This window comes from Lepidochelys kempii, chromosome 20, assembly GCF_965140285.1.
Source record: "Lepidochelys kempii isolate rLepKem1 chromosome 20, rLepKem1.hap1, whole genome shotgun sequence".
NCBI lineage: Eukaryota > Metazoa > Chordata > Testudines > Cheloniidae > Lepidochelys > Lepidochelys kempii.
Window position 1 is genome coordinate 21,303,649 of NC_136399.1, and position 68,326 is coordinate 21,371,974.

Genomic DNA, 68,326 nt, shown 5'->3' on the forward strand with positions numbered 1-68,326 from the left:
AGAAGGAGGATCCTGGGAACTACAGGCCAGTCAGCCTCACCTCAGTCCCCGGAATAATCATGGAGCAATCCTGATGCACTTGCATGAGAGGAAAGTGATCAGGAACAGCCAGCATGGATTCACCAAGGGAAGGTCATGCCTGACTAATCTAATCACCTTTTATGATGAGATTACTGGTTCTGTGGATGAAGGGAAAGCAGTGGATGTATTGTTTCTTGACTTTAGCAAAGCTTTTGACACGGTCTCCCACAGTATTCTTGTCAGCAAGTTAAGGAAGTATGGGCTGGATGAATGCACTATAAGGTGGGTAGAAAGCTGGCTAGATTGTCGGGCTCAACGGGTAGTGATCAATGGCTCCATGTCTAGTTGGCAGCCGGTATCAATTGGAGTGCCCCAAGGGTCGTTCCTGGGGCCGGTTTTGTTCAATATCTTCATAAATGATCTGGAGGGTGGTGTGGATTGCACTCTCAGCAAATTTGCGGAGGATACTAAACTGGGAGGAGAGGTAGATATGCTGGAGGGGAGGGATAGGATACAGAAGGACCTAGACAAATTGGAGGATTGGGCCAAAAGAAATCTGATGAGGTTCAATAAGGATAAGTGCAGGGTCCTGCACTTAGGATGGAAGAATCCAATGCACCGCTACAGACTAGGGACCGAATGGCTAGGCAGCAGTTCTGCGGAAAAGGACCTAGGGGTGACAGTGGACGAGAAGCTGGATATGAGTCAGCAGTGTGCCCTTGTTGCCAAGAAGGCCAATGGCATTTTGGGATGTATAAGTAGGGGCATAGCGAGCAGATCGAGGGACGTGATCGTTCCCCTCTATTCGACATTGGTGAGGCCTCATCTGGAGTACTGTGTCCAGTTTTGGGCCCCACACTACAAGAAGGATGTGGATAAATTGGAGAGAGTCCAGCGAAGGGCAACAAAAATGATTAGGGGTCTAGAAGACATGACTTATGAGGAGAGGCTGAGGGAGCTGGGATTGTTTAGCCTGCAGAAGAGAAGAATGAGAGGGGATTTGATAGCTGCTTTCAACTACCTGAAAGGGGGTTCCAAAGAGGATGGCTCTAGACTGTTCTCAGTGGTAGCAGATGACAGAACGAGAAGTAATGGTCTCAAGTTGCAGTGGGGGAGGTTTAGATTGGATATTAGGAAAAACTTTTTCACTAAGAGGGTGGTGAAACACTGGAATGCGTTACCTAGGGAGGTGGTAGAAGCTCCTTCCTTAGAGATTTTTAAGGTCAGGCTTGACAAAGCCCTGGCTGGGATGATTTAACTGGGAATTGGTCCTGCTTTGAGCAGGGGGTTGGACTAGATGACCTTCAGGGGTCCCTTCCAACCCTGATATTCTATGATTCTATGAGATCTAAGCTTTAGCCCAGTGTACACACCTGTGCTGTAGGAGACCCCCTTGGCCTGAGAAGGGATTTGAACAGGGACATCCCACTTCCCAGGGGGGTGCCCTGGGCAGTAGGTGGGCTATAGAGTGGGGAGAAGATTGACAGCACCTGAACACCCCATAGCCCAGGACTCTCACCTGGGTGATGGGAGAAGGAATGGGACCGGGGTCCCTGTCAGAGAGGGGAATTGAACCAGGGTTTCCCACATCCAGGGTGAATGTGCAAAGCCCTGGGGCTGAGGGTTAAAAGCTGGAGTGATGCAGGTGCTCCTGCTGTTCATGCAAGACCCGGCTTGGGGCTGGACTCCAGGAGAGGGGCTCTGGGCAGTGGCCAGCAGAGAAAGGCGGCCCCTGCAGCCTGGATCTGGGCACCTGAGAGGACCCCCCAGCCCTCGCTGGTCTCTGCTATTGACTGGCTTAGCTGGCTGGCGTTTGGGGAGCTCATTCTTAGGCTCCTCTCTCCCCACGCGGATTGTACAGGGAGCCGGGGCACCCTACACAGGCTTTGGGGATGCTGCTGAGTGGCTGGTGCACACGGAGTCCCAGGTCCCACCCTCTCCCGCAGGGGGAGCAGCGCATGCATATGCACACACAGGTCCCATCCTGTTTAGCAGGCTGCAGTGGCACACACCAGCCCCATGCGCTCCAGCAGGGTGCACTGGTGCATATGCACACACAGGTCCCATCCTGACCAGCAGGGGGCAGCAGCACACACAGGTCCCATCCTGACCAGCAGGGGGCAGCAGCACACACAGGTCCCATCCTGACCAGCAGGGGGCAGCAGCACACATGCACACGCGCACAGACACACACAGGTCCCATCCTCTCTCTCTCTCCCCAGAGCTGCTCGCATCCACTAATCATGCCCGAGGGTGACCAAGGCAGAGCCATCAATGACCAGGCGAGGAAGGGTCTTTAGAACACATTTAATAATAAAACAACAATAGAGAGTGAGCGCCTCCCTGAGGCAGGAAGCTGGATCCCCCCCCAACCAATTAGTGACAACAGCCCCCCCCCACCCCGCTCACTTTCCTTCAAGAGGAGGGTGGGGAACCTGTTTTTTTTCCCCCATTCACCAAAAATTTCCAACCCTTCCCCCCCTTCTCTCAAACCAACAGCAAATCAACACAGAACAGAGAGGGGAGAGTGTCCGCCATGGGGAGGGCCCCAGTCCCAGGGACCGTCCCCCCAGTACACAGCACCAAGGGACACCAGGGCTCTGGCCTCCTGAGCGGGGATCTGCCCCCACGGAGGGCAGAGGGTGCTGGGGGGCTGTTTGGAACAGCCAATATAAAGTGGAAGGATAAATACCAAGAAGAGGATCCCCCACCCGGGCTGGCAGGGGCTGCAAGCTGTAGTGCAATTTTGACTCTCGGCTGCTGCACATGCCCTGGCAGTGGCTGCAGAGATCCGCAGGGCTGGCGTTTCTGATGAGCCCTGATCCCAGTGGGCCACGTTCCAGTGAGAATCCAGCAGCTGCCAGAGCCCCACCCCCAGCCACGGGACCCCGCCCTCGATCCCCTGCTCATGGCCTGCGGGAGAGAGGAATGAAGACTTGGCCCCCAATTTGCCTGAGGCACTGACGGCCTGGACCCCCAGAACGGCCCTGGGAGCACGAGTTACAATCTCATCTGAGCCCCCCTGGCCCCGGGAGAGGGAGGGTCAGGATCCAGGGCTCTGGCTCAGCCTGGCAGAGCGAGGAGTTCCCGGCCCTGAGAAGGGTGTGCTGCCTGGGATCCCAGTGAGAGGATGGGGGGTCTAGGCCAGGGTCTGGCTGCACAGTAGCTCCAGTCCTGGCCCTTCCAGCAGCCTGGCTGTCTTGTTTGCTGGTACCGGCAGTGCTGGTATCTGGACTGGGCCACTAGGGCAAGAGCTGCCCTTTCCACATAGTGCCCACCTGGAGCCCAGAGCCCCCTCAGACACCCCTCCTGCCGGAATGGCTGGGGTCAGTTCAACAGCAAGTGCTGTCTGGGAGTGAGACCAGGTACCTGGCTGCAAGACTAGGCACCAGCGCGTGGCCCAGAGGGCGATGGGGCAGAGCCCGCGGAGTAGGCTGCTCTGGCATCCCTCTCTAGGGCAGAGTCTGCCCAGACTGGGGACAGCTGCACAGGAAAGCCAGGCAAAACCCAGCGCTCTCCATGGGGGTCCTGCCAGGCTATGCCATCCCTGAGGGCCAGCATCGGAGGGCAGTGCAGGGCCAGCTCGGGGCCACCCCCGGATTTCAGACAGGAGACATAACATAATAATTTAGAGATGCTGCAAGCAGGCTGGAGGGGAAGGGGAATGGGGCTGGGGAGGGGGCTGGCCCTACAACGTGGGGTCAGTGCAAAGCGGGGAGCACCTGGGCCAGACCTCCAACCACATGAGAAAATTCCTGATCATAATTAAGAAGATTAATACTGACGTCGAAGGGTTTATTGCACTTGGAGAGACTTTAAATTAGAGCCCAGAATCCTGGCCGCAGCCCCTTGCCGGGCTGCGAGCTCAGGGCTGGTGCAGGCACAGCTGGCGGGCCATGGCTTCGGCTTCCTATGCTGCAATCTTTGGCATCGCTGAGAGTGGCCCCGAGGACCCCTGACTGGAAGTGTCCATCATGTCCTCGGGGGAGCTGCCTCAGACAGGAAGTGGGCTGGGGAAGGCAGGAAGTCCTGCCCAGCTCCATGGCGGTGGCTGCATGGGGTGATTGTGCTTGTCCAGCCGAGCTCCGGCAAGTCTGAGTGGACGGGCAGCTTGTAAACTGTCCAGTTCAGACTCCATGACCCTGTGCCAACACCAGCCGGCCGGACAGAGGGACGGCATTTCACGCTGGGCCGCGGGAGGAGTCCACGGCTCCGCAGAGCCCAGCAGGGCCTCCCGGCAGCCTTCAAGTATTGCCCATGGCTGGAGAGCGCCGCCCTCAGCATCTGACCCGCCGGGGCGCCCGCAGAGGCCAGTGGGTGGCTGCCGGGGTCTGGCGCCGAGGGGAGGCAGAGATGCCACCCCATAGGCACAGAGCGGGCAGGGTGCTCTCCAGTTGCTGCTGCAGTCCTGGGGGCTCACCTCATGGCCCCCCACGGTGGGGCTTCCTTGGGTCTGTGTCTGCCCCATTGGCAAGCTTGCTGGGTGCAGCCCGTTCTTGCTGTGCCAGGCCGCGCCGCCCCTCCCCGATGCTGCTCTGCGGCGGCCGCACCAGAAAAAGCAAACAAGACAGACAGACAAACAGAGCCCAGATGCGCAGAGCAGCCGGGCGGCCCTGGCCCCGCTATGCCTCTGAGGCCGCCTGTGGCTTGAGCTGAGCCTTCTCCATGGCCGTGCCGTAGGGCAGGGAGCGTTTGAAAAACCCCAGCTGCAGAGACAAGAGGCAGAGAAGCCGGGCAGCGAGCGCACAAGGCAGTACTGGAACCCCAGCACGCCCCAGCGGCCCCGAGAACGCCTGCCCCATCTCCCAGGCCCCCTGCTCCCGTCACCTGCCCCACTTCCGACCCCAGAGCTGGGCATAGAACCCAGGAATCCCAGCCCCTCCCCCTACTGATCCCCAAGCTCCAGAGCTGTAACTCCAGTCCTGGGTGGAGTTCTTTCTGGGAGACCCTCGCCTGCCCTTTCCCTGCTGGCACAGCCCCACCCTGGCACTGCTCTATCCCAGCCTGCGGAGAGCTCCCTCCTCCACTGGAGCCTGGTGGATGTTCACAGGTGTTGAGACCCCAGCCCACTGGCTCAGGACCTGCATGGTGCTGGTGTCTGTTCCCTGCCTGGGGAGGGAGGGATGCCCATGGGCAGCGAGAAGTGCTTGCTTCCCAGCTGCACGCCCGGGGAAGCTGGCACCGATTGCCCAGTGGTGCGGCGAGCCTTGCTGAGCTGAGTGACGCCTGCCAGCCCCGGTGCAGTGTGCCCGCAGGAGGACAGCCAGGCCTCTGCTCCCAGGGCTGGTTCTGGAGGCTGCTGGCCACCCCCCCGCACCCCAGCCCAGGCACTCTCCAGCTCCAGCCGGCTGCTCCCGGCCCCGTGCACTCACCTTGTACAGCACGTAGATGAGCAGTGCCAGCAGCAGCAGCCCGAGCAGGATGGCCAGGATGATGATCCAGAGCGGGACCCCGTGGCTGCTCTCCAGTTTCGCCCACTGAATCGCCGTGGACACCTGCCGACGCCGTGAGATGGGGAGGGTGAGACAGCAGCTGGGGCCTGAGCTCCCCTCAGAGCCTCCTGCTTCCCCAGCCTGTAGCAGGCTGCTCTCCTGAACCCCATGTGGGCCCAGACCTTGTTCCCACGCTCTGAGCTCCCAGAGCTGAGCTGTCAGGCCCAGAGAGCTGACCAGCCTGGAACGGCAGGTTAAGGCCCTCTCCTACACACGCACTCAGCTGGTCACTGGGCCTGGGGTGGGGGTGGTGGGGACCAGCCACAGGCTCCTCTCACCTGGGACTGGGCTGGGCTGGGCTTTGACTCTGCACCCCCCATATGTCCCCCCTCTGCCCCATCCGCTCTGCATGGCCCATGGGCAGCCACTGACCTTTAAGGCCTCGCTGGGGTAATCCTGGGGCTGGATCTTGTAGGGCATCCTGTGGACCTGGTACACGGCCTCGCACTGCAGGGCCTGAGGCTGGTTCTCTTTCTGCAGGGAAACCCGGAAGGGCAGGTTGGCAACATACAGCAACAGGATCTGGAGGGTAGCGGGTGCCCTGGCGCAGCTGGGCAATGGCCGCGGGGAGAGGGCGGGCTCAGGACAGGGCTGGGCACTGCCAGCAATCAGCCCTTGGAGCTCATGCATGGCCCAGATGTCAGGGCAATTTGCTTCTGTCGGCCTCAGGTCCAGGAAGCCATGGGTGCTGGTAACACAGGGGTCAGCTAACAGCCCTGGAGGGGCTTTGCAAGATACAGCTGCCTTTGGGGTGGGGAGATGACCCACCCACAGAGCAGGGCACCACCAGAATAGAATCATAGAATCATAGAATATCAGGGTTGGAAGGGACCCCAGAAGGTCATCTAGTCCAACCTCCTGCTCAAAGCAGGACCAATTCCCAGTTAAATCATCCCAGCCAGGGCTTTGTCAAGCCTGACCTTAAAAACCTCTAAGGAAGGAGATTCTACCACCTCCCTAGGTAACGCATTCCAGTGTTTCACCACCCTCTTAGTGAAAAAGTTTTTCCTAATATCCAATCTAAACCTCCCCCACTGCAACTTGAGACCATTACTCCTCGTTCTGTCATCTGCTACCATTGAGAACAGTCTAGAGCCATCCTCTTTGGAACCCCCTTTCAGGTAGTTGAAAGCAGCTATCAAATCCCCCCTCATTCTTCTCTTCTGCAGGCTAAACAATCCCAGCTCCCTCAGCCTCTCCTCATAACTCATGTGTTCCAGTCCCCTAATCATTTTTGTTGCCCTTCGCTGGACTCTCTCCAATTTATCCACATCCTTCTTGAAGTGTGGGGCCCAAAACTGGACACAGTACTCCAGATGAGGCCTCACCAATGTCGAATAGAGGGGAACGATCACGTCCCTCGATCTGCTCGCTATGCCCCTACTTATACATCCCAAAATGCCATTGGCCTTCTTGGCAACAAGGGCACACTGCTGACTCATATCCAGCTTCTCGTCCACTGTCACCCCTAGGTCCTTTTCTGCAGAACCGCTGCCTAGCCATTCGGTCCCTAGTCTGTAGCTGTGCATTGGGTTCTTCCGTCCTAAGTGCAGGACCCTGCACTTATCCTTATTGAACCTCATCAGATTCCTTTTGGCCCAATCTTCCAATTGGTCTAGGTCCTTCTGTATCCTATCCCTCCCCTCCAGCGTATCTACCACTCCTCCCAGTTTAGTATCATCCGCAAATTTGCTGAGAGTGCAATCCACACCATCCTCCAGATCATTTATGAAGATATTGAATAAAACCGGCCCCAGGACCGACCCCTGGGGCACTCCACTTGATACCGGCTGCCAACTAGACATGGAGCCATTGATCACTACCCGTTGAGCCCGACAATTTAGCCAGCTTTCTACCCACCTTATGGTGCATTCATCCAGCCCATACTTCCTTAACTTGCTGACAAGAATACTATGGGAGACCGTGTCAAAAGCTTTGCTAAAGTCAAGAAACAATACATCCACTGCTTTCCCTTCATCCACAGAACCAGTAATCTCATCATAAAAGGCGATTAGATTAGTCAGGCATGACCTTCCCTTGGTGAATCCATGCTGGCTGTTCCTGATCACTTTCCTCTCATGCAAGTGCTTCAGGATTGATTCTTTGAGGACCTGCTCCATGATTTTTCCAGGGACTGAGGTGAGGCTGACTGGCCTGTAGTTCCCAGGATCTTCCTTCTTCCCTTTTTTAAAGATTGGCACTACATTAGCCTTTTTCCAGTCATCCGGGACTTCCCCGGTTCGCCACGAGTTTTCAAAGATAATGGCCAGTGGCTCTGCAATCACAGCCGCCAATTCCTTCAGCACTCTCGGATGCAACTCGTCCGGCCCCATGGACTTGTGCACGTCCAGCTTTTCTAAATAGTCCCTAACCGCCTCTATCTCCACAGAGGGCTGGCCATCTCTTCCGCATTTTGTGATGCCCAGCGCAGCAGTCTGGGAGCTGACCTTGTTAGTGAAAACAGAGGCAAAAAAAGCATTGAGTACATTAGCTTTTTCCACATCCTCTGTCACTAGGTTGCCTCCCTCATTCAGTAAGGGGCCCACACATTCCTTGGCTTTCTTCTTGTTGCCAACATACCTGAAGAAACCCTTCTTGTTACTCTTGACATCTCTGGCTAGCTGCAGCTCCAGGTGCGATTTGGCCCTCCTGATAACATTCCTACATGCCCGAGCAATATTTTTATACTCTTCCCTGGTCATATGTCCAACCTTCCACTTCTTGTAAGCTTCTTTTTTATGTTTAAGATCCGCTAGGATTTCACCATTAAGCCAAGTTGGTCGCCTGCCATATTTACTATTCTTTCGACTCATCGGGATGGTTTGTCCCTGTAACCTCAACAGGGATTCCTTGAAATACAGCCAGCTCTCCTGGACTCCTTTCCCCTTCAAGTTAGTCCCCCAGGGGATCCTGGCCATCCGTTCCCTGAGGGAGTCGAAGTCTGCTTTCCTGAAGTCCAGGGTCCGTATCCTGCTGCTTACCTTTGTTCCCTGCGTCAGGATCCTGAACTCAACCAACTCATGGTCACTGCCTCCCAGATTCCCATCCACTTTTGCTTCCCCCACTAATTCTACCCGGTTTGTGAGCAGCAGGTCAAGAAAAGGCCAGGACGCTGGTTTTAAACCTTCCCTCCACTACCCTTTGAGCAGCACAGTCAGCCCTTCACCCCTGGCACCCAACTTGCCCCCCGCAGCACAGCCATTCTCACCCTGGGGGCACCCACACTGCAGCATAACACCCCCTTATGCTGCATTGGGGTCAGGACTGAGTAAGGGGAGAGCATCCCCCAATGCTTCCTGCACACCCTGGGTGCTCTTTGCTGGTCTCCCATCTCAGCATTGACCAGGGCTGACCCTGCTTAGCTGGAAAGGCCCAACAGGCACCAAGAGCAGCATGCAACAGCTCCAGCTCAGCTCTAAGCTACCAGCTGTGGGGCTGCCATAACAGCAGGGCTGACGCTGCACCGGAAAAAGCTGCGATGGGTGACCCCAGATACAGTTGCAGCGAAGGGATCCTGGCTGGGGTTAGGAGAAGGGAAAGGACGAGCTGACCAGGCTGCAATCAGGGGACACTGGGCTCTGTCCTGGGCAAATTTCGTTAATGATCTGGAGGATGGCGTGGATTGCACCCTCAGGTTTGCAGATGACCCTGAACTGGGAGGAGTGGTAGATACGCTGGAGGGCAGGGACAGGATACAGAGGGACCTAGACAAATTGGAGGATTGGGCCAAAAGAAATCTGATGAGATTCAACAAGGACAAGTGCAGAGCCCTGCACTTAGGATGGAAGAATCCCATGCACTGCTACAGACTAGGGACCGAATGGCTAGGGAGCAGTTCTGCAGAAAGGGACCCGTGAATTACAGTGGATGAGAAGCTGGATATGAGTCAACAGTGTGCCCTTGTTGCCAAGAAGGCTAACAGCATTTTGGGCTGTATAAGTAGGGGCATTGCCAGCAGATCGAGGGATGTGATCATTCTCCTCTATTCAGCATTGGTGAGACCTCACCTGGAGTATCAAGTGGAGTGCCCCAAGGGTCGGTCCTGGGGCCGGTTTTGTTCAATATCTTCATAAATGATCTGGAGGATGGTGTGGATTGCACTCTCAGCAAATTTGCGGATGATACTATACTGGGAGGAGTGGTAGATACGCTGGAGGGGAGGGATAGGATACAGAAGGACCTAGAGAAATTGGAGGATTGGGCCAAAAGAAATCTGATGAGGTTCAATAAGGATAAGTGCAGGGTCCTGCACTTAGGATGGAAGAATCCAATGCACCACTACAGACTAGGGGCCGAATGGCTAGGCAGCAGTTCTGCGGAAAAGGACCTAGGGGTGACAGTGGATGAGAAGCTGGATATGAGTCAGCAGTGTGCCCTTGTTGCCAAGAAGGCCAATGGCATTTTGGGATGTATAAGTAGGGGCATAGCGAGCAGATCGAGGGACGTGATCGTTCCCCTCTATTCGACATTGGTGAGGCCTCATCTGGAGTACTGTGTCCAGTTTTGGGCCCCACACTACAAGAAGGATGTGGATAAATTGGAGAGAGTCCAGCGAAGGGCAACAAAAATGATTAGGGGTCTAGAAGACATGACTTATGAGGAGAGGCTGAGGGAGCTGGGATTGTTTAGCCTGCAGAAGAGAAGAATGAGGGGGGATTTGATAGCTGCTTTCAACTACCTGAAAGGGGGTTCCAAAGAGGATGGCTCTAGACTGTTCTCAATGGTAGCAGATGACAGAACGAGGAGTAATGGTCTCAAGTTGCAGTGGGGGAGGTCTAGGTTGGATATTAGGAAAAACTTTTTCACTAAGAGGGTGGTGAAACACTGGAATGCGTTACCTAGGGAGGTGGTAGAATCTCCTTCCCTAGAGGTTTTTAAGGTCAGGCTTGAGAAAGCCCTGGCTGGGACGATTTAGTTGGGGATTGGTCCTGCTTTGAGCAGGAGGTTGGACTAGATGACCTCCTGAGGTCTCTTCCTACCCTGATATTCTATGATTCTATGAAACAGATGTGAATTTGTGGTTGCAACAAGCAATGGAGCTGGGAGAGTGCAGGGGTTGGGATGGCTACCAGGTGCTGTTATCACTTCACATCTGGACACAGGCTGGCAGACAGGCACCCAGCTAACCCTTGCTGTGGGGCTGAGCAGGCAGGTGCATTGCTGCAGGCCTGCGAGATGGCTGAGCAGGCAGGTGCATTGCTGGGGATTGCTTGGGGGCTGGGCAGGCTGGTGCCGTGTGCCACCCACACATTGCAGCAATCCTTGGAAGCAGCTGACACCGCCCAGGGTGATTCTCGCGAGTTGGTCTGGAGGAGTGGAGGGGGGGGCGAGACCCCGTTTACCCCTTCCCAGGTAGGATGGGTCTGAGCAAAGAACCTGGTTGGGAGGGAGCAACAGGTGCCCTGGGATTCTGTGGAGACTCAGGGAGCTCATCCGTGTCACAGCTCCCCTGGTGTGGGGATGTGTGTGGGGGGTGGTGGTGGGGGGAGTTCCTAGAGAGACCCCAGGACAGGGCTGAGTGAGTGGGAGCTGCAATGTGGGGCCTCCATGCAGACAGACAGATGGCAGAGCCAGCCTGCCCAGAGCAGGGAAAAGGGAGCCCCACCCCCAGCCTGCCAAACACACTGGCAAATGGAAGGAGCCACGCAGACACCCAGGGCTGGAGGGGACTGAGGCACTAAAGAGAAGCCGACAGCCCTGGGGGACAGACAGCGACTCAGGAGGCCCCTGCTGACAGGAAAGCTGAGGCCCCAGGCTAGGCCCACATGGGGAGCATGTGTGGGGGGCTCCCAGACATGGCTGCCCTGGGGGTGGGGGTGGGAGGGGACAGAGCAGCACTCACCTGCTGGAAAGTTTTGGCCCATATCCGGAAGTAGAGCTTCAGGCTGACCCGCTGCTGCCTCTGCAGCAACCCCACCTGGCAGGTCAGCTGGAAGCACTCAGCCTCGGGGCACTTCTGTGGGGAGAGGCCATTGGACAGAGGGTCAGGGACACAGCAAGGGTTGGGGCCCAGCAGAATAGAAGTGACCATCTCCAACATTAGACCTTGGGACACCTGTGGCTGCTGGCAAGCAGCCCCAGGAATGGGGGCTCGGTGGAGACAGCCCGGGCTGAGAGCCCAGTGACTGGGATTAGCTTCAGCATTCTGAAAGGCAGAGCAACCATCGCTGGTGCCAGGCTCTGCATGGAAAAGGAGGCTGGTAGCAGTGGCAGAACCAGAATGCAGCCACCTCTGGTGCAGGACAGCACACAGCAGTGCTGCGTGGGAGTGGGAGGAGAAATCTGAATCCACGTGCAATGGCAGGAGCCTGGATGCACCAAACACTCCTGAATTAGAACAGGGCAAGGACATGGATAACACTCTGCTCATGCGTGCCAGGCCCGTAGGCCCTGGGGAGTGGGTGTCGATTCATGACTCTCCACTCCAGGGCTGGGTGGAGACTCATTTTTGTGCACTGTTCCCCTAGCAGTCACAGGGCACTCTGGGCGCAGCTGCACACAGAAATCAACGACCCCTGGCCTGGGGTGTGCAGAGTTCAGAGAAGCACTGACCAGGGTGTGAGGGCTCCCGGAGGCCCCACTGCTCCGCGCCGCGTCTCGTCTCTGCAGATAATGCTGCTCCGAGCTGGGAGAGGCGGTGGGTCTCTGCTCCAGCTGCAAACACATTCCAAGGAGAGTGAGTCACCTTCGTTTGGCCCCCCACATGCCCTGTGCAAGGGAAGGGCAGGGTGGGGATGCCAGGCCTGCAAGATCCCTGCTAGATCCCACCCCCACTGGTAAAGGCAAGCACTTCTGACCTGTCCCACAGCTGCCAACCCCTCTGACTCCAATCCAGCTGTGACCCTTGCAAGAGAGATGCCAGCTCTTGCCCAGGCTTTAGGCACTAGCTAAGAACTGACGACTTTGTAGCTGGAGACCAGACCAGGTCACCTGTACATTAGCTTTGCTCAAAATGGATATTAGTCTTATAAAAATGTTTTTAGTGTCTAGACTCTATGGAATGCTTGTACATTGCTGTGTGTATTACTTCTGGGTCAATTCTGCACCACTGCACATGCGCAGAATTCATGTGCCGTGCAGACTTTTTTTCTCAGCAGAAAATACATTCGGCTGAGACGTGCTGCAGCTACACCTTTCACCCACCAGAGGCTGCTGTGGCGCCAGAACAGAGCCGCCACTCCCAGGCAGGAGCAGCGCCAGCTGCAGATAGGGAAGAGAAGAGGCTGCATTCCTCTAGCGCCCTGCCTGTGGGACCAGGTCAGGAGGCTTGGGCTCTGGGGCAGATGGACAGTGTGTGGCACATGGGGCTTCTGGGTGGGGCCCACAGACTGGGATTCAGAAGGGCTAGTGGGAGGGAAGACTGGAGCAGTGGCTGAATGGGAGTGGGGGGTGGCTGAGTGAGGGCGCAGGGGCACATGTGGACAAGGGGTGCAGGGACATATGGGGGAGGGGGTCAGCCAGTGTCCGCATTGTGAAGGCTCCCTAACAATCCCCCTTCTCCCCTGAAAAAAACCCTGTTCCATACTTTTCCCACCCACACCCAACAATCCTCCAAGTTCACATCCAGGCTTCTTCCCAGCAATTACTTCCCTCTCCCTCAGCTCCTATGTTACCCTGATTCCAACCAGCCTTTGCACTGCTTCTGAGGAGGGCAGGAAATATGGTTCTGTATTGTAGTTTAAATGAATTATTACTCAAAGTTCTGTATTAATATGCCTAGTAAGGCATCTATTTGTCAATAAACATTCAGGAAATGTTTTTTGTTGTTTGTATTGTTACAGACAGACTTGCTGACAGGTATTTTGGAATAAATTACCAAAATATTGGAACTAATCTGATTATACTGTGTTATTTTGATAAATAAAATTTGCAGAATTTTAAAATATTGTGTGCAGAATTTTTAGGCACAGAATTCCCCCAGGAGTAATGTATTCATTTCACTGATAATGTCTGGGTCCCATGGTATAAGGTCAGATTTCAGTGTCTGCTCTGTAATGTGAAAGTGTTTGCTTTGAAACTGCCAATAGAACCAGACAAACCACTGGGGAATGTCAGAGGACAAAAGACCCTCCACCCAAGAAGAGGAGACATGCACATGGACTCATCCCATCATCCTGAACTCTGGGGGAAGGGAATAAAAATTTCTCACAAGAAGAAACAGCATCTTTTTGGCTGTTTGAACTCTGAAGGGCCAGAGACCCCCAGGGGATTCAAAGACACTTGGAAAAGACAGATCACTACAATGCTTTCCCTCTTAGGACTGAGATGGTAACTCATGGTGTGTGTACATTTGCTTGCTTTAACCTGTAAATAACTCCCTTATTGCTTTTTCTTAGTTAATAAACCTTTAAACAGTTAAGTAAAGAACTGGCTCTTTGGAGTAGGATCTAGAGCATCAGTTGATCTGGGGTAAGTGACTGGTCTCTTGGATGTGGTGTGATTTTTGGTGTGTGTGACTATTTATCATTAAGTCCAGTGGCAAAACAGACTGGAGAGTCTGAGGGGAGGGTCTGTGACTCCATGGTAAGGCTGGTACAGCAATCCAGGAGTTCACACTTGTTACTGGCTTAGTGAAATCGAATTACAGAACATACCACCCGCTTGGGGCATCTGCCCTGCTTCTGACAGTCTGCCTGACTCGGCACTCAAGGTCCTGAGCCGCTCCAAGCAACGTGACATCGGCAACAGGAGCCAAGAAGGGGCATGGGATGGCATCCCCCGCACAGAAACACACGATACAATTCAATGCCATCGGTCATTGCTAGAGCAGGGGCTGCGGGTGGCAATGAGGAGCATGGGGCGCAGGGTGAGAGTAGCAGGAGCTTTAGATCAGGACTGGGGCATTAGCAGGTTTCCCAGAAGCTCTCACCTCCTCTGTGCTTGTCCCTCCCAATTCACTAATTTTTGCGATTCCTGAAACAAACTCCAACCCCCACCCAACTGCCAGCCCCTGGAAGCCCTGACTCAGCACATGGCTGGCCCAACCTGAGCCCCTGCTGCCCTGCCCCAGGCCCCTATGCAGACAGTGTGGTTAGGGGACTGCCCCCTAGTGGAGAGCCCCAGCCCATCGCAGCACACAAAAGCTCGCCCTGCCCGGGGCCAACCCTGCGTTCCAGTTACCTGCAGCTTCAACGGGTTGACAGGCTGGCTGGAGGTGCAGTTGGCCGGCACCAAGTAGCTGGTCACGTACATCACCGGTTTCCCCTGGAAGCTCACAGGGCAGCTCAGCTCCAGGACCCCATGGCTGATGGTGCTGGGACCCTCATTCACCAGCTGCAAGGGGAGAGAGGGAGTGAGAGGGTCTGTGCCAGGCAGCAGTGTCCTGCGGGGTGCCGGGCTCACCGGGAATGGGGCAGCCCACCTGGCTGTGCCGTGGCCTCCCGGGGCCCATGACCCCCAGGCAAGAGGAGAGGAGAAAGCAGGGAGTGGGACATTCCAGCTGGCCTGGATGGAGTGCCCCGGTGGAGTGTGCACCCGCCCCAAATATTCCCTCTCAGTATGGGCCCCCAGGGCCTCCCGATCAGACGAGCTCCATAGGCAGCCCCTCTCCTCCCATACTGGCCCCACAGAACCTCCCTCCCCAACCTGTCCTGGCCCCACAGCCCCCCCGCTATCCCCCAGCAGAGGGGCTGGAAGATTGGACTGCTTCCACCCAGCCTGCAGGGGGTATGGCGCTGCTCCCTGCCCCGATGCTGCCAGCCAGGGGAGCTGTGCTGCGAATGACACCCACCTCATACACATGCTGCACCTCGGGGCCCACATCCTGCTCCTTCTCTGGATTTCTGCCAGGCTTCCAGCCCAAGATGGGGAAGGACACGGCCTCAGGCTTGGAGACCCTGCGGGGCAGGCGCAGGTGGTCACTGGCTGCTGGCCCTGGGGATCTGTCTCCGCAGCCCAGTCAGCCTCTGCAGCGTGGAGCCACTGGCGATCTGCGCTGAGAGCTGCTGAACTTGTGTCATGCAGGGGCCACAGAACAGCCACAGCTGGGCCAGGGCTTCCCTGCCCGCCTGGGCAGGATGTGAATTAGTGACTGGGGGAGGGGGCTATTTTCTGGAGGGGCGCTGGGGGGCTACAAAGGAGCAGCTAGCAGGACCTGGACTCAGTGCTGGCCCCCCCAAGGCCAGGCCCCCTTGGCTCAAGGCTGGGCACACTCACCCGTGGGAGGAGACCCTGGCGGAGGCCTTGACGCGGAGTGGGAACGCCACCACCTCGCTGCGGGAGTTGTTCTCGTTCTTGCTGTGGAGAGAGCAGAGCGCGTCACGGAGCAGCCCGCTCCCCCGCAATGGCTCCCTGCTGCACCCCGCATGGCTCCCTGCTCCCCTGCATGGGACGGCCCACTCCCTCCGTGGGGACAGCCCTGGCACCGCCGGGCCTGGCCAGTCAGAGCCCCGGCACCTCTGGACTTGCCACATTTGTTAAGAATGTAAAAAAGTTGCTTGAGCCCCGACACCTCTTTCATTACAAATTAAGCCCTGGGTGCATCTGGGCTCCTGCATGGGGGTGCCCCAGCCTGGGATCCTCCCTAAGGGAGCAATAGGGCTATGGGAGTGGGGAGCCCTGACCCCAACCCATACCTGGGGAGGGCGGGTCTCAGAGTGGGGGAGGGACGCGGGTGGGGGGGGAAGAAAAGGATGCCTGGCATTACCTCCGGATCTGGAACTCGAACTGGATGGTCTTCTTGTTATCACGAAGATGGGGGACGGTGAAGCGCAGGCCCCCCCAGAGCTGGGGGACAGAGGAGAGTTAATGGCTCCATTCTCCCAGCTCCCTGGAAGGACCTAGCTCCCCACCCGCCCCTGATGTGCCCATTGTCCCGTGACAGCCCAGCTCCCCATCTGCCCCCAATGTGTCCCCCGGCCCCTGACAGCCCAGCTCCCTGTCCTCCCCTCTCCCCCAAACTGCCCCCGGCCCCTCACAGCCCAGCTCCCTGCCCTCCCCTCTCCCCCAAACTGCCCCCGGCCTCTCACAGCCCAGCTCCCTGCCCACCCCCTCCCCTGATCTGCCCCCAGCTCCCTGCCCGCCCCTGACGTGCCCCCGGCCCCTGGGCTCATCCGTAGGAGAGCTGGGCCCTCGGCAACACATGCCAGCAGCAGATTTCCTGGGAACAAAGGGAAAAATTCCCTGTCTGCCCCACCCCCACTCCCCAGCTCCCCAATGCCCAGCTGTCCCAGCGCCCCACATACCGCAGCATGCAGCCACCCTTGTGCCCCACTGGCCTTGCCCTTCCCAATGCCCACCTGCCCTAGCACCCAACCACCCCCACACCCGGAGCCTCACCAGGCCAGGCACCCCAAAACCCCACCCTCCCCACTCCCCAATGCCAGACACCTCAGTGCCATGGCACCCAGCTGTCCTGCCTGGCCTCTCAGTTGGGTGGCCATTCCCAGGGGGCAGAGGGCACTGCCCAGTGAGGACTGCCCGGGGCAGCTCTCCAGGGTGCTCCAGCTGTGGGACAGCTACTCACACTGGTGCCAGACTTCATGGGGTTGCCGAGGTCACAGATCACCATGCGGGTCCGGTTCACTGACTCGTAGGCGCAGCTCAGGTTGGTGAAGTTCTGAGCAGGAGGGGAAGGAAGCTGGGATCAGAGCAGGGCTGCAGGGGAAGGGGGTCTGCAGAGGACGGGGAATGGAGGGGAGAGGAGATACCGGGCCCTCTGCCCGTACCCACCCTGCTGTGGGGAGCAGAGGCACACCTGAGCCCCCCTGCAGGAGTCCCGTCCCCAGGGGTCCCCTTACAGCAGGCAGCACATGCCAGGCCACCCTGTTCCGGGGGCTCACACTGGCACCGAGGGGCCCATGCCAAGGAGCTGCAGCCCCGAGCCAGGGCCATGGGCCCCATGGCACTGCGAGGGAGCAGCCGGGAGCAATGTCCCTGGAGCCTGCATCACTCCCAGAGCAGAGGGCCTTGCCCAGCTGTGACCCAGCTGCAGCATGGCTTGCGGGGTGCTCTGATCCCCGGGTGTCTCTGCCACCTACCCCATGGTTGCGGATCACCCCAGAGTAGTCAGCCTCAGCGGGCAGGATGACGTAGAGCTCGGCTTCGTAGGCGCCACCCTCCCCGCGGTTGCGGGCGTTGAAGGTCAGGTTCAGGGCATTCTTGTCACCCAGGTACACCACGCTGTGCTCCCTGCAGGGCACAACGGGCATGAGAACCAGCGGGCACATCCTGGCCTTGGCCCTGCCACAGGCAGAGACACGGCCCCTCCCGCCCCGGCACGGCATGACCAGTCTACCTGCTGCCTGCACCGCGCCTGCCAGCCAGAACCCCCATTCAGCAGCTCGTGGGGGGGACCCTGCTGTTCACACAGCTGTGCCCACGCTGCCTGCGCTCCGCCCAGCTCCGCTTACACTCAGCGCCAGGCTAAGGGCTTCCATATGTGGGCACAGCTGCTTTGCGTTAGGCCACGTGTGTGGGGGAGGGGGAGTCACGTCGCCCACGCAGCTGGGGTACCGCAGCGGGCCTCCTCCAGGCCGGGCTCAGAGCTCTGCGAGGGAGGGGGCTGAGCTCCTGCCCTCCTCTCACCACATCGGGGCCTTGCCAGGAGGATGAGCACCACACCAGACCCAGCCGCCTCAGGCCCACGGGGCCGGGAGAAACTGGAGCAGGTCCAGAGCAGAGGGGGACACTCTGGGCAGCGTCCCCGGGCTCCCATCCAGCACCAGACAGAGGCGATCCCCACCCCACCCCACTGACCTGGGGCCTCCGGGGACTGCCCAGCCCCACACCCAGGGGGCAGCTCTCCTCTCACACCCCATGATCCAGAGAGCAGGGCACTATCAGCCACTGGGCACCCTGGGCAGCAGGAGAGGGAGGGAGGGAGGTGGAAGAAAAGGAAGCTGATGGGGGGGGGGGGGAAGCTGGCACCCTGCTGTAGGGTACCTGAGCCATGACCCCCAGACACCACTCCTGCGCTGTCCCAGCCAGATCTGGGCAGACCTGCCCCAAAGCCCAAGGCAGCAGGTGCCCTGAGGAACAGCCCCACCTCGTGGTGAGGTAAAAAAACTCCCCAGGGTCTCTGCCACACGCAAGCACCCAGAAAAGATGGGGCTGCAGCCCGGAAACCCAGCCTGGGGGAGCAGCATCACTCATAGCCCCCTCCCTCCCCACCCCCAGCGCTAACCGCCCCTCCGTAGCCTTAACTGTGCCCCCTCCCTGCTCCGCCCCGCTGGCAACTCATGCACAATGCCCTGCTCTCATCCACCTGGGCGGCTGGCCTTGATCTTTGCTCCCAGCCCTCTGCACCCTCAGCCTGACGGGGGTTGCGGGGGGTTGCCCTATGCCCGGGCTTCCCAGAGCATCCTCAGCGCTGGTCCCAGCATGGACCCTTCACTGAGACGTGGGCAGGGTGCTGGAGGCTAGGGATGTAACTCAGGAGTCCTAGCTCCCAGCCTGTAGAGGTGATGCATGGGGGGCCCCACGTGGGGTCATGCCCCCCCGCAATTTCTTCCAGGGTTTGCCGGCCAGGCCCCTCCCCTTTGAGGCAGCTCCTGGTGCTGGCAAGCTGCAAGCTGCGGCGGTGGGGAGAGGGAGCAGCAAACAGCTGGGAGCTGCAGGGAAGGGCGGCTAGGGTTGGGGGGAGGCGTGACTCAAGTTGTTTGGGGGGGAACCTTTAAATTGTGCCCCCCCCCCCGCTATCATCAGGCACCAGTCGTCTCTGCCAGCCAGCACCGCTAGACCACATCCCCCCACAGGGCGGGGCTGCTCCCCCTGGGCAGACTGCTGCCCACAGCTCACCCCACGCTCTGAGCTGGTCACTGCAGATGCCCCCCGGCATTGCCCCTGCCCGAAGTGCCTCCTGCCAGCCTTACCCAAAGACGTCAAGCTGCAGGTCGGGGACGCAGATATTGTCCTCGCCACAGTCCAGCTGGATCTGGGCCTGGAGGTCAGAGAGAAGGGGTGCGGGTCTGTGTGAGCAGCCCTGCAACCTGTGTCCCTTGGTCATGGGGTACCCCCTCCCCTGCTGTCTCTACAGTGACAGCAGCCTCCTTGCCCCACAACTGGCCCCCCCAAGGCGGCTCTCCTGAGCCTGGTGCAGACCACGGAGCTGCCCAGCTTAGCACTCAAGGCCCTGCCCCAGCGCTCTGCCCCTTAGCTCCTGGGGCACGACGAGAGAGGGATGGGCACAGCACAGTCAGCCAGGGCCCCATAGAGAGCTGGGGGACCACACAGCCGAGACCCGTGGAGCACACACATGGGGAGCCACCCGGCCCCATGGTGCCCTCCTGGGCCCCATCTCTTCCACTGGTGCATCAGGGGTTGGGGATGGCAGTGCTGGGGGGGGTGGGGGTGAGTGTTTTATTTCTGCCTGCCCTACCTTTCAATTACCTGAAAGGGGGTTCCAAAGAGGATGGCTCTAGACTGTTCTCAATGGTAGCAGATGACAGAATGAGGAGTAATGGTCTCAAGTTGCAGTGGGGGAGATTTAGGTTGGATATTAGGAAAAACTTTTTCACTAGGAGGGTGGTGAAACACTGGAATGCGTTACCTAGGGAGGTGGTGGAATCTCCTTCCTTAGATATTTTTAAGGTCAGGCTTGAGAAAGCCCTGGCTGGGATGATTTAGTTGGGGATTGGTCCTGCTTTGAGCAGGGGGTTGGACTAGATGACCTCCTGAGGTCCCTTCCAACCCTGATATTCTATGATACGCCCGTGCCAGGGCCAGCCGGAAACAGAACAGGGCGGGAAGCAGCTGGGAGCTGGTATGCGGGCTCCACGGGGGGGTGCTAAGGAGCCTGCGGCCTGGGGAGAGGCACCTTCTCGTGGTGAGACTGGATCTAGGGGACCTCCCGAGGGCACAGCAGGCAGGAAAGCCCCTGGGAAATGGCCCTGGGCGCCCGATTTGATCCCTCCCTCCCAGGGCCTGGCCCTGCTGACAAAGCTGGGCTGGCAACCCCCCAACTCTGAGATCCAAGCTGGGGCTCCCCTACCCCGGCCAGGTCCTGCCACCAGAACAGAGCCGGGAGCCTGTAGCCGTCAGCACCCGCTACAGAGGAGCCCGGGCAGCGTGGCGCCAGTCCCCCTGGGAGTTGGCAGCAGGTCTCCACCCCTCTCTCCCCTCGCACCTTCCGCTCGATGTAGCTCTTGGTGAGGTAGTTGAGGATGGGCTGCAGCCCGTGGGCGTCTGCCGGGGCCTGTGGGTCCAGGACAAAGCTCAGTGCCACGTGGATGGAGGACAGCTTGTCGCGGAACTCCGACTCGTTCTGGGGAGAGAGGAGTGCTCAGGGCAGCACAGACCCGGCTTTGGCCCAGGGCTGGCGCAGGCCAGGACTCCCGGGGCACTCCACTGCCATGGCAGCCTGGCCAGCGCAGACCTTCCGTGGCCATGAGAGCTCAGGTGCACTGGGCAACGTGCGCTGGGGAGCTAGAGAGAACCACAGGTCTGGCAGCCTCCCCAATGAGCCTCCTATACCCTCCTCACAGGCGAGGGCTGGCTCTGAGCCCCCTGGGGAATCAGGTGGGTTACCCCAGTGCAGGGTTGTGGCTCTCGGCTGGGCTGACCCCACTTACCCGGAGGTAGATTTTCATCTCCCTGCACTCCTCCAGGGCGCCATTGTGCACCTTAATGGTCTGTGCCAGGTGAGGCTGGCGGGAGTGCAGGAACAGCGCCCGCTTGATGGCCCCCTTCTGCTTCAGGTGGTCCAGGTGCAGCTCCACAGTGAACCCTGTCGAGGGAAGGAGAGGCCAGGGTGACTGGAAAGCTCAGGGGCCAGGGCAGTTCTGCAGTCACGGCTCTGGGACTCAGCAGCACCCCACTAACTCCCCACCTCTCTTCACAAAGGCACCAGCTGGCCTCAGAAGGGAGCCCTTCATCTACCACTGACATGCAGCCACCTCTGGGGTGGGGCTCAGCAGCTGTTTAACAGCACACAGCAACCTTACAAAGCAGTTTAGGAAGTAAAGATAAATTCCTGTGTCCCACTGGAATTAAGGGGAATTTAGAGGCAGAAAGAAATTACCCAAGTCTGAACTGAATGAGGACACAGGTCACCAAACAGGTCACCCCAACTGCGGGAAAATGTTAATGTTCCCTCTAATTTTTGACAGGCTGTGTGTGCAAAAAATTTCTTCTGTGCAAATTTTTGTGTGCGCGGGGTTTAGGATCTGTGTGTGCACATACACACGCACAGCTTAGAGGGAACAGTGATCAGAGCATCTTTAATACCCACGAATAGCCAGGACCTCAGTGTTACATCTCATCTGAAACACAGCAGTGTCCCCACGTGCTGGAGTCAGCATCGACTGCGTGGGGAGAGTGCCCTCTGCTGAGCCCTCACCCCACTCCCTGCAGCACAGTGCCCCATCACCGTGCTGGGATACTGGTTCAAAAATCAATCAGGTAACAAATGACTGAGAGCGAGTTACCAGCACTTCATGAACAGCGACAAACTGAGGGAAAGTGGGTAAATGACTTGCCCCAAGGGAGCAGCACAACTGAGTGTAGGACCCAGGAGTCCTGGCTCCCAGATCAGTGCCTCAACCATGAAACCACCTTTCCTTAGGGGGACAAGCACCCCCTACTGACTCACCAACACCAGTATGCGCTGCCCCCTTTGTTCCCACCCAAGCCCTGACCTTGCTTCACTCACCTACCCCGCACTAAAATGGACACGCCCCCACTGGCTGCCTGGTTTCCCAGTGCCCCAGGACAGTGAGACTCCCCAGACCAGGGGATTCTGGGAAGATCTGGGGCAGCACTGGGTTCCTGGCTGCTCTGACCGGCGCCCAAGCTCATTACTCACCGATGGAGTCGGGCACGTGCTTCCCCGAGGCGTTGAGGCAGAAGCTCAGGTTTATGCTGCCGAGGGGGGAGAGAGAGAGAGAGAGACATGCAATGAGCCTGGGGCAGGACAACACCTGGCAGAGCCTGCCAGGGCCCTGCCAGAAACAGCACAGGGGCAGAACTTACCCACTGAAGGGACAATGGCTCGGGAGCCCTGTACAGACCCGGCAACCCATGTCGGTGCAGATGGTCAGTGGCAGAGCCAGGAGCAGGACATAGGAGTGCTGACCCCAAGTCCCGGGCTCTGCCCTCCCCTTAGTTACCCACTCCTCTGGGAAGGTGGATGGAGAGAGACGCCCTCCTCATGGTGCAACAGGGAAACTGAGGCACAGAGCAGGGAACTGATCCGGCCAGAGTCACTGGCAGGGCTGGGAATGGGCACGGGGCCCCTGGTCTACACTATGGCCACAAGTTGTGCTCCTACCAGACCTGGGCTGCCCCAAGGCTGGGCGACAGCTAGACCCAAGGGGGAGAGCCCTGGAGCCCTGAACCCAGATCCCAGGATCTTCAGTTACCCCAGAGCCAGTGACAGCTCCAGGGCTGCCGCCTCCCCACTTTCAAATAGCCCTCAGATTGCTGCCCCCCCAATTCCGGAGTTACGGACCTATCCCAATCTCGCACCCTGTCCTTGGTGCAGCTGTGAGCTGGCTACCAGGAACCCCTGGTTAATCGTTAACCCCAAAGGCAAGCAAACCACTGGAGGTGGGAGCAAGATCATAATCAGAGCGAGGGGATTCTTCAGGTCAAATCCTTCCCAGGGTGAAGGGTGCGGAGGGCTGCTACAGCACATAGGGGCATCAGGAGCAGCACCTGACTGGCCCCTTGAGGCATTCCTGCTGCCCTACCCCCTGTAATGCTGATCCTGCCAATCCTTCCCACCACCACTGCCGATACCCCTCCCCACCCTCTCCCCCCTTCTAATGCTGATCCCCCATCTGCCCCCACTCCAGGGCTGAAGCTGCCTCCCCCTAGCTGCCCCGCCCGCAGCCCCAAGGTCCAGGCCGGACAGCCAGCGCCCCAGCTCCCTTCAGCTGGCTGCAAGTGCCTCACGATCGCTCATTCATGGAAGGGGAGGGCAGGCTGCCAGCAGCCCCTGTTGCTGAGCAACGGATAAATAGCTTGCGATAAACAAACCCCCAGCAGGCCCGGGGGACATTAACCCCCCACGCCTCCCTGGAGTGAGACCAACGAGCCGCAGGGGGCAATTCACACACGCCCTATGCAGCTACGCGAGGTTACACCCAGGGGGCTGTTGGGGGGGGTCCCCCCCCAGAGCGGAGTTCATTGGCAGTGTTTCAGTGAGGCCAGCCCCAGCACTGGAGTTCATAACAAAAGCTAAAAGGAGACGCTATTTGCCCGACACCCGCTTAGTCCCGCTGACGGGGCTGGGGCCGTCTGCCTTGCCGGGTCCTCATGCACACTATGCACAGGGTGCGCTCCCCACCACCCCACACTGCAGTGCAGCCACCTCTGGGGTGGGATGCAACAGCTGTTTAACCACAGATGCGGCAGTGCAGGGCAAGAAGCGAAGGAGAACCCAACAGCCAGGCACCTCAGCCGAGACTCTCAGACAGGCAAGCTGCGTCAGAAGAAGTCGATGGAAGCAGCGCCTGTCTGGAGGGAGGCCCTGAGCCCCGCCCGGTGCTCTCCACCCCCTGCCGGCAGGGCACATCTCGAAGGGGGTGTGTTACCTACCAGGCCACGTGGGCGTCGGTGCCCTCCAGCGTGCAGGATCGCTCTTCAGGGTTGAACATGGCGGGGAAGATGTTGAGGGAGGCGCTGGCGTAGACGATGGGGCGGCCTCTGTGGGGGGGGACGGGGGGGCAGGAATGACAGGGAAGATGGTCACACGCTATATTCACAGCCTGAAGGGACTAAAGGAGGGTTGGGACTGGGCTGACCCTGAAGGGGTGATGGGAAATGGGGCCAGACAGCTCGGACGCTGTCTCTTCTGCCTGCAGAGGGGCTGGCTCCCCGGCTGGTGTCAATCAGCCCCATGCTTCTCTAGGGCTGGGCCATTCACACAAGAGAGGATCTGACTCCAGATTGAGCCAGTTGGGCCAGGAATCCCCGGAGCAGCTGCTTCCCCTCCCCGCCATGCCCAAAGCGATGCCAGCCAGGAGCCGGGGATGCCCATGGCTCAGGCTGGCTCCCATGCCATCCCCCAGTGTTGCCAACACCCTAGGAAACAAGTTCCAAGCTGGCTGGAGAGGACCACCGCTTGGGTAACCTCCAGCTGGGGGCAGCCAGCATAGGGCGGGGGCAGACGGTTAGGTGGGCACAAGGACCCGGTGTGCAGAAACACCATGGTGGGCTGGGGCAGCGTTGTCTTTAGATTCCCACAGCCCATGGCTGAGGTCAGGCCTGGCGTTGCTGACCCACACAGTGTGGGCTCCTGGAACCAGCCCCCAAATCCCCAGGAAAGAGCCCAAGAGAGGAACAGCACCTACCGGTACACCACGGCCGTGTCCACTCCGAATGCACCCACGATCAGGTCTGCAGGGCAAACACACACACACAGATCAGCTGGATCCCGCGGCAGGACAGCATCCCTAGCAGCCAGAGCCCACAGAGAAGGGGAAGCAGCATATGGGCAGGGCTCCATCAGTGCTGGGGAGCGAGCAGGGAGCTCATCGCCAGGGGGACGGTAGATGTGCACCAGAGGGGAACGAGCAGGGAGCTCGCTGCCAGGGGGACAGGGCAGGGTCTGCACCAGAGGGGAGACAGCAGGGAGCTCACTGCCAGGGGGACAGGGCAGGGTCTGCGCCAGAGGGGAGACAGTAGGGAGCTCACTGCCAGGGGGACAGGGCAGGGTCTGCGCCAGAGGGGAGCGAGCAGGGAGCTCGCTGCCAGGGGGACAGGGCAGGGTCTGCGCCAGAGGGGAGACAGTAGGGAGCTCGCTGCCAGGGGGACAGGGCAGGGTCTGCGCCAGAGGGGAGCGAGCAGGGAGCTCGCTGCCAGGGGGACAGGGCAGGGTCTGCGCCAGAGGGGAGCGAGCAGGGAGCTCGCTGCCAGGGGGACAGGGCAGGGTCTGCGCCAGAGGGGAGCGAGCAGGGAGCTCGCTGCCAGGGGGACAGGGCAGGGTCTGCGCCAGAGGGGAGCGAGCAGGGAGCTCGCTGCCAGGGGGACAGGGCAGGGTCTGCGCCAGAGGGGAGCGAGCAGGGAGCTCGCTGCCAGGGGGATGGGAGGAAGGTGGGCAGGCGAGTGGCAGGTTATCCCATGGCACTCAGCACCGTTCCAACTGGCACTAAGCTATCCGCAGCACCTCAGCCTGGCCCAGGGACACACCCAGGCTGCGCTAGCCCAGCAGCTGTCAAGTGTAGTCTCCCCCTGGGGAGAGACGGGCACCGCATCCCAGCAGGAGGCGCTAGAAGCATCACTTGTCCCAGATGCACATTGCTAGAACTGGGGGAGGGGAGGGTGCAGGAGGCAAGAACGGGGAGCCCAGAGCCAACCAGGGATGGAGACACGGACAGGCAGGCAAGGGAATGGAGCCTGCCAGGAACAGCGCCTCCTTTTGGAGACAGAGAGCAGTGCAGCCTCCAAATAGCCAGTTCAGGCACCGGGCACGATCTGTGCTCAGAGTCATGATGCTGGCTGCTTCTCCCGGGGACCAGGTGGCTGACACCCCACCCCCCATGGGGACTTAGAGGACCAGGCAGTCACAGGGGGCAGAGCCAAGTCTCCCCTGCGCCAGCCCTCACCTGGGTAGCCGTTTCCGTCCAGGTCCTTGGCTCCGCGGAGGGCAAACCCAAAAAAGTCAGGCGAGCGGCTGGGCAGCCAGTGCCCCTTCAGGACCTGGGAAGGCTGGGTGTTCACCCCGCCTGCCTGTCCATTGTACACGTACACCACGCCCTGCTGCGCATCCCCGCCGAACGGCGCCCCGATGCCAATGTCTGGAGGGGAGACAAACACCAAGGTCAACAGAGGAGTGTGAAGCACCCTGAAAGAGCCAGATCCCGCTCCCATCCGTTGCCCCCAGCACAGGCAGCAGGGAAACGGACCTAGGGGTTTATGGCTGGGAAAGACGGCCAGCCACCAGGAGCCAAGCTCATCCATGGAGCCATCCCTTTCAATGCCAGGCAGCGAGGGCTGCAGGGACTGACCCTGCCCCTGGTTTCTATCTCACACTCCTGCCCTCCGAGGTGGGCGAGGGCCGCTGGGTCTCCACAGTTGGTAATTCCACCCGGCAGGGGGCTCCAGCACCGGGCCCCTGACACGCGGCAGGGAGTGGTCAAACTACACCAGCGCACATGCCTAGCTTAAATCCCGTGTCGGCTGCAGCCAGCAGGGGGCGACAATCACACGCGCGCATGTGCGCTAACCATTATAGCCATCCTGATCCAGGTCTCCCAGTGGGACGACGGTGCTCCCAAAGCGGCCGAACTCCTGGTGCCCGGTCAGCACCATGGAGGCATTGGGCTCCATGCCGCGGGGCTGCTGCAGGTAGATGTAGACTCTGCCCACCTCCTGCACCCGCCCGTCCTCTGTCTTCTCCATGAACAGCGGGGCACTCACCAGCAGGTCGTCCAGGCTTCGGGGTGGAGGGGAGAGAGAAAGAGAGAGCAGGGGCTTCAAATCTGTGCTCATGCTAGAGCAGCCGACAGGCCCAGAGGGGCACTGAGGGCTGCCGAGCCGGTGGGTAACTCGTCCTTCCACCACATGTTCAGCAGGGGGCGACATTCACAGCACACTGTTGCTTGGTGGTGCTGCTCCAGCAGCCAGGTCATCCGCAGCCCTGTCCCTGGCCCTGGGCAGAGAGGAGCCTGGGGTGTGCGTGGGTGTTTGGAGAGTGAGCCCGCCTCACATTCACCCCACGACGGGGGCTCCTGCCCAAAAGGCTGAGCCTGGCTCCCCCTCTGGGCCTCGCAACCTGCTGGAGGGGTGGCCAGGCCAGACCCAAATGATGCTGCAACCCCGCATGCTGGAGCAGGGAGCCAAGCCCAGCCCCATGGGAGGGGAGCCGCCACTGTGGGGTGCACTCACTCTCCAACAATCCCTCCCCCACAGTGCCTCCTCTCCACTCCGGGCCCACAAGCCACCTAGAACTGCCCCCGCCACAACTCACCACGTGTCAGGCGTGACGGGGCCCTGACTAGAACCCAGGAGTCCTGACACTCCACGAGACCCCTGCTCCAAACCACTGTACCCCACTCCCTCCCAGAGCTGAGACCAGAACCCTGGAGTCCTGATTTCCCAGTGCCCACTTGGGGCCCTGGGGCTTGCCACCAACATGCTGCAGAACCCGAACAGCCATTTGCTATAAAGCCTCTCGCCCTGACAGCTGGGAAGAAAGCTTTTTTTAAAAAAAACCATTTGTGTCGTGTTAACTCTGAAACCTAAGGACAGCCACTTCATGTGAGTTTTTAAAGCTCTTCCACAGCCAGTTAACACCTGCAGGAGAGGACAGAGAGGGCAGCTGCATGGCAACAGCTGCACGTGTGTCTCATGCTGGCATGTGTGGGTACAGCTGTGTTGTGGTGGGAGCTCAGACATTCTCTTTGCCATCCCAGCCCCTGCTGGAGGTACCATGCAGTCGCCCGGCCTGAACCTTGAGAAGGCAGCTGGATTGGGGCCACAGGCACCTGCCCGTGGCAGATGAAACACCTCCAGCCTTGGGAGCCAAGTCCCTTTATGGGGCTGGGGCACAGAGCAGGGTCACCTGGCCCCACAGGGTATGTCTGCACAGCAATTAAACACTCATGGCGGGCCTGTGCCAGCTGGCTCAGGCTAAGGGGCTGTTTCATTGCGGGTTAGACCCTGGGGCTCGGGCTGGAGCCCGGGCTCTAGGGCCCTGTGCAGCGGGAGGGTCCCAGAGCGAGCGAAACAGCCCCTTAGCTGGAGACAACGGCAGGGGCGGGTATCTGACTGCAGTGCAGACACACCCAGTCATTGCCAGGGGGGCCCAGGGGTGAACCCAGGGTGCAGCCCAGTGGGGAGATGTCCGCATCCCCAACCCCAGTCCCATGCGGTGCTAACCAGGTCCCTGCTGGCAGCCTTGGCCTAGGCAGAAAAGGCCACACAGCCCTGGCTGAGCAACCCGCTCCCCCATGGGGCTGGGGAGAAGCCGACCCCCTGGCTCCAGCACTGCCACCGGGCTCCATCCCCTTCACCTAGTGAGACCCAGAGGCTAGGATCCTCTGGGGTTCCCGTAGCCCTGTGAGTGTGCGCGCGCAGAGGGTGTGTGCATAGGTGTGCACGGGAGGGTGGGGGTGGGGTGTGTGCACGCGCACGAGCAGGGGGAGGAGTTGTGTGCGTGTGGGAGGGAGGGCACGAGCAGGGGGAGGAGTTGTGTGCGTGTGGGAGGGAGGGCACGCGCACACCGGGGGATGAGTTGTGTGCGTGTGGGAGGGAGGGCACACGCACACCGGGGGATGAGTTGTGTGCGTGTGGGAGGGTGGGCACGAGCAGGGGGTGTGTGTTCAAATCAGATCTGGGCCTGCTGCAGGAGGCGCCAGGAGCCAAGGGCTGAGGGGAGAGGAGCTGCCACTCCCACCCCCACTTCCGCCCTCCCTGGAGCCCGCTCCTGCCCACACACCCCCTGGCCCCTGCTCCCACACACGCCCCCCCCGGCTCCGCTCCCACCCACACACCCCCTGGCCCCTGCTCCCATGCAGCCCCCCGGACCCCGCCCCCTCTCACACACCACTCCAGGCCCTGCTCCCGCCTACCCCACTCCCACCCTCTACCCTGCTCCTGCTCCACGCAACCAAGGCCATGGTGGGGGCAGGGTGAGGATGTCTCTCAGCAGGCCATATCTTGCAATGAAGCAAAAGGGTTTTGGGGGTAGAGGGGGTTCTCCCAGTGTGTGACCCAGCACTTGGGAGCGGGGGAAACTGGGGTCAGGGATGCTGCTCTGTCCCATCCTCTACGACAGGGGATGCTGCTGGGTCAGTGGGCTCCGAGCCCTGCCCCCCCCCACCCCTGCACTACACAGACCCCCATGTGCTTCCCCTCCCCCACACACTGCTATGCCTCCGATGCCGAACCCCCTTCCCCCACAACACAGCCCAGCCCTTTTCTGCTTGACCCAACTGCCCCCCTTAATCCGTCAACCCCCAGTAATGGCACAGACAGACCCCAGCTAGCAGGGCCCCACTCACCCATCGCTGTTCACGTCAGCAGCAGCCACCGCGTAGCCAAAGTAGGCCGCCATCTAGGGCGGGAGAAAGGGAGAGCTGGGTTCATCAATTAGGCTGCAGATTCCCCATGGATTCTGCCCCCACCACTCCCCCGTCCTGCCACAAGTGAGGAAACCTCCCAGGGCGGGGCCCACATGAAAGGCTGAGGGCCAGGGGCTCCCTCCCGTTCGGCCAAGCCATGGGCTGGTCCCGGCTCTGCAGCAGGTGGGGTGAAGCAGGGGCTCCGGGCCGACTCCCCGTGGTGAGCAGGGGGCTGGTGCATCCGATCCCTGGCCTGAGACAGGGATGCTGCCAGGATGACAAAGGGATTTTCAAAGCTCCCCTTTCTAGACGTCGTCCCCTCCCCCCGTGCTGGTGCAGATACCCTGAGCCTGTGAGGAACCAACACCACACGGCACCAGCTCCCCATCTCATCCCCAGCTGCTAAACGCCATGCGAAGGGACAGGGCCCAGCCGCTCTGGACAGTGGCACTGCCCTGGGCTCTGCCCCTTTGCAGCCAGGGATGCAGCCAAAGTCACCTCTCTACAGAGGCAGCTGCTGCTGTTGGGGCCATGGGGCCACCAGCCTGGGGAGAGCGCTCAAGAGACGATCTTTCTATAAACATGCCACCCACACGCCAAAACAGTGACAGGCCCCTTGCCCGCTGGCTTGGGTGGTATGTCTGCTGTTTCTCGTGCCCTGGCACAAATGCTGGGAAGGGGGCTTTTTCCCATGCTGCAGGAGATAATTCACCCTTCTCCCCTCACAGACAGGGTTATTTCCAACAAGGGAAGCACTTCTAGCCCCATGCACCCCCATGGTGCTACCCAGGGGCCCTCTGGGTCAGTAACACATGATCTGGGTAAGGGCCATGCCCCTCCCCCTGGGAAGAGCTGGCAGCTCCTACCCAGCAAGGGGCCTAGCATGCATTGCCTGCCACCCATTGCCCATGGGGCTCGTTCGATCCCTCGGGGTGGCCTCATTCCAAAGCCCTGCTCAGACGGCAGAAGAGTCCCTGCCATGCACATGGGCCTGGCTCATGTGGCCAGCGCATCCTGCTCACCTGCTCTCCAGAGAAGTTATACAGGGACTTCATGTCCGATCCATTCAGGACAGTGACCTGGCAAGAGAAGACCCAGGTCTCAGCTCGGTCGCCAAGTCCCCATCCCAAGCCCGCAGGGCAGAACCTCTCTGACCGGGACTCACTCCCATCCCAGCCCCCAGGTGGTTTCTATTCTCCTCCTCTGGACGGTTCTGGCCCCGGCAGCCCCTGCTCACTCCACTGCTCTGCTGACCCAGAGCGCAGGCCGAGGATCTCACCTGGTGTTTGCAACTTTGTCAGGTAAAAAATCCAATTCCCACTTCTCTGGTGCCTCACCTCTGAGGGGCTCTACTGGTGATGCCCACAGCAGCTAAGCGCCCTCCCCACGTAAAAGATGGGAAACCACACCAGAGAGGAGTCATGAGCCCTCATCCCCACCCCCGCTCTAACCACTAGACCCCACTCCTGCCAAAGCAGAGAGCAGAATCCTGGGGTCCTGAGTCCTAGCACCTCTCCGCCCCCACTCTAACCTGTAGACCCCACTCCCACCAAAGGAGAGAGCAGAATCCTGGGGTCCTGAGTCCTAGCACCTCCCTGCCCCCACTCGAACCTCTAGATGCCACTCCCGCCAAAGGAGAGAGCAGAATCCAGGGGTCCTGAGTCCTAGCATACCCCCCACCCCGCGCTCTAACCACTAGACCCCACTCCCCCAAGAGCAGAGAGCAGAATCCAGGGGTCCTGAGACCTAGCTCCTCCCTGCTCCCACTCCAACCTCTGGCCCCACTCCTGCCAGATCTGAGAGCAGAACCAAGGGTGCTAAGTCCCATCTCTCTTCTAAAACCTCCCCTGTCATCTTTAAGCTGTGGGAGTTTGGGGAGGGGCCTTGGCACAACTCGGGAGTTCTTGGGCAGTCACCCTGCAGCCAGCCCCCGGGCAGCGGCTCTGATGATGCCGCATAGCAGGATTCCTGAGCAGGTCACAGGAAGGGCCTGGGATGTCGACAGAGTGGGTGATGGGGTCACATGCGTTGGGGGTGACCACAAAAGCCCTGGGTGGGCTGGGCCTTCTCCACCCTCTGTTTCCACCCTCCTTCCTCCGCGCCGTCTCCACCCTCTGTTTCCTCACTCGGCCTTGGCTCAGGCTTTGGTCAGTCACAGTCTGTCTAGGCTGCACCCACTGCTGCCTTGCCAGCTGACCCCAGCTTGCAGGGCTCAGGCTATGGGGCTGTTTAACTGTGGGGCAGACATCAGCAATTGGGCTGGCACCCAGGCTCTAGGACCCTGTGAGGTGGGACGGCTCAGCATCTACCCCACAATTAAAGAGCCCCTTAGTCTGAGTCAGCTGGCCTGGCCGGCTGTGGATGTTTAATGGCTGTGGATGTTTAATCGCACTGTAGATGTGCCCTCAGCCCTGCCCGGGGAAGTGTGTTAGTTACTATGGAAACAACCAAATCAGCAGGATTGTGGGGCTTAGCAAGGTCCATTCTTGGGGGTAGGGGAGCTTGTACCGGAGCTGGCAGGCAAGGCCCTGCCCCGCCCCGCACAGCTGTCCTGCAAGCAACAGCTGATGACATGAGCACCGTGCCTCCCCACCCTGCTGACACCCCTGGGGTGCAAGAGCCCTATGCGGGGGCAAAGTCAAGCTAGTGAGAGCAAGAGTAGGAGAACGGAGCCAAACCATCCACTTCTGGGGGGCGTAGCAGCACTGGGAGCAACAGCCCGAGCCAGCCTGGTGCAAGGGGCTCCCAGGGCAGATGGAAGGAGGGCCCAGTCTAGCAGAGATGTAGTTGGAAAAGGACAGACCCAGAGCATTTGGGTGCAGCCAGGTGGAGAGACAGGGGGGCTCCCTTGGCCCCCAGGGGAAGAACCCCCACCCTACTGCCCCAGCTCAGGATCTTACGTAGCCGTAGGTCAAGTTTCCCTTGGGAACGCCAGCCACAAAGTCTGCAAAGGAGCAAAGAGATACGGGTCCATTAGCTCCAGGTGGGTCCTTGTGGGCAGCTCAGCCTGTGCGATGCTGGGGTGGGATGGACAACACAGACAAAGCCAGGCCAGCTCCCCAGGAAGATGTGACCCTGGGCTGTCCAATGCCACATCCCAGGGTAAAGCAGTTCACCCACAATTTGGGGGGTGGGGCGGGGGGAGAGAATCCTAGAGCCCAAACTCCAGGGGGCTGAAGCCCTAGCCCACCCTTCACCCACTGATAGCTCACTCACTGTCTCAGTGCAGGAGGACTGGCAGATCGAACCAGAGCCCTGGACCCCAACCCACCCCAAACTCAGCTATCCGGCTATTTCTCAAGTAACACAGGGCGAGCATGTCACAGCAGCTGGCCCACCAGGGTAATGGCCTACCTAGTTGCTCTGAGGGCAGGGTGCTGGAGATGCTGGGTTTGAACCCTGCCCAGGGTGGCATGGTACGCTCATTTCTGCTATTTATGCTGAGCCCAGCCAGGCCCCACGGTGGGAGCCAGCCTGCCCTGTGCAGCTTCCTGGCCCGGCTGGCCAGACCCAGGAGCATCAGCTTGGCCTCCTCCATAGCAACTGCTTCCTCAGAGCACCTGGGCTCCAACCAGCACTTGTTCTGCCCCGGGACTGACCCTGCCACATCTATGGGGTGTTAGAAAGGGGGCAGAACTTGTGGAGGGGGCTTCAGCAATTACTCTCCCTTCCCCACCGACTCCAGAGAGCTCAGCATGGCAGTACCTTCGGTAGAATCCCCGCTGAACTCACCGACGGCCACAGAATACCCTGCATGGGGAGAGGAGCAGAGGGGTTAGGCTCCAGCACCACTCAGCCCCTGGCCCTTCTGTCCCCATTGTTTTGGTTAGACCCTATATCAACACTGGGCAGGAGGAGCTGGCTTCTCAGTGACAGGCTGATGGATTAAAAGGGAACCACACAGAAACACTCCTCACCTGCTTTGCTCTGCCCCGGAGAGGGGTTAGTTCCTGGGACAGGGCACTGGGTGACGGGATCGGGGGCTCCATGACTTTGGCAAGCTTCAGTCCCTCTCCATGCCTCACTCATCCATCTGTGCCAAGCCATAGGCTGAGTCTGCGCTAGAGGAGCTCCCTGGAGCTGTTCCCTTAGTTACTGTCTGTAACACGCCAGGGAGCAGCAGGGTCTATGGCTGGAGCGCGGGGCCTGGGAGGCAGGGACTGGTATCTAGTGGTTGAATCGGGGCGGGGCTGGGAGTCAGGACTCCTGGGTTCTATCCTCAGCTCTGGGAGAGGAGTGGTGTCTAGTGGTTGGACCAGGGTAGGGCTGGGAGTCAGGACTCCTGGGTTCTATTGCCAGTTCTGGGCAGGGAGTAGGACCTAGTGGTTGGAGCTGTGGGAGGTGCTGGGAAGCAGGACTCCTGGGTTCTATTCCTGACTTTGTTGCATGTCCTTGAGAGTAGTACAGCTTCCATTTCCCCAGCTATAAACAGGAACACGCCCAGCCCCCCTCCCCCGAGGAGCACCCCCAGCCCCCCTCCCCCGAGGAGCACCCCCAGCCCCATCTCCCACAGCTCACGGCAGGTGTTGCCTTGCACCCCTCACAGGGCAGCACTCGGCGAGCAAGACCGGCTTTGGGAACTTCTGTCTGTTTGGCACTGGGGAGCAGCACTCAAGTCTCAGCCCCTAAAGCTGGCAGGATGGCCAGGTGCAGTGCCTATACCCAGGCCTGGGGAGTAGGGACTACCCTGGGCAAGGCCCAATTCCCCCTGTCTTTCCCGGCCGAGACTGCCCATGAACCTGCAGTGAGGAGCCTCAGTCTGTTGGGAGCTGGGCCAAGACCCCCACCTCACTTCCCACAGGCACCTAGATGGGGTAACCAGCCAAAGACTGGGGGCCCTCTACATTCAGCTATCCCCTCCCACACCCAGAGGGTACCTTCCCCCACCAGCCGGGGCACTCACCCAGATAGCTGTCGTCATAGATGGGGGCGGCCTGGCGTGTCTGCAGCTGCCCCTGGGTGCCCAGGATTAAATACTCGGGGTAATAGGCCTCCTTGATCTGCTCCTGCGTGGCTGAGATCACCTGGCCTGGGGGGAGATGGGGCGGGCAGCTGAGAGTCCAGCGGGGAGGAACAGGGGGAGAAGTGGTACCCCAGGGAGGGGGTCGAACAGGGAGAAGATGGGGAGGCCAGTAGCAGGGGGTGGGGGAGGGGAAAGACGGTGTGGGAGGCCAGTAGCAGGGGGAGAGAGGAGGAGAAAGACGGTGGGGGAGGCCAGTAGCAGGGGGTGGGGGCACTCACCTTGCCAGAAATAGCTTCCAGGGCCTCCCAGAAGCACTCGCCCCGTCTGCAGAGCAAAGAGCCCGGTCAGAGCCACAAGGTGAGATCCTGCCTGGGAGTCGGGGGGAGGGAAGAGACTATCCCCAGCAGTGTCACTGGGTTCACCCCTCCCCCACCAAACCCCTACCGCTCCCCCCTTGGCCACAAGGGAGGCAGCTGACTGAGCAGGTTCAGTGTCCCCCCACCCCGGAGCTGGGGAGGGAGCGATCTCACAGGGGGATAGCAGAGTGGGGCAGGGCTGGTCTCTGCAGGCCCAGCTGCAACGGGCAGAGGGGGGCCCCATGCTGCCCCCAAAGGGGTCAGGGAGACACAGGAAGGGCTGCTCCTCTCTGTGTCCCCTCGGGCATGAGTGACACCGCCAGAGACCTGCCCTAGCACCCAGTGGAGGGGGAGGGGTGAGAGCAGGCAGAGACCCACCCAGCTGGCCCAACAGGGCAATGACCTGTTTGTGGGGCACGGGGGATGTGACTGGGGTGGGCCGGAGGTATTGGGGGGCTCCTCACAAGGCCCCACTCCCAGCATCCAGCAGCTCCCAACACGCAAGGGGTTGCACATAAGAACATGCTCCCTCTAGGGGGGCGCCCACAGAGAGGATAAGGGACCTGCACCTGCTACCAGCTAGGGGAGTGCTCCCGTAGGAGGTTCCTGTTTGTGGGTCTGGGCTTGAGACGCAGCTCTGTGGGGCAGGAGGTACCAGAGCCTGCAGCCCGGGACCTAGCCCCCTAGCCCCACTCAGGGGGGTCTGACTGCGGGAGGCCCCGGTGAGGAACTCAGCAATCCCCCATACACATGCTGGGGGCAGCAGGCAGGGGGCGCTCTGCTGCTACTAGAGCTCAGGGGCGCAGCTGCACGGCATCAGGGCCTCTCACCTTGGTGAACTCAGCGCTAAAGCCACCCTGGCAGTAACCCTGCCCTTCCGCCGAGTCCAGATCTGCAGAGAGAAACACCCATGAGGGGCGAGAGGTGGGACGGGGGGGCAGGAGGCTCTGACCCTGGACACCAGCACCCTGGGGTGGGATTCTGGGCTCCCACCCCCCTGCTCCAGCCGCTAGGCTCTTCTCCCTGCTTTCCCAGGTAACGCTGTCCCCACCCGCTCTGACGCCATCCCCTGGGAACATGTGCCCAGCCCAGCGCTGGGGCTGTGAGGGAGGCCTGGGATGGAAAGATTTCCTGATTACCCCTTAAAGCAGGGATTATCTGCTGCTGGGGGAGCCAAGGGGTTTGGGGGTCTCCCGCCCACTGCCCCCCAGCCCAGCCCCAGGAGGGAGCACTTTCCCCCCCTTCCCTGAGCCGGTACCTGAGCGGCAGGGTGAATACTCCACGAACTTGGTGAAGTTGCTGACAGACAGGTAGCAGGTACCAACAGGGTCTCGGCCAGATTCATCCTTGAGGGTGCGCCAGCTGTACAGGGGGGCGCAGGCCTGGGCAGGGATAGAGCAGCTGGGTGAGCAGCAGTTGAGGACAGGGGAGACCGAGCGACTGAGGAGGCCCCGGTACCTGATGGCGTCCACCCACACACTAGCTACTCCAGCACAGCGTGGGGCCAGGCGGGAACCCCCTGCCCCATAGCCAGGCAGCGAATGAGCCCCAGCCCGCCACATGGCAGGCCCTACCAGCCGGGGTCCCCCGGTGCCGTTCTCAGTTCTCACCAGGATGGAGCTGCCGTGGGACCGCACTGTCGCGCCGAACCATTGCAGGGATTTGAACTCCACCTGCGTCAGCCCATCGGTGCCATTCCCGCTGAAGTCGTGTTGGCGGGACCCTGTGGGGAGAAGCGTGGTCACTGCCGGGCTCCATGACTGGCACCAGCTGCCGCCTCCGCGGGAGGCCTAGGATACATGGCTGAGCTGGGGCAGTGCTGACCCAACACGCCAGCCAGCTCACCGGCACAAACCCTGTGTGGGACAGCACGGCCCTGAGGCCCTGTCACCAGGGAGGGAGCCGCTGGCATGGGGAAGCCCCCTTGCAAACACCACAGGGGAAGGGGCAGCGTGCTCCAAGCTGTCTTGAAAGAGGGCATTTGGCCAAAGTGTCCCAGGAAGGGACAGTAGCTCCTCTCCCACCCAGCCCTTGCCAGCCCCAGGCGGGTCCCAGCTGCCACCCACAGCCCCCCCGCCCCCCCCACTTCCTCCTGAGTGGGTCCCACATGCTGGGGCCTTCACTCAGCTTTGATTTACAGGAAAACACAAGCAGAGGTGAATTCTTGGAAAAGCAAGAACCCTCCCATCTCCCACTACATATACCCTCCTCTACCTGCACTGCATCCCTGCCCCCCCACAGCCCACACTGCAATCCCCACCCCCGCACTGCACCCCTGCCCCCCCACAGCCCACACTGCAATCCCCACCCCCGCACTGCACCCCTGCCCCCCCACAGCCCACACTGCAATCCCCACCCCCGCACTGCACCCCTGCCCCCACCCACAGCCCACACTGCAATCCCCACCCCCGCACTGCACCCCTGCCCCCACCCACAGCCCACACTGCAATCCCCACCCCCGCACTGCACCCCTGCCCCCACCCACAGCCCACACTGCAATCCCCACCCCCGCACTGCACCCCTGCCCCCCCAGAGCCCACACTGCAATCCCCACCCCCGCACTGCACCCCTGCCCCCACCCACAGCCCACACTGCAATCCCCACCCCCGCACTGCACCCCTGCCCCCCCACAGCCCACACTGCAATCCCCACCCCCGCACTGCACCCCTGCCCCCACCCACAGCCCACACTGCAATCCCCACCCCCGCACTGCACCCCTGCCCCCACCCACAGCCCACACTGCAATCCCCACCCCCGCACTGCACCCCTGCCCCCACCCACAGCCCACACTGCAATCCCCACCCCCGCACTGCACCCCTGCCCCCCCACAGCCCACACTGCAATCCCCACCCCCGCACTGCACCCCTGCCCCCCCACAGCCCACACTGCAATCCCCACCCCCGCACTGCACCTCTGCCCCCACCCACAGCCCACGCTGCAACCCACACACTTAAACCCTGCCACCTATAGCCCACACTCCTTGCCCCCTTCCCCAGCCCCCACCTATAGCTCACACTGCAACCCCCCGCACTGCACCTTTGCCCCCACCCACAGCAACACCCTGCCCCCTCCCCTGCACCCCTACCCCCACCCACTGCCCCCCACAACTTGTGCTGCAACTCACTCTGCCCCCTCAGCCCCACACTGCCCCCGCCTCCTATACTGTAACCCCCAGGACCCCTCCCCCACATCTGCCCTGTTGTTCCCCCTCTCATAGTCCTCCTCCCCTGCAGCGCACCCCCTGCCTTCGCCCACTGCCTCCCGCATTGCCACACTGCCTTGAGGGATTTTCCCACCCCACATGCCTCCTGCATCCCCGCTTTTTTCCCCTGGGCTCTGCCCCATCTTGGCTCTAGGGGGTGGATGAGCCCAGAGCCACCTGTGGTTCATCATTAACCACTTATCTCAGGGTGAGGGATCACCGCCCCAGAGCAAGAGGCCATGTGGCTCCAGCTGCTGGCAGGGTGCCCTGAGGGGGAGCGGAGCCAGGAGATCCTCTGGAGACGGATCTGCCAGCGGGGCCGGGAGCCAGACGGGCCACGTCTGGCTGGAGCGAGAGCAACGTTTGGTGCGAGCCGCGCGGGGCGACAGCTCCCGTTGGGCTGCGTCCGGCTCTCCGGCCGTAACGCAATCGGCCCGACCAACGAGCCAAGGAAAATCCCCTGGCTGCGAGCCAGCCAGAGCCCCATCCAAGCCGGCCCCTCCAGGGCACCAGCAGGGATGCCGGGGAAACCCCGCTCCAGGTCACCCCAGCCAGGCGCCAGCTCTGCAATCCAGCCGCAAAGCCCTCGCTTCCCTTTGCAAAGCTGGGTAAATATTTGTCCTTGGCCAGAGTGAGAGACAGCCAGAGCCAGAGCCCTGCCCACGTGGGTGGGAACATGGGGTCCCCTCCCCCCTGCGCAGCCTTTAGCCTGGGATCCCAGCTCCCCCTGATGGCCCTGACTGGGGGGTGGGGGGGGGAGCTCCCCTCCTGACCCCCGGCCCATGGCTCGGTCCCCCGGCCTTGCACTGATCACTGCCGAGGGACCCTGGGGGAGCGACAACGGGATGGATGTGCGCACCACCATGGCAAGACCAGGACTTTGCACCCCACCTGTCCCCACGCAAAGCAATGCCAGGCCGGAGCTGGGATAACCCCGTTAAAACAAGGAGGACGCTGGGAACAGGCTGGCTGCCATGGAAACGCAATCGCCTCTGGAGTGGGGCGCATGGGAAGTTTAATGGGGGCTCGGTGACAGCAGATGGTTGTTTGGGACAGGAAGTGGCAAGGAAACACATAATGGGGGGATAAGGGGGGGGGCACAGGAACCATCCAAGCTGGGAGGGGCCAGCACTCCCCCAGCACAGCCCCATCCTGGCAGTGCTGGGGGGCTGGGCTGGCCAGAGGAGCCACCTGCTGTGGCTGGGGTTACAGCTAATCTGGACTCTCCCCTACCAGGAGCGCTGACTGCCAGGCTGCTCAGCCTCCCCTGGCTAGGGGTTGGGCTAGCCTGGGGCTGATGCCCTCCCCAGACCTGCCCCCCACCCCAACCTGGTCCCTACCCTGAGCTCCACCTGTAGCAGGTTCTCAGGAGGCTGGGAGCTTGGCCGGGAGGGGGACGAGGGCAATGCTCCATGGGCACAGGGCTGTTCCCTCCCCGGGGGGTGGGGTGCTCTGGGTGGAGGCAGGCACAGTGCATTCTGGGAGCCAGAGACCCCAGAGGGGAACATTCTTGTCCAGCTACAGCAGCAGAAACATCCACTTTGGGGCCTACCGGGGGCGGGCACAGCAGGGAACAGCCAGACTGGAAGCGCTGGCTGTGGGAGGAGCTCCTGGCTCCTCCAGCAGGGGGGGCTGTGGGGGGAGCTCCCGGCTCCTCCAGCAGGGGGGGCTGTGGGGGGAGCTCCCGGCTCCTCCAGCAGGGGGGGCTGTGGGGGGAGCTCCCGGCTCCTCCAGCAGGGGGGGCTGTGGGGGGAGCTCCTGGCTCCTCCAGCAGGGGGGGCTGTGGGGGGAGCTCCCAGCCTCTCCAGCAGGGGGGGCTGTGGGGGGAGCTCCTGGCTCCTCCAGCAGGGGGGGCTGTGGGGGGAGCTCCTGGCTCCTCCAGCAGGGGGGGCTGTGGGGGGAGCTCCTGGCTCCTCCAGCAGGGGGGGCTGTGGGGGGAGCTCCCAGCCTCTCCAGCAGGGGGGGCTGTGAGACTGGATGGGAAAGTGTGGCAGACGACACTGGGATGGGGGCTGGGTGCCATGGCCCCAGGGTGGGGCTGCACTGCCATGTCCCTGGGCCCAGCCAGTAGAGGGGGCGGGGAGATGGTAGCAGGTTCCCCCCAGCTCAGGTTTCTCCAAGAGAGAAAATCTCTGACAGGTCCGTGAGGGTTACGGGGGCTCAGTCCCGGGTCAGCTCCGGCCGCAGTAGCGGCTTGCAGGCCGGCTCCTGGCCCCACACGGAGGTGACCGAGAGCAAGAACCACCCCTCAGCTCCCGTCGTGCAGGCAGGCCAGGGCACCCAGCACAACGGGTCCTGATCCTCCTCAGCACCGCTGCTGGGCTGGATAACAACAGAAACCGCCTGGCTGGGGAGGGAGGAGACGGGGCCGGGCTGGGGAGTCTCATGTGGCAGCTGCCGAACCCAGAGGGGGCTGACCTAGGGGACAGGGCACCTTCTGCAGGAGTCAGAAGGGCACAAACCCCAAGGGGGAGGGGAATTCTCCATGCCCCAGCCCCATGTGATCCCCCGACCCTTCCTAGGGCCTCAGGGTGTCACCCCTACATAGCTCATCTCATGGACAATAGAGAATCTCAATCCTGACCCACAGCCCACACAATCCCAGCCCTGGGCTCCAGCCCCCAGCTCTGCCGGTGCCCCTCAATCCTGACCCACAGCCCCCTGCTAGCCCAGCCCTGGGCTCCAGCCCCCAGCTCTGCCAGTGCCCCTCAATCCCGACCCGCAGGCCCCTGCTCACCCAGCCCTGGGCTCCCCCCCAGCCAGCTCTGCTGATGTCCATCAGTTCTGTTTGACAGGAAGCTGCCCAAGGGGAGAAGCACATCTGACACCCGCCCCCGCACCCCCTCCCAGGGTGCTGGATTGAACCCACTGGCCCCTCCCCCCCACGAGGCAGTTGTGCCCTTTACCTGTCTGGTCAAATTCAATCGGGGTGCAGCTGCTGTTGCCCTGGTGCCAGGGACAGTAGTAGACAGCCCCGCCCTGTGTGACGTTGAGCTGGCTTGTGTTGGCCTTGGGAGCTCCAACGAGGATGCTGATACTGCTGGGAAAGAGAGGAGGAAAGGGCCATGAGTCATAGAATCATAGAATATCAGGGTTGGAAGGGACCCCAGAAGGTCATCTAGTCCAACCCCCTGCTCGAAGCAGGACCAATTCCCAGTTAAATCATCCCAGCCAGGGCTTTGTCAAGCCTGACCTTAAAAACCTCTAAGGAAGGAGATTCTACCACCTCCCTAGGTAACGCATTCCAGTGTTTCACCACCCTCTTAGTGAAAAAGTTTTTCCTAATATCCAATCTAAACCTCCCCCACTGCAACTTGAGGCCATTACTCCTCGTTCTGTCATCTGCTACCATTGAGAACAGTCTAGAGCCATCCTCTTTGGAACCCCCTTTCAGGTAGTTGAAAGCAGCTATCAAATCCCCCCTCATTTTTCTCTTCTGCAGGCCAAACAATCCCAGCTCCCTCAGCCTCTCCTCATAAGTCATGTGTTCCAGACCCCTAATCATTTTTGTTGCCCTTCGCTGGACTCTCTCCAATTTATCCACATCCTTCTTGAAGTGTGGGGCCCAAAACTGGACACAGTACTCCAGATGAGGCCTCACCAATGTCAAATAGAGGGGAACGATCACGTCCCTCGATCCGCTTGCTATGCCCCTACTTATACATCCCAAAATGCCATTGGCCTTCTTGGCAACAAGGGCACACTGCTGACTCATATCCAGCTTCTCGTCCACTGTCACCCCTAGGTCCTTTTCCGCAGAACTGCTGCCTAGCCATTCGGTCCCTAGTCTGTAGCGGTGCATTGGGTTCTTCCGTCCTAAGTGCAGGACCCTGCACTTATCCTTATTGAACCTCATCAGAACCTCGTCAGAAACAGCAGCTGGGCTGGGCCCCTCTCCCCCGGCCACCCCAGGGTCCTTTCCCAGTTCCCAGGCTCCCTGCAGACAGGCCATGAGCCACTGCTCCAGCACCCCCAGCATGCTCCATGGGCATGGCTGGTACAAGGGACTGTGGGAGCTGTCTGCGGAGCGCTGGTGATTGCTCTGCAGGTGAGGTCGCTGTCTGCAGGCCTGAGACCCCCTGTCCCCGGTATCCCCACTGTGAACCCCCTGGAGTCACTGCAGGAATTAGCTTAACCAAGCTGGGGGATGCCCCATCTCTTCCCCTGCTCCCCCAAGGCCTGAGGCTGCCTTGCTGAGCACCGGCTACAGACTCACTGCAGGGTCAATGTGCCATCCAGGAGGCTTGCCCCTCCCCTGGGATGCCATCCGCACACCCATCTTCCCCCCAGGAGACCGATACCGCCCTGCCCCGCCAGCCGTAGTGTATCAGCTCCAAGGGGGCCCTTCCGCACAGCTACGGCACCAGCTCCCTGGCCCCAGCACTAGGGGGGGCATCAGAGCTGCAGTGACCGAGCATTGCTGTGGGCGCTGGTCCTTGGGACACTCCCATGGGAAAGTGACAGGGTTCGTTCATTAAGGAAAAGCCAGCAGGAAGGAAACAACCAGCCACGGTCTCGGGCGAACACTGGCTGCCTGTTCCCAGTAAGGCCAGGAGGGGACAGGGCCAGAGAGCAGAAGGACCAGAGCTATTTAAAAAGGGACTTGCTCTTAAGAGAGGGCAGAGAACAGTTGGAGGGGGGGTGGGACGAGACACCAGACCAGCACAGGTACCCGCTGGGGTCTGGGGAAGCGGGTCCACTGGGGGACGGCAGCATCAACAGGGGCCAGGACTCCTGCTTTGAAACAGGGCTGAACCACTGCAAATGACCAGGTGGCTGGTGGTGGAGGGGGGAAGGGCTCTTGTGAGAAGACGCCGGGATTTCCCAGGCCTGACCTCTGCTTCAACAGGGGGCAAATATACAGCACAGCATCCCCTAGCCACTGCGCTGGGGCCAGCACTGACTGTGAGGGGTGCATCACTTATAGAGTGCCCCAGCCTACTCCCTGCAGCAGAGCTCCCCCTAGTGCCACACTGAGGCCTCAAACCCACTCCTCATGCCCCCCAAACCTGCTCCTCATGACCCCCTTTCCCCAGTTCTATTGCCCTCTGCACACACCCTCCCCATGGGGCCCCTGTGCTCAGCTGCAGGGCCTGTAGTAGACCCTTGTCAGCGCCTGGGACAATGGGCCCTTGTTGTGGGCATCCAGGGGTGCACAGAGCAGCTGCGATTCACCGACCAGGGCCCAGCCAGGCCTGGGACAGAGCTGAAACCAACCCCAGCCCGCAGGCCACTGTGAGGGAGGGGGGCAGGTCACTATCCCCAGAACTTGCCCCAACCACTGCCTTCGTTGGGACAGCGACTGGCTGCCGGTCCCCACCACTTAGGCCCCCAGGCTGCAGCTGGGACCAAGGTGCCGGAATCCCTGCCCCAGAAACCCCAAAAGAGCCTGGTTCCCTGGAGTCCCAGGCCAAGGCCCTCACATTCAACAGGAGACTTCCGTCCCCCGGTGCGGCCACTATTCCCGACTCGCAGGGACATGCCAGACCTTTCCCACCTCACTTCCACATCTGGATCAGGCACCTCCGACTCCTGGGGATGGGTCTTTGCACCAACGCCATGTGCTCAGCTCCTCCCCACCCAAACACTCTCTGCAAGGCCACCTCTAAGCCAAGCGCTCCCCAAACTACACTGGCTGGGCAGCACTGCCCGCAGGTACAGAGGTGACCTCGCTCCCCATGGCTGGACCCTCTATCTTCTGTAGGGGGTGGCATGCTCTCATGTTCTGTAGGGGGTGGCCAGTATCCTCCCCACTCAGGCCCAGGTTATTCCCCCAGTCCCATCAGTCTGAAGGGCCAGCTCAGGCCCTGCCCAGCACAGTGCAGAACCAGCCTCAGTGACACACTGTACCTCAAAGCAGCACCCTGGACCTCCATATTCCACATGGTGATAGGACTGTGACGTGTCTGGTACAAAGTCTGCCTTGGGAGGTATCGTTTACAAAGTCTAGATCCATCTAGCATTAATAGCCTGTTGGACCCAGAAAAGGAAAACGGGGAAGGAATAGTGGGAGCACATGACTGTCTCCTCACTGGTCATTTGGGAGAGGATGGCCAGGACAGAGGGGCTGATTCAGCATCTGTGCACGCAGCCTGTAACTCAGGTCCAGAGAGGGAACTGTGTAACTGACTTTACGGAGGGGAGCAGTCACACAGCTAACTTCTTGGGGACAGAGAAGGGGGTGACGGAGGGTACCCCAATCCATGCTCCAGTCTTCCTGGACCCCAGTCCTGACATGCGTGTGGAAAGTAACTGTGTCTCTTTAAGTCAAGATGCAGCTCCCACACCTGTAACAGCCAAGAAGTTGAGTCCAGGAAGCTTCCAGGTGGTGGTTGTCTGTGAGCATGCAAAGGACCCGGCTGGCTGACGGGGTGGGTTTTCCTCTGGGCTCGTAAGACACAAAAAGCAGCTGAGGGAGAGCTGCTGCATAAAGGTGCATCTGACTAAAGAGTACAAACTTGTAACCCAGAAAGCACAGATCACAACCCTGTAAGGAAAAGGGGAAAGGAAGGTCTCAGGGCTGGGAGTGAGGAACACAGGGTAAGGCCAAGAGTGGAGATGGATTTCTTGCATATGTATAGTCCTGGGGTTGGGAGACATCTCCGCACAGGGCCAGCCAATATGCAGAATGCCTTACATCCTCACCTCACTAGACCCTGCAGTACCAAATCCCCAAAGGTACGATTGGATTGAGAACCCATAGCGAAGGGAACACTGAAGAAAAAGAAAAACCAGTAACTGAACACATGTTAAGGTTCAGGAAGGAGCTGGAAGACACAAGAGGTATCGAACAAACCAGCCAGTTTAAACAGAGGGGGTGGTATGACAAAGATATTTGCAAACACCCAACTGCATATCCCCATTGCCTGCGATGAGGTGATGTACCTCAGTTTCCCCTTCCATACAGCAGACCAGGTTTATTATGGTTTCTCTGCTGTGACAAGCTTCAAGCCTGCTTGCAGGTATTAGCTGAGAAGCAGCATTACCATATGGCCTCTTAACACAGGGTGAGTTCTTATTTACCACTCCTAGCATGTGCAAGAGCTTTCCCCCAAAATCATGCATATTGCACCCTTTTCCTAGGGTTTGACATCAGGGTTAACACGAACACCACATTTTTTTATCATGAGGTTTAACAGTAGCACCGAAGATACTTGTAAACATCCTGTTCCTGTGGTTTAGTCTCAAGAGATGCCTGGGTCTGCTCAAAGGCATCGGCTAGACACCATCTCATCCCCAGTTTTCACATTGTGGTCCCACAGACATCTTTACATACGCTTAGGAAACGCGCCTGAGCAACCAGGTCAAACATTTGTTCAAAACTTTAAACACCTTTCCCCCTCACCATTTCCCATCAGATCTTTCATCCTAGGAAGTTCTGAGGTTTTGCTATGGGTATGTTGCTGAAATAAGTTGAGAGGTTGGGAACGCCCACAGCCGGCCTTTCAGTGGCAACAAAGGAGCACCTAGTGAGACAGATTTACATCAGCACCAGCCAGACGTGTCAGTGGCCCGATAAGGGGAAACCACTCTCCCAATTGCCAGCCCAGAGACTCCTCAGAGAGGGCACATGCCCAGTGAGGGTTAACCCACGCCACAGCAAGGATCTTCCTAGCAGCGGGAGGAAAGTTTAAAAGAGGGACAGTGACATCATCACTTGGCCTCTCTCCTCCCCCATTTCAGCATCTGGAAGACAAAGACTTTGAACTGAGGAGACTGGTCCCCGGCTGGGAAGGGAATCCAGCCTGTGTACTGAGAACTGTCAGCTGCTGTAACATCTCTTAGGGTGAGAGACTGCTTCATTCAGATCTTGCTTAGTCTGTTAAAGTTAGAATTTAGAGCAGGGGTGGGGAACCTTTTTTCTATTGGGAGCCACTGACTCACATAAAAAATCGGTTACAGGCCACACACAGCCAGGGGGGGGAGGGGGGGAAGGCTCGGGGCTTCTCCTAGGCTCTGGGGTGGGACCAGAAATGAGGGGTTCAGGGTGCAGGAGGGGGCTCCGGGCTGGAGCCGAGGGGTTTGGAGTGCAGGAGCAGGCTCAGGGCTGGGGCAGGGGGTTGGGGCGGGGGTGCAGGCTCTGGGAGGGGGCTCAGGACTTGGGCAGGGGGTTGGGTTGCAGGTTCCGGTGGGGCGCCGCTTACCTCAGGTGGCTCCTCGTCGGTGCCGGGGCTAAGGCAGGCTCCCCCCGTGCCTTGGCCCCCTGCTGCTCTTGGAAGCAGCCCATGATGTGACCATGTGGCTCTGTACTGTGTGTGCGGACAACGCCCGCAGGTTCCCGGCCAATGGGAGCTGCAGGGGCAGCGCCTGCAGGCGGTGGTAAGCGCATGCAGACTCTGAACTTTCTTGATCACCCCTGTGCTTAGCAGCTGCAGGGGCAGCCAACCCGACCAGCCTGGCACCCTCGCTTCCCCCACAGCAGGGCAAGCCGCTGCTCGCTACAGCCCCATGTGGGGCACCGAGGCTCGGGGCTTCCAGCCCATGGCGCAGATACTTGCCGTGGGCCGAATGAAATTAAGCAGGGGGCTGGATCTGGCTCGTGGGCTGGAGGTTCCCCACCCCTGGTTTAGACTGTGTTTCTACTTTTATTTCTTAAAAAGAAAAGGAGTACTTGTGGCACCTGAGAGACTAACAAATTAAAATTCATGAAGTTGATAGATTTCCACTCCATACGGCTAAATTCAGTGCCTTTCATAATGACAGGTTTCAGAGTAACAGTCGTGTTAGTCTGTATTCGCAAAAAGAAAAGGAGTACTTGTGGCACCTTAGAGACTAACCAATTATTTATTTCTTAGGTAACCAACTTTGATCTCAATGCCTGCTACTTATAGTCACTTCAAGCCTGTCTCTCTGTAGTTAATAAAGCTGTTTTATATTTTACCTAAAACAGTGTAATTTTGGTTGATGTGCTTGTGGAATCTCAGCTCAGGTTAACAAGGGCTGCGGCACACCCACTACCCTGTGTCAGAGTGGCAAATGAATTAATGAGCTTGCACAGTCACTGGCATAGTAGTGTGAGAACAGTTCAGGCAGGAGTGTTAAGGGGGTACAGCAGTTCCACAGTTTCAGGTTGTACCCCAGAGATCCATTACAGCCTCCCCATATGAACTCATACCGAGAAGCTGCTGGACCCCTTGGGACAATACCTGCCCCCTGACACTCGTGTCATCAGGCCAGATGGAGAACACTGTGCCCAGCACAGCAGGAGATGCCAGGCAACCCTCAACATCACCCAGCAGCACATCCCACCCAGCACCCAGCACCAGCTCCCCAAGGGCTCAGGTGTGGGTGGCAGGAGCTGAGCCATCGCTGGTGGGTCAGGGGATGAGGAGACAGGGGTTCAATGCCTGGTCTCCCTTTGTGACCTTGGGCACGTCACAACCTGGGCCTTGGCTTCCGTCAGTAATGCAGGAGAACCCTGCTTCCTGTCTCCACCCTACTCGTTGTCTCTGTAGACTGTGAACTGTCTGGGGCAGCGATTGTGTCTGTCCATGCAGCATCTGGCACGAAGGGGCCCCGATCTCAGTTGGGGCTGCTGGGCGCTCCCCTCAGACAAGCACCAGGGGAAAGCAGGTCCAGCTTGGCTGGGTCCATACTGGCCGCGAAAGCCCCAGTTCTGGGGGCTCTGGGCCTGTCACCACACAAACAGGGCTGGCCCTGCAGTGGGCAGTCAGCACCTCAGTGGAGCAGGGGCTGGGGGTCCAGGCACAGAGCAGCGGCAGCCACTTGTCTAATCCCAGGGGAACTCTACCAGCCAGGAAGGGCCAGCACCAATTCCTGGGGTAAATGGTTTGGTCTGTAAAAGGCAACTGACTTCCTGCTGGCGAGGGCCGCCCCCCCCCGCAAACTATTTCCCCCTCCCCCACAAAGGGCACAGAAAAGGGGGTTAAAAGCAACAAGCTTCTGTCTACAGCGGAGAGTGTCGGGTCAATCCCTGTGGAGCCGGAGGGCGCCCCATGGGGTGGAGGGGCAGGGCGGAGAGGTGCCATCCAGCCCTTGCAGGGCACCAGGCTCCTCCCTCACTAATGGCCACAGCCCTGGAGTAAGGGAGGGCACTTCACAAGGGAGAATCTGATTGGGCAAGACCTGAGACATGGTGAGAGTGGGGGCTACTGTTACAGAAGGAGATGAAGTCAGGACTCCTCGGTTCTAGCCCTGGCTCTGGAGGGTGGGTCTAGTAGGTTGGAGCTGTGGGGTCTAGGAGCCAGGACTCCTGGGTTCTAGCCCTGACTGACAGAGACTCTCCATAGCCTTGGGCACCTCACTGCACCTCAGTTTCTGCCCCATGAGCTGGCCCCACTTCTACTAGCCTCTAGCAGGTGACTGTGTGACTGAATTCACAGCTGGTTTGTGCTTTGGGACCCTTGGGTGCTATGTAATAATTATACTGAAAGGAAACGGACACGCAGCTCCTGGGCTTTCCGCACACAATGGGCAGCTAGAGAGTCTCAGGCCAAATGAAGCAGCCCAAGGAGACCCCGTACTGCATCTGTGGGAGTGAGAGTGCGGCGTGGGCCTCCCCTGGAAAGGTCTGCAAGAACTGGCTGCGCCCTGGAGTACAAAGCAGGCTGGCAGGGCCGAGGGCTCAGTGAGCCAGCAGATCCCGCAGATGGGGCAGGCTTAGATGGGGAAGGGCTCTAAAGGCAATGGCAATTCAGCTGGTGTCTGGTGCAGCCAAACTAGTCCAGGATGCCACAAGTCCAGGCCAGGAACCAGCCCCACCCAGCTCTGCAGGTCCCGGAGGGAATTGGACCTGGACAGACCCCCGCCCCCCCTCGGAGTAAAACCCCCCCAAAGAGCAGCCAGGGGCCCCCAGCAGTGGCTTTGGGGCAGTTACAGAGGGCGACCCAAGGGCACCAGAACCTTTTTAGAAGCGTGTTGGGGGATGCAGCCCCTCCTGCCCCACAGTCTGCGAGGGCCTCAGCCCAGCTGTCCCAGGGTGGCTGCAGGCAGCGCAGTGGCCCTGGAACCCAGCCCAGGCAGGGGTTTGGGGAGCCTGCCCCCCCAGCTCCCCCGGCCCGGGGAGCTGGGCTGAGCCTGCCTGGCTGGGGAAGGAGGGGAAGGCTTGGAGGCCTGGCCAAGGCAGGGAGCTCCAGCAAAGCAGAGGCTGGGCACAGCAGGGGGGCCGGGGGTCTAGGCCATTAAAGGCCCCGACTGAGCTCTCATGTCTCTGAAGGGGGAGGGGGCACCTGTTGTTTCTTTCCCTGGAGCCCCCTCCCCCACCCCCTGGGAATGAGCTAGCCTGGAGAACAAAGGCAGCCCAAGCTCCTGCTGGCTCTCCCACCCCGCTCCAGGGGCTGGTGGGAGAGGGGCAGGCCAAGGGGGTGGGGGGAATCTACCCCAAGACACTGGGGATGTGGGAAGGGGCAAGAGGCGGGATCCCTGGACTGTGGGGCACGGGAACCATGGGGGCAAGAGACAGAGCTTCCCCCCCAGCACCCACAGATGGAGGGGGTCGGGGGCTCAGGCCCAGATTGTGCAGCACATTTGGGTTTGGGGAGCAGAGTTCCAGGGCCTGGACCCTACAGCCAGCCCATGGGCACCAGGCTGGGCTCCCGTGCTGCGGCTTGTGGGGTGGGGGATGTTACACCCCCCATCTGGACTCTTACTCGGGCCCACTTTTCTCTGCCCGCTAGCTCATGCCCCCAGCTAACAAGTGTCATGTCCTCACCGTGGGGCTCTCTAGGGGCCCAGGGCTGCCCCATAGCCCAAATCAAAGCCCAGGATCCAGACTACAGCTGCCTGGAATGGAACCAGCCAGAACCCGGCTCTGACCATGCTGAAACATGGGGATCCCCAGCCCAACCAGTCCCAGCACCCTGGGAGGTGCCCATCACGGAGACTGAGATCCCAGCTTAAAGGTGATCCAGGACCAGAACCGTGGTTCTGCTTTGGGGCTGATCTCCCATTTGTGGGGAAGACAGAGAGGTCTGGTGGATTAGTGCAGGATGGTGGGGGTGGGTGTTAGGACTCCTGTGTTCTGATCCTGACTCTTGACACTGAATCACTCATAGCATGGGCAAGTCCCTGCCACTCTCTGCCTCAGTTTCCCTTCCGAAGTAGGGCTGATAACCTTCACCCTCCCCTTCCCTGATGGGCTGGGGGATTCCTGAGAGCTGGAAGATCACTGTGAACACAAGACACACCAGACACCCTCAGAGCATCAAAGCAACTGCACACACACCTCTGCTGTCAGGCGGCTCCCCAAGGGTTGGGGCTACTACCCCAGCTTCCCTTCCTTGCTAGACTATTTATCAGTCCTGTCCAGCTGGCCTCTCTGCCTCTTCCACTGCTCCAAGTCCTACTGCCAGCCCCTCAGCTCCTGGCTGGAGAGCCCCCGTCTCACTCCATGGACATAGAGCCCCCATAGCCAGTGCGGGCCTCTCTGCTCTCTCGCAGGCAGCTTCATATACTCTGGCATCATTCCCAGCATGCCTTGCTGCCCTGCATGGTGCCCTGCCGATGGCAGCCTGCTCCTCCCCAGCACAGTGTGCCTCCGGACAGAGGGGGTTTACCTGCTGGCCCCTGGAGATGGGGAGAGCCGGTCAGCTGTCTGCCAGCCCCCCTGGAAGAAGGGTGGGGGTTACACTCAGCTGCTAACCCACAAGGTCCCGGCTGGGGACTGGGTCAGCTGATTCAGGGCAGAGGCTGTGCGGCATCCGGGCTGGGATTCTCCTGGGAAAGCAGCACTCACTCACACATTGCTCCTGCTCTGTGGTTTGGGCCGGCTGGGAGCCAGGGCTCCGGGAACAGCCTGACTCACTGCGCGGCTTCTGCTGCCAGCCAGAGTGCGCAGAGACGGGAAAAGGGAGAGACAGACAGGAAAGGGATTGCACAGGGGAGCCATGCCATGGGTAGTCCTGGCCGCTCGGCGATTCCTGAGGGCAGCAGGGAGAGAACCAGGATCCCGCTGCTCCGAAAGCCCCAGTCCCGAGACCTGGACTAAGGGAGAATCCCAGCCTAGGCCGGAGTCAGGGTGAGCGGTGCCGTGCCAGGCGGCGGCACACATGGGCATACCCGAACACTGCAAACCAGACTTTTCCTAAATCCAGGCAAGGCCCTGATGGCTGCATCCTGGTCAGCTCTTTCCATCCCCGCATGCCATGGGAATCAGTAGGCCCATCCCTAGACGTCACAGCCTGCTCCACACAGCAAAGCCCAGCGATCACGGGTCAGGAGCCCACCCCAAGGGGTGGGGGCGAGGGGGTGGGGGCAGGACCTGGCAGCCACAACCCTGAGGCTGAATGAGCCAACACCAGCTCCCGATGCTGCCTCAGTCCCTGGGAAACTCAGCTCTCTGGAAGGTCTGGGGTGGGGGGTGTCAAACTGCTCAGGGAGACGTCACAGAGGAGCTCTCTGGGGTCACAAACCTCCCGGTGTTCCAGGGGGCAGGTGAGTGTGTAGGATTTGCTCTGGGGTCAGGGTGGGCGCTGTCTGGGGTCCCATTACCCAACACACTGTTCCCACGGCCCAGCTGCCCTAAGCTGCTCCACATGGGATCTAGACCCTCAGCCTGGGGCTTGGCTGGTCATTTGCCCTCTGGGGCTTCCCACCCTCTGCTGAGCTGCTGGCACCCCTGAGGACTGATAAAATTTGTTCTTCAGCAAGGTGCCAGGACTCCGAAGCCCAGCGGGGAGCAGACCCGGCCCCGGCCCCGGCCCCGCCACTCATGAAGCATTCTCTGGCTGCTTTCTCCCAGCTTTGTGTAGATACTTCCCCCATGCTGCTGGGGACGGGGTCCGGGCCTGGGTGTGAATGAGTTAATAGGCAGCAAGACCTGGAGCAGTGGAAGAGGCAGAGAGGCCTGCTAGACTGATAAATAGTCTAGCAAGGAGGGAAAGCTGGGGTAATAGCCTCACGCCACGGGCTGAGAGGAGGGGTGTGTGCACCACAGTTGCTGTGATGCTCTGAGGGTGTCTGGTGAGTCTTGTGTTCACACTGATCTTCCAGCTCTCATGAATCCCCCAGCCCATCAGGGAAGGGGCGGGTGACGGTTATCAGCCCTACTTCAGAGGGGAAACTGAGGCAGAGAATGGCAGGGACTTGACACTGAATCACTCACAGCATAGGCAAGAGTCAGGATCAGAATAGGCTCTGCTGGGGGCTATGGTAAGTCAGGAAGCCCTCCCCTTCCCCCCACGGGAGGGGTGTGAACACCAGAGCAGAGATTAGCTGAGCTCCGGGCTGCTCTTGGTTGGAAGATCAGGGAGAGCATCCACCCAGCCTGCAGCTGGGTCCTGCACCCGCCTTGCCTGTCTGGCGCGTTCCCAGACCCTGCCACCTCCCCCACCCCGGGAGCCTGGACAAGGGCCCCTTTCTGGTGCACCTCTGGGGCCCAATAGCAAGAGGCTCTGGGAGCTCAATGTAATGAGTTTAGCAAAGAGAAGGTTCAGGGCTGACAGTCCCTATGACAATGGGCTCTGCAGCCCAGCAGAGAAAGTCTAACCCACGCCAGTGGCTGGCCGCTGAAGCCAGATCAGCTCAGACTGGCAATAAGATGTGAATGGGTAACAGGGAGGGGCGTTAACTATCAGAACAGTTTACTGAGGGTTGTGGTGGATTCTCCATCCCTGGCCATTTTAACTCCTTTGGACGAGCTCAAGCAGGAGCTAGCCCAGCGCAGTCCTGAGGCCTGTGCTGTGCCGGTCAGGCTGGATGGTCACATGGATTATGAAATCTGACTGGCATGGACTGGCCCATGGCCAGGCAGAGCTCTTGGGCAATAAGCTAATGGCTCCTGTTGTGTATTTAACCCTTTGGTGCCCAGGGCTGTGCTAAGTGGGCAGCCCCTTACTGTAGCAGGGAGCTGTGGGCTAGATCCCCCGGCATAGCCAGCTGATGCCCCACATTCCAAGGGGGCAGGGTGCATAGCTTGCTGCCACCACCCCAGGGAACACAGGAAGGACAGCAAGGCTGGGAGGCCACAATGTCACTGCACTGGGGAGTACCATTATCCCCCTGAAATAGATGGGGAAACTGAGGCACGGGGGGGTCACACAGGAGGTCATTGGCAGAGCAGGGGATAGAACCCTGGAGTTCTGCCTCCCAGCCCCACACCCAATCCAGCAGACCAACCTTGTGAAATCTGTTCCTTGCCGTCAAGAGCACTAACGTCTGCTGAAGCCAAGCCCGACAAGGCCTCTTCCTGGGGTCCCCATGCAGAGACCCTCCCCCGGCAGAGCTGCTGGGGCCTCACAGAGCTGGTTGCTGCTTTCTGCAGCGAGCTCTGCAGTTAGAGCAGGGCGGGACTGGGAGTCAGGACTTCTGGGTTCTATTCCCATCTCTGCCTCTGCCTTGCTGCGTAACCCTGAGCGAGTCACTTCCCAGCTCTGTGATTCAGTGTCCTCTTCTATAAAGTGGGATAATTACCCAGGGCTGTGAAGCAGAAATGCTACCAGAGACGTCCCCCTCTCTGGAAACCAGAGCCCTGGACAGAGCATCCCAGTGCCAATCGCTTCCAGCCCCAGACCCAGTGCCATGGGCAGCCTGTGCCAGCCCCTTCAACAGGAGGAGGGGAAAATAGCAAGCCAGGTGAAAGTTTTGCCTTCCCTGTATCAGGTGGTGCCCAGATCTGCGCTGCATGAGGGACCAGGACGTCCAGGCCAAGAGAGAGATGACATGTTGAGCGAGGAAAGGCAATCAGTGACATTTCATTACAGGATGCACTGATTTGGCTGCAAGGGGGTTGGGAAATCAGTGGCACTGCGTGTGAAGGGGGTGGAGAACTGGCGGCAATGGATATGAGACCCATCCAAATAAAATGCAGAACCCTGGAATCCACAAACCAGACCTCAGGATGACAGTGTGAACCCGCTCGCCACCCAAAGCGCATCACCCAGGAGGTGGAATACAGCCTCACAATCAGCTATCCCCCTATCTCAGTCAGTACCAATAACCCCACTGCACAGAGGAGGAAAACAGATGCCCAGAAGAATGATTTACACAGTGAGTTAGGAGCTGAGCTGGAGACAGAACCCTGGCATTCTGACTCCCAGGCCCCCTGCTCTAACCTACCCACTAGATCCCACTCCCCCGAGCCAGAACCCAAACCCAAACCCAGGCATCCTGATTCCAGCCCCCTGCTCTAACCCACTAGACCAGGGGTGGGCAAACTACAGCCTGGGGGCTGCATCCAGCCCTTCAGATGTTTTAATCTGGCTCTCAAGCTCTTGCCGGGGAGCGTGGTTGGGGGCTTGCCTTGCTCCGCGTGTGTCATGGCTCTGCGTGGCTCCCAGAAGCAGGGCATGTCCCCCCTCCAGCTCCTATGCGTAGGGGCAGCCAGAGGGCTCTATACACTGCCCCTGCCCCAAGTGCTGCCCCCGCAGATCCCATTGGCTGGGAACCATGAGTATTCATGCCACGCCATACAATTTCTATACCCTGATGTGGCCCTCAGGCCAAAAAGTTTGCCTACCCCTGCACTAGACCCCACTCCCAGGCCCCCTGCTCTAACCTACCCACTAGACCCCACTCCCCCCAGACCCAGAAACAAACCCAGGAGTCCTGACTCCCAGTCCACTCTTCTTTTAGCTACCAGACCACGTGCTCCTAAGGAGCCAAGCACAAACATCTGGGAATGATCAGAGATGGGTGTGGTTTTAGCCCCTGAGTGTTGGCTGTTTCGAAGCTGGGGTGTTGGGTTGGGCCCTCTCTCTCTGACCCCCTGAGCACACAGGGAGTTAGGTGCAGAGCAGCCTGCAGTTTCAGGTCACATCAGGGGCTGCTCTCACATCGCAGAATGCTGGGACATGGCCCAACAGGTCTATAAACACTTTCCCCCCAAAAGGGACCCACCCAGCACCATTCTAATGCAGCCACCTCTGGGGTAGAGCACAATAGCCAGCAAACCTGCCAGCTGGGATTTTGACTGAAGACAATGGGGGCTAGACTGCTACTCACCCCGACAGCACCCTGAGGTCTGCACCTTGTGTCCCAACATGCCACAGTAATCGCACTGTGGGTTCTAAGCAGTCTGCTTGGCAGCTGAAAGGGTTAACAACCCAGTAGAGGGGAAGTGGCTCTTACACCCCCAACCCCGGTTGCAGGGGATGAGCCCACAGGGCTGGACATGGCAGACCCTCAGGCCAATCAGCCCAGTGATACCAGGGGTTGGAGGCACTTTCCTGGCCAACAGATATGGGGGTGGGGGGAGAAGAGGAACAGGGTGGTTAGGCCAATAGGATCAATGGTAACAGCTGCCTCTTGGTTGGGCTTTACCCCCTCAGCTGCCTCTTGGCACATCCAAGGGCTGGGGCTTTAACAAGCTCAGCCTGACTGGTGCTGGGAGCAAGTAGGGACCGTGAATGGAACAGAGCACACTCATGAGGGGCATCTCCGCGAGAAAGCTCACTGAGCTGGCTGCCTGCCACAGGCCACGGGACACAGCTCTCCCCAACTCCACCCTCCCCACTGGATCAGAGCCACCAGGCCCCACACCCACCCAGCACTGCCAGGGCAGGGAAGAGAGGGGCTTTGATAAGTGGCATTCCCAGGAGCAGCATCTGGGAATTCTGTGTCCCTAGGGGACCAAGGGGCGTTCGGAATCAGGACTCCTGGGTTCTATCCCCAGTTCTGGGAGGGGAGTGGGGTCTTGGGGTTCAAGCAGCCGAGCTGTGAGGCAGGACTCCTTCTCCAGAGACAAGGATAGAACCCAAGACAGGTCTACTGGTTTGAGTGGCGGGGCTGGGAGCCAGGACTACTGGGTTCTAGTCAGAACCGAATAAGGGCTTGTCTACACTGGCAATGAGTGCTTGAACGTGCGTAGTGACAGCACAGCGCTGGGAGAGAGCTCTGAGAAAACCACCTCCACGAGGGGCATAGCTCCCAGCACTGGGGCGCTGTCTACACTGGCATTTAACAGCGTTGAAACTTGCAGCGCTCAGGGGGGTGTTTTTTCACACCCCTGAGCGAGACAGTTGCAGCACCTGTAAAGTGCCTGTGTAGACAAACCCTAACACCCTGAGCCTGGGAACACTGGGCTCCATGTCAAGACACCCAGTGTCACCCACTCCCCCGCCCCTGATTACACAGCACCATGAACCGGAGTTGCCTGAGCTCTGGAGGAGTCCTGCCCTCAACCCTGCCACGTTCACTGGCATGAGGGTCCCGATCCCTGGCACCTTCCGCCCTTGGTTGCTTCCTCTGCACCCAACCCAGCAGGACCTCGGGGGAGGCAGATTCGCCCCCATCCTGATGGGCGTGGGCCACGGGCCAGTTCAGGAGGGGGACGGGGAAATGCAAGGGCGGTTCAGCCCTGGTCCGGGAGACGCCCCCTCCAGCCCCCCCATGGCTCCGTGTTCGTAGCTCGCCAGGGACTCCTGCCGCCCCCCAGTGCTCGCAGTTCCTGTGCCCCACTCGGGGCTGCCCCCTGGCGAGGCGGGGGGGGGGGCAGGAATAACCTCCCCAGCCCCGCAGCGTCCCGCCCAGCTGCCCTCTCCCAGGGAGTGCCCCCACCGGTCCCTGCGCCGCCAGGAGAAAGCGCCTCCAGCGCTGGAATTCCGCCTGCTCCGAGTTACAAGGGAAGGAGCCGATCCCCGGCTCCGATTACAGGAAACGCTCCGTTCCCAGCCTGTTCTGTGCGGGGCCGCGGGGGGGGGGTCCCACCGGAGCGCGGGGCTCGGGCTGCGGCGTCGCCCGCCCACCCGGCCCCGGGTCCCCACGCGCGTCCACCCCGTGCGGGGATCCCACGAACAGGCGCGGGCCCGGGAGCGCGAGGGATGCGGGCGGGGGGGCTCCGGGGCCCGGCAGAACCAGAGCGCCGCGGCCGGGGCTCCGAGGAGCGAGCCGGGACCGGACGGGACGCGGCACGGGGCCGGAGCCGCGTGCCCAGACCGGCGGAAAGAGGCGGGGCCCCGCCAGGGGGACTGGGGGCAGAGCCCGGGAAGTCAGCGCTGGGCTAGGAGCACACGCCTCCTCCCCCGGGGGTAACAGGGGGCCGTGAACCCCCCCATATTCCCCGCCCACAAGGGGCCATGAACCCCCCCCACTCCCCCGGCCCCGGGCTAGCAGGGGGCCGTGAACCCCCCCCCCCATATTCCCCGCCCACAAGGGGCCATGAACCCCCCCCACTCCCCCGGCCCCGGGCTAGCAGGGGGCCGTGAACCCCCCCCATATTCCCCGCCTACAGGGGGCCATGAACCCCCCCCACTCCCCCGGCCCCGGGCTAGCAGGGGGCCGTGAACCCCCCCATATTCCCCGCCCACAAGGGGCCATGAACCCCCCCCACACTCCCCCGGCCCCGGGCTAGCAGGGGGCCGTGAACCCCCCCCATATTCCCCGCCCACAGGGGGCCATGAACCCCCCCCCACTCCCCCGGCCCCGGGCTAGCAGGGGGCCGTGAACCCCCCCCCATATTCCCCGCCCACAGAGGGCCATGAACCCCCCCCACTCCCCCGGCCCCGGGCTAGCAGGGGGCCGTGAACCCCCCCCCATATTCCCCGCCCACAGGGGGCCATGAACCCCCCCACTCCCCCGGCCCCGGGCTAGCAGGGGGCCTTGAACCCCCCCCCATATTCCCCGCCCACAAGGGGCCATGAACCCCCCCCACTCCCCCGGCCCCGGGCTAGCAGGGGGCCGTGAACCCCACCCCCCCCATATTCCCCGCCCACAGGGGGCCATGAACCCCCCCCACTCCCCCGGCCCCGGGCTAGCAGGGGGCCGTGAACCACCCCCCCTCCCCCGACCCTTTGATACAATTTGTTCTTCAACAAGGTGCCAAGACTCCAGAAGCCCGCGGGGGAGCGGCCCCGGCCCCGGCCCCGCCGCTCGCTCACCCACCTCTGAGGCTCCGGGAGGTAGAAATCCACGGCGAAGCCGAAGAGGCTGCCCGGGGCTCCGCGGAACAGCGCCGGCTCGGCTACGTCCAGGTTGAAGGCGCGGGCGGGCTGCAGGGCGAGCAGCAGCAGCGGCAGCAGGGTCCCGGGGGGTGGCATGGCGGAGCCCGGCGCGCTGGCTGCCCCGCTCCCGACGCGCGGGCAGGACCTTGCGGGAGCAGGGCTCCGAGACCCCTCCTGGAAGCGCCCGCAGGGTGTTTCCACCCCGCCAAAGGGAGGAGTCACCAGCCGCGGCTGCGCCCACCCCCTGCCTGCGGGGTGGATCTCGCTGCGCGGAGATGGGGCGGTTTTGGAGAACACGACACCGCTGGCACCGGCCGGGCCGGGGGCAAGCCCGGGACCCCAGCGATGGGCCGGGAAGGGTCCGGCTTTGCGCTCTTGAGTTCAACCATAGGGAGCTTCTATGCAAGTGCAAGTAGCAAAAGGGGGAGCTCACACTTTTGGGGAGCAGCAGCCCCCCCCCCAAGTGAGCAAGATCCTGATCCCCGCGCCCCAAGGAAGTATGTCTGGGGGTGGTTCTGCAGCTAGCGGGGCCCCTCCCAGGGCTGTTCCCTGCAAAGGCCCTTTGCAGAAGGCAGGAAGAGGCTGGCAGAAGGCAGAGAGGAGGAAAAGCACTTTGATTCTATCCCTGATGGCTTCTCTGTGGTCATTATCCTATGTCACAGACAGGGAAACTGAGGCCCTGAGAGGGCTGGGCCTCAGGAGAGCGGGGCTCGATTCTCAGCTTTGCCACAGCCTCCTTGGGACCTGAGGAAGAGCCCTGGGTAGCTCAAAGGCTGGCCTCTGGCCTCAGCAGAAGTGAGTCCAACAAAAGCTATTCCGTGCCCCACCTTGTCTCTCGGATCCTGGGACCAGCCCGCTACAGCAACACTGCAAACAACAGCCTCCTGTGTGCACTGGGCAGGCCATTGCATCTCTCTGGGCCTCAGTTCCCAGCTGTAGCATGGGGCTAAGGATCTGCCCCCAGTGGGTTTGGGGGGCAGTGCCCAGAGACTGCTGCAGCATGGGGGTCACATACACACCCTCCCCTGCACGTACCAGAGGCAGGGTAGAGAGCAGGTCTCTTGGCTCCCCACCCACTGGCCTCTCCACTTGCCAGCCCCCTGGAACGGCCACTGGGGGGGCACATCCCAGCGGCTCCAGCCCGGCTGAGTTCATGGAAAGAGGTGACCCTGCAATGTGCAAAACATTTGCTTAGGCAAAAGCCTTGGAAATCTCCCATAGTATCCCAGTACAGGAGGCCAGGGTGAGAAACGCCCTGAGGCTAGCGCTCGCCAGGCCTCCACCACCCCACTAGCTTTCCACTGACATCCCACTCCACCCAGCCTGAGTCAGTGTGGGGCAGGGAGCCCAGCCCAGCCCTCCAGCCCCTGCCCCCCTGAGGCTCCACAGCTGGCACAAACAGCAATTAGCCCTCACAGCCAGGGAGGGAGGGTGTGAAACAGGGAAGAGAACAAAGGGGGAGACAGCAAAAGTTAATGTCAGTGATTGCTTGAATTCTCAGCACATAGAAGCTGGGAAGGGAACCCAGGAGTCCTGGTGTTCTGCCCTCACTGCTGGACCCCACACCTCTCCCATAACTGGGACAAGAACCCAAGGAACCCTGTTCCTGCTGTGTTATTGTTGGGTTACTTGTGCAGGCACAGGTGTGTTACTGCAGGGTTGTTTTTGTACAGATGGGTGTGTTATCACAGGGTCACTTGTACGCACACTGGTGTGTTATTGTAGGGTTGTTCGTGCCAGCTCAGTCCAGATGAATTCAGCAGCTGCAGTCTGTCCTGGCCTCACTTGGTTCCCATGAACAGGGAGCAAAGGCAGGAGCCTGAAGAGCTCTCCTGGGGCTGAAGGGCAGGGAGCACCTTCTCCAGGGGCCCATGATGACCAGTGTGAGCCCCTACTGCAGGACAGCCCATCCCAGGGGGTATGGAGGGAAAGGACCCTGGGAGGGATCGGGGAGCTGGCTGGGTGAAAAATGGGCCCAAACTCGGGCTACTAGAAGCTGCTCTGACTTGCACCCACAACCCAGAGCAGGCACCCCAGGCTTTCCCAGCGCTCCCCAAAATCCCACCAAGCCAGGGAGCCAGAGGCAGCAGGGCTGAGCCATGGCTGCAGCAAAGCTGCTTTTGTGCTATTTCCTGGCCCCTCGGAAACAGGAAGTGCCAGAAATCTTGTGCTAGAAGTCATTTCCCCATGACTTCCTGGCTGGCGAGTGAGCCCCACCTCTGGGCTCCCCAGAACAGCCAGTGGGCTGGAGTGTCTCCACTCACAGCACAGAGGTGATGTCGGGTGCAGGGAAACTCCAGGGGAATCTAGTCGGTTCTGAGTTAGAAGGAGAAGGGAAATGGCACAGGAACCCAGCCTGACACCTCCAGTCCCCACAGGCAACCCTACAATAACAGCCCAGCACGCAGGGCCCCAATCCCCACAGGCAACCCTACAATAACAGCCCAGCACGCAGGGCCCCAATCCCCACAGGCAACCCTACAATAACAGCCCAGCACGCAGGGCCCCAATCCCCACAGGCAACCCTACAATAACAACCCAGCACGCAGGGCCCCAATCCCCACAGGCAACCCTACAATAACAACTCAGCACGCAGGGCCCCAGTGCACACATGTGACCCTACACTAACAAACCAGGCTGTCAGCCCCTTTGGCAAGCTGCACCAAGGGAGGTGCCATGAAAACAGTCTGGCAGTGACAGGCAGGGGGCGTTCACTGCACTATGGGCTAGGAAGGTGGGGCTAGTCAGTGCCACACCCCAGGCGGGAAGGTGGCTGGGGCAGAGGCCAAGTCCCAGACCCCGCTGGGGAGTGGTCTGGTGGGCATGGGGAGGGGAAGGGCGGTGCAATGAGAGTCTCCAGGTCGAGAATGGGGTGGGGCTGTAGTGTCCCCTCCCTGCCTCATGCCCATCTGTTTCTCTTCCTAAGCCCTCCTTCCCCAGCCAGTTTCATGCACTTAGCCAACACAGGGGCATGACATCCCCACTGCATCATAAATAGCCAGGGGGCAGCCAGGGGGATGTAATGGATGGGGGTACAGGGGAGCTGGAACAATTTGTACATTGTGGGAGCTGAGAGCTATTGAACCAAACTGTAAATCCTGTATAGGATGGAAACCACTTCAAGCCAGGACCCCTAGTTCCAGCACCTATGTGGGGGGACGTGTTGGGGCACTGCCTGAGCCTGGCACAGGGATCCCTGCAGAATTTAGGGCCCTCACCACAAGCAGGGGACAGCTGATGAGGTTTTGAACCCCCTGGCAGCAGAATCAGCCTCTTGGCCCAGTTTATTGGGGCACATCCAACCTGTAGCACAGACAGCAGGGCAAACAGGGAGGGGACAGTGGCAGGAAGGGGGAGGGGTGGCAGTGGGCTCTCAGGAGGGGGAGGGGGCTCAAGTGGGGGGATGGGCATAGGGCTCTCAGGTGGTGGAAGGGAGGGGCAACAGGGGGCTCTCAGGTGGCGGAGGGTCATGGGGCGCTTAGTTGCAGGGCAGGCTGCCAGCTGCAGGGCTTTTCCTGTCACAGCTGGATCCTCTTTGGGAGGGACCCTGTTTGGGGGAGGGAGGATTGAACTAGAAAAGCAATTCAATTGGGAGGGGTCTGTACCCCTTCCCCCATTCACCTCCCCCCCCATTCACCCCATGCTGCAGCTGCCCCAGGGGGAGGGGAGGGAACCAGCTCACCGAGAATTGGGGGCAAAGCCACCTCAAAAAGCCACTGCCCCCATCCTTGCCTCAGGGCTCCCCTCGCTTCATTCATCCCTCACCCCTCTGGCGTTGCCTCCATCCCTCCATCTCACTGCCAGCTGCCCCTCTCCTCCCCCAGCTCATCCTTTCATCATGTCTGCGTCCTGCCCTTCCCACCTTCCCCTCCACCCCCAGACTGACCAGGGCTGACACAGACAAGCGGGTCTCCTCCCACCCCTACCTAGGAAGTTGCTCTGCATTAGTCTGGGCCAGGGGAGATGAGTGTCCATCTGTCTGTCTGAGCAGGGGCCGGTTCCAGGGGATACGCAGCCCAGCAGGGAGCGGAGGGCTGGGAATCCCTTGGAGGGGCTGTGTTGTGTCAAGGGGCCCAAGAGGTTCCCCCTGCAGTGGTTGCCAGTGAAAATCAATCCAGCATCAGGGTGGCATGGAGCCCGCCGGGCAGCAGCACCAACTTGGGGGGTGAGCGCTGGAGCAGAGAGAAACCTCCAGGCCAGGGTCCCCATCAGGAGGGACAGACCCCACCCAGTCCGTCCGTCACTCTATCTGTCTGTGTTTCGCCATTGGGTGAAGAAGATGCTGATTCCCTTCTATCTGCCTTGCTCCCCAACAGCCTACTTCAACTGGCAGCCCAGTCAGCTGGCGCCATGCGGGAGGCGGGCAGGCTGTGGCACCCATGGGTTATGGGAGGGCAGTGCCATGGGCACAGCAGGAAACTGAGTCTCTGTTTGCACATGTATCCCTCAGCAACCAGCAATGGTGAGCGAGAGGATGTGAAAGTGTGTGTGGGGAGTAGCCTGTGTGTGTCTGTGTGTGTGTGTTGGTGCCGTCACTATTTCACAGCTAGAAATGACTCAGACTGCCACGTCTTAGGGGTCCCACCCCAGCCTTGCCAACGCCCCAGGGAGCTCAGGTCTACAGGGTGCTAGTCATGGCACATGGCACGCAGCACAATGAAGTCAAAGCAGGGCCGTGGGGCTGGTGCACAAGGGGTTAAAAGGGCTGGGGGGGCCCACTGCCTGGGCTCCCCTGTGCTGGGGTGTTACTGGGGGTTGCTATGGCAGCAGGCGCCCGCTCAGGGACACGTGGCCAGTCTCAGCCCGGTTCTGTGGGTAATAAGGACTTGGACTCAGGGCAAAGCCCAGAATTGGGCAGGGCTCAGCTCCCTGGGGGGGCCAGGGGAAAAGACCCTACAATAAATAAAACTGCCCCTGTCCTGCTCCAGATGGCCCAGCCAGGGAGACTCACCCACTTGTTTTTTCTTCCTGAGGAAACAGTGGGGTGAAAGGGGCAGACCACAGCCAGCCCCTGCCCCCATCTTCCTCACATGGGAGCAACCCATGCACCACCCTCCCCACCGGGCCTGGCTGTGGGAGGATGTCTGGGCCAGCGACCCCTGGCGACCTCGGGGCACTGACACACAGCTGCGGAGGGCGAGGGGTACTGGGGGAATTACTCACCGCTGGCTGCATTCCTGGGACACTGATGCAATGGGCTCTGTGCACACATCTGGGGGCGGGAAGGGGGAGCCCAGGCTGCAGAGCAGGGAACGCTCTGTGCCAGAGAGCAGCAGCAGCCGCGGCCCCATGACTTCATGGAACCAAAATAGCCCAGGTGAACCTCACACCGCCCTCCAGTAGCGGCAGATAGGGCCAGCCCCCACGCAGTGCTAGGGGTGCTGTTCTGGAGTGAGCTGGTGGGGGCTCAGCAGGGGGTGCTATGCTGCAGGGAGTGGGGAGGGGGCTCAGCAGGGGGCGCTGTGCTGTGGGGAGAGAAGTGGGGATCAGTAGGGGGTGCTGCGCTTCAGGGAGTTGGTGGGGGCTCAGCAGGGGGCGCTGTGCTGCAGGGAGTGGGGAGGGGGCTCAGCAGGGGGCGCTGGGCTGCAGGGAGCGGATGGCGGCTCAGTAGGGGGCGCTCTCCCCTCTCAGTCAGTGCTGACCTCAATTCCCCAGCACGGTGTTAGGGGGCACTGTGCTGGAGGGAGTGGGGTGAGGCTCAGTACGGGGTGCTGTACTGCAGGGAGGGTGTGCGGGGGAGCATGTTGGGGCTGCACTCTGCGTCCAGGGCACTAGACGGGGCCTTGCTCACTGCCCTTGGGGCCAAAGCCCCTCGCCATGCTGCAGGGCTGCGCTGAGGGTGCTCGGCAGCCTGGGTGGGGGGGAGCGGTGCCCAGGCAGTGGCGGGGGGTGCAGGGCTTGGCAAAGCGGCAGGTCGATCAATACTGCTCAGGGTGACGGGGGGGCTCTCAACAAAGCCCCATTGAGGGAGCAAGGAGGCAGCTCAGCCTTCCACAGCCACACGGCTCAGGGGGCCAGGAGGGGAGATCAAAGGGGGCTGGGCACCTGGCACTTAGTTCACTGGGACCATGTTAGAGTCCCCAGCGCCACCCCCACAAGCCGCACCACAGCTCAGCAGGGCTAGAGCGGGGGGCGGGGAGAGGACTGGGAGCCAGGACAACGGGGTGGGGGTGGGGATGTGAGCTCAGAGCATGGGAAGCTCGGGGGGGGGGGGGGACTTTGGGGCCCCCCAACAGGAGGGATGCATTCTTTGGGCTTAATCATTAGCAACTGGCAGTGGCTCTTCCATGCTCTGGTCCCAGCAGGCCTGGGGGTTCCTTGGGCAGCAGGGGCCTTATATGGACCTCGATTTATTGCCCTGGCTCAGTCTAGAAGAAGGGGTGGGCAAACATTTTGGCTTGAGGGCCACATCTGGGAATAGAAATTGTATGGGAGGCCTTGAACGCTCACAAAATTGGGGTTGGGGCACGGGAGGGGGTAAGGGTTCAGGCTGGGGGTGCAGCCGGGCCCATACACAGCACCCAGGACTCACTGCCACCCCCAGACCAGGGCTCCCCCTCTTTCCTGCCAGGGCCCTGGCTGTGGCAAGCAGGCCACCCCCCCCAGGCTGGGGGTTCCTGGCCGGGCAGCCCCAGAGCCACCCAGGCTGTGTGTTGGGGAGTTTGTGTTGCCCAGCTGAGCCTACAGGGTCCTGGTGCCACCCAGGCAGAGCAGGCTCGGACCCCTGCTCTCCGCAAGCAGTGCAGTAGTGGGGAGGGGACATCAGTCCTCGCCCCTGCCTGCTGGGGGGACAAGGCCTCCACCATGTCTCCCCCAGGAGTGGGATCTGAGCCTAGCCCCCACCACAGTTACATGCCAGCGACTACATCCTGCCCCTTCCTGTTCCCCCTGCAGCCAAGTGGGAGGTGCTGTGTGTGTCACCGTGCAGCCCCCTGCTGGGCAGCATTACCATGGCCCTGCCATGTACCATAGCCCCCGTACTGCCACCACCAATGGGGATTCTCCAGCAGCTCATGGGCCAGGGCTGCAGCAACTGGAGGGGACCGGCTCTGCCTGTGATGCTCTGAGCTATTACCAGACAGGAAAGGCTGACTGTGAACAGAACAAGTTCCTGGTGGGGGAGGGGAGGATTTGGCCCACACCTCTGGGCTGCAGGGAGAGCCCCGAGTGCTCGGCTGTCTTGCAGATGTTTCCATACCACCGTGCCCTGGAGCAGTATCAATGGCGGGAAGGCGTCTCTAGTGGGAATTCTGGGGATAAGGGAGAAAGATCCCAACTTGATCAAATAATGTTGGGGGGGGTGCTGAGGGAGGAAATATGTGGGGGTTTGGGATGGGGGGTAGGAAATGGGGGTGGGGCGGGACGGAGGGGTAGGAGATTTGGGGGTTGTTGGGATGGGGTGTAGGAGACGGGGTGGGGTAGAGGGGTAAGGGATTTGGGGGGTGTTGGGGTAGGGGTGTAGCAGATGTGTGGGGTAGGGGAGATGATGTGGGGTTGCTGGCGTGGGGGGTTTAGGATTTGGGGTGTAGGGAATGGGGATGTGGTGGTGCAGGGGTGGGGATGGGGAGATGTTTGGTAGGGGAAATGTGGGGATGTTGGGGTGGGGGTAGGAGAGATGTGGGGGGTGTAGGAGATGGGGTGTAGGGGATGGGGAAGTGTAGGTGGTAGGAGATGTGGGGGTAGGGGAGATGTGGGGTGTTGGGGTGGGGGTAGGGGAGGTGGAGGGTGAGGGGATTATGAGGTGGGGGTGGGCAGGGCTGTACAGATGCTCATCTGGTTCAGGCATGGGGCTAGGGGTCAGGAGACCTGGGTTCAGGTCCCAGCCCTGCCCCAGCCCCACCTCCTGCAGGACTGTGGGCAGGACCGCTGGGGCCAGATTGTCCAAAGGGCTCAGCTCCCCTCTTCCAGGGGGATGCATGTGTGAAGGCCTCTAGCACTTAGTAAAGGAGTGACTCCATTGGTGGGCAGCAGTAGAAGGCTGTTATCCTCTGTGTGAGCCAGAGGGGGATGTGACACACTTAGCCAGTGTGTTGCACACCTGCCCTGGGGAGCCAGGCCATCAAAAACTGGGGTCTGCTTGGCAACCCCATCTGAGGATTTGCTCCCCCTGGGGTTGTGGGGGTGATCTACGAGTACCTGATGCAGGGGGGGGGAGGGGAGGGGCTGGTCAGTGGGTGGCCAGTGCCCGGATGGGAGGGGAAGAGGGAGGGGGGTGTCAGGGATATGCCCAGCCCAGGTGCCGAAGCACCAGCAGCCAGGTGAAAACAATCCTGCCTGAAATCAGCCCCTGCCTGGCAGACACCCACCCAGCTAACCCTGGGCACCTGCCCCCACCGTCGCTGTGCACCTGCTGGAGGAGACTGAGGGGCAGGGGCTGGCCCCCACTGTGTTCCCCCAGAGACAGCCACAAAGGCTCCAGCCCAGAGCTGCTGGGGCTCAGGAAGCGTCAATGCAACAAAGCGAGGGGGAAACACAGGTCAGAGACAGCCAAGCTTCCTCATAGTTCAGCGGTGCCCCTCAATCCCGACCCGCAGCCCCTGCTACCCCAGCCCTGGGCTCCTCCCTCCCCCAACTCTGTTGGTGCCCCTCAATCCCGACCCGCAGCCCCTGCTACCCCAGCCCTGGGCTCCTCCCTCCCCCAACTCTGTTGGTGCCCCTCAATCCCGACCCGCAGCCCCTGCTACCCCAGCCCTGGGCTCCTCCCTCCCCCAACTCTGTTGGTGCCCCTCAATCCCGACCCGCAGCCCCTGCTACCCCAGCCCTGGGCTCCTCCCTCCCCCAACTCTGTTGGTGCCCCTCAATCCCGACCCGCAGCCCCTGCTACCCCAGCCCTGGGCTCCTCCCTCCCCCAACTCTGTTGGTGCCCCTCAATCCCGACCCGCAGCCCCTGCTACCCCAGCCCTGGGCTCCTCCCTCCCCCAGCTCTGTTGGTGCCCCTCAATCCCGACCCGCAGGCCCCTGCCAGCCAGTGAGCCAGTCATAAAAAAGAAGTGGGTCTCCTAACCTGAACTAAAGGCCCTGCTCCCCGATGAGAAGTGGGTAAATGTGACTGCCCCAGTGCTGCGAGCCCAGCTCTGGGCTCCCCCCACCTCAGTGACTGAATTTCTCCAGGGCTGCCCTGGGGACCGCCTGCTGGCACTGGGTCCAATGGGCCCGTGCACCTGGGATGAGAGCGAATCTGGCCTCAGCCAGGTCAGCCCCTCTGGGGGGCTCCTAATGAGCCTTGTGGTTGGAAAGAATCTGGACAGCAGGAGCTGCATGGCTGGAGTGTGATGTAATGAGAGGGTGTAGTGGAGGAAGAGCGAGGGGAGCTGGGAGAGGGGGAGGAGGGAAGGGAGGGGGAGCTGGGGGAGGGCGGGCAGGGGGACCTGAAGGGGAGGAGGAGGGAGGGAAGGGGGATCTGGGGGATGGGGAGGCAGGGCAGGGGGAGCTGGAGGAAGAGGGAGGGAGGGCAGGGGGAGCTGGGGGAAGGGGAAGAGAGGGGGAGGGGGAGGAGGAGGGAAGGGGGAGCCTCAGAGAGGTGGGCAGGGCTGATTTCTCTGCACAGCATTTCCCCTCCCTGTCTCTCTGCTCCAGCGCCCTGCATCCCTCCTCGCCCTGACACAATGGGCCCTTCCTTTGCTCCGGGGTCTGGGCTGTTCCCACTGTGAGGCTGCTGCCATCCCCTGAGTGGATTCTTCTGGGGATGCACCTTGCAGTCCCCAGTGTGGTGCAAGGGGGCGCTGTGCTGCAGGGAGCGAGGTGGGGGCTCAGCAGGGGGCGCTGTGCTGCAGAGAGCGAGGTGGGGGCTCAGCAGGGGGCGCTGTGCTGCAGGGAGTGGGGCAGGGGTGCAGTAGGGGGCGCTCTCCCCTCGCAGTCGCTGCTGACCCCAGTTTGGCACTAGGGGCATCAGATTTTCCCCTTGGCTGTAGATGCCTGGCCTGGGCCTCCCACAACACCTGGGCGTGGCAGCCTCACGTATGGAGCCACAAGTGGCTGGGGTGGCGACATTCCTCCCACGTGTGCAATGCGGGTGTGCTGGGGAGGGGTTTCTCTGCCGAGCCACATGGGGAGCTGCCTCTTTGCCCACTTCCCTGCGCCCTGGCCCCTGAGCCACGTCTGCCTTTGAGCCCACCGCTGGGTGAAACAACTGGGCCTAGAAATGGCTTTCCTTCCCCCAGCTGTTGAATTGCCCTGCTCGAACTCACAGCCCCGGGACACAGCGAGGCTAGAAATGAGGGTGTTGGCCCGGCTCCCACCGGCCATGGCCCTGGCGTATGGTGCCATGTCTGTTTGCAGAGGGGCTGCAGGAACATAAACAAAACACGACCAAAACAAAGCACTCCACCTCACCCAACACCCCTAGGGGAAGAGAGACTGAGTCACACAGGGGCACTGGGCCCATGGCTACCCGGGGACCCCTACGCAGCTTGCAGCAGCTGTACTGGATCGCTCCCCAGACTGCCCAGCACTCAGGTGGGGTGCAGCATTCCCAGGAGCTGCCCTCTCTGTGCAAATGCCACAGGCGGCTGC

At 60.6% G+C, this 68,326-nt stretch overlaps 1 protein-coding gene across 6 annotated transcripts; it reads right to left on the minus strand.

Moving 5' to 3' along the window:
• Window positions 1-3,802: 3,802 nt before the first annotated feature.
• Window positions 3,803-58,026, minus strand: ITGA5 (integrin subunit alpha 5). Of its 6 annotated transcripts, none has more exons than XM_073318282.2 (30): window positions 57,756-58,020; window positions 40,886-41,016; window positions 36,388-36,500; window positions 36,036-36,159; window positions 35,608-35,669; window positions 34,700-34,745; window positions 34,362-34,487; window positions 33,164-33,208; window positions 32,359-32,402; window positions 30,481-30,537; window positions 29,399-29,451; window positions 26,621-26,829; window positions 26,000-26,191; window positions 24,746-24,791; window positions 23,991-24,098; window positions 22,255-22,310; window positions 21,023-21,177; window positions 20,578-20,715; window positions 19,325-19,392; window positions 17,492-17,642; window positions 16,978-17,070; window positions 16,159-16,238; window positions 15,669-15,749; window positions 15,244-15,349; window positions 14,634-14,786; window positions 12,066-12,167; window positions 11,356-11,469; window positions 5,886-5,987; window positions 5,394-5,516; window positions 3,803-4,727 (listed from the first exon to the last, which is right to left on the minus strand). In XM_073318282.2, the coding sequence occupies exons 1-30, from the start codon at window positions 57,908-57,910 to the stop codon at window positions 4,644-4,646; spliced, it is 3,117 nt and encodes a 1,038-aa protein (XP_073174383.1). In that variant the 5' UTR covers window positions 57,911-58,020; the 3' UTR covers window positions 3,803-4,643. The 6 variants fall into 6 exon arrangements, with proteins under 6 accessions (XP_073174383.1, XP_073174380.1, XP_073174382.1 ...); XM_073318279.2 differs by having other exon boundaries at window positions 40,886-41,019; XM_073318274.2 differs by lacking the exon at window positions 3,803-4,727 and adding an exon at window positions 7,374-7,960 and having other exon boundaries at window positions 5,428-5,516; window positions 57,756-58,026.
• Between the last annotated feature and the right edge of the window lie 10,300 nt (window positions 58,027-68,326).

Bases quoted from the DNA above. Each gene is read 5' to 3' on its own strand.
- ITGA5 (XM_073318273.2), bottom strand. From the start codon at position 57,910: ATGCCACCCCCCGGGACCCTGCTGCCGCTGCTGCTGCTCGCCCTGCAG. The intron at 24,792-25,999 runs GTGAGGGCTGGC...TTTGCCCTGCAG, and splicing joins GGACGGAAACGGCTACCCAG to ACCTGATCGTGGGTGCATTC. The intron at 21,178-22,254 runs GTGAGTAATGAG...TTCCCTCGACAG, and splicing joins GCACGTGCCCGACTCCATCG to GGTTCACTGTGGAGCTGCAC.